Source organism: Arachis hypogaea, chromosome 15 (genome assembly GCF_003086295.3).
Source record: "Arachis hypogaea cultivar Tifrunner chromosome 15, arahy.Tifrunner.gnm2.J5K5, whole genome shotgun sequence".
NCBI lineage: Eukaryota > Viridiplantae > Streptophyta > Magnoliopsida > Fabales > Fabaceae > Arachis > Arachis hypogaea.
The window spans coordinates 123,522,708-123,594,796 of NC_092050.1; the positions used below are offsets into that span (position 1 = coordinate 123,522,708).

General features: G+C 36.9%; 2 protein-coding genes, 2 long non-coding RNA genes and 1 other non-coding gene across 13 annotated transcripts in view; 3 read left to right on the forward strand and 2 right to left on the reverse strand.

Annotated features, from left to right (window-relative positions):
• Window positions 1-21,865: 21,865 nt before the first annotated feature.
• On the reverse strand, window positions 21,866-22,167 carry LOC140178965 (uncharacterized). The gene is made up of 2 exons (XR_011872205.1): window positions 22,046-22,167; window positions 21,866-21,933 (listed from the first exon to the last, which is right to left on the reverse strand). It is a non-coding gene; the product is annotated as an uncharacterized lncRNA (long non-coding RNA).
• A 5,380-nt stretch (window positions 22,168-27,547) lies between these two features.
• Window positions 27,548-32,665, forward strand: LOC112750570 (alpha-xylosidase 1). The gene is made up of 3 exons (XM_025799360.3): window positions 27,548-27,995; window positions 28,184-28,857; window positions 30,498-32,665. The coding sequence occupies exons 1-3, from the start codon at window positions 27,775-27,777 to the stop codon at window positions 32,360-32,362; spliced, it is 2,760 nt and encodes a 919-aa protein (XP_025655145.1). The 5' UTR covers window positions 27,548-27,774; the 3' UTR covers window positions 32,363-32,665.
• Window positions 32,666-40,963: 8,298 nt separating this feature from the next.
• On the reverse strand, window positions 40,964-41,067 carry LOC112753661 (small nucleolar RNA R71). The gene has a single exon (XR_003178036.1). It is a non-coding gene; the product is annotated as a small nucleolar RNA R71 (small nucleolar RNA).
• A 22,912-nt stretch (window positions 41,068-63,979) lies between these two features.
• Window positions 63,980-70,708, forward strand: LOC112750572 (uncharacterized). 9 transcript variants are annotated; one of them, XR_011872208.1, is made up of 13 exons: window positions 63,980-64,800; window positions 64,874-64,975; window positions 65,086-65,197; window positions 68,248-68,372; window positions 68,483-68,579; window positions 68,709-68,810; window positions 68,940-69,024; window positions 69,116-69,473; window positions 69,561-69,684; window positions 69,801-69,845; window positions 69,902-69,982; window positions 70,058-70,123; window positions 70,200-70,708. XR_011872208.1 is itself a non-coding variant. In XM_072216722.1 (13 exons), exons 10-13 carry the CDS (start codon window positions 69,810-69,812, stop codon window positions 70,395-70,397), a joined length of 381 nt encoding a protein of 126 aa, XP_072072823.1. In that variant the 5' UTR covers window positions 63,980-64,800; window positions 64,874-64,975; window positions 65,086-65,197; window positions 68,219-68,372; window positions 68,483-68,579; window positions 68,709-68,810; window positions 68,940-69,024; window positions 69,116-69,473; window positions 69,561-69,684; window positions 69,801-69,809; the 3' UTR covers window positions 70,398-70,708. The 9 variants fall into 9 exon arrangements, 5 of the variants coding, with proteins under 5 accessions (XP_072072823.1, XP_072072822.1, XP_072072820.1 ...); XM_072216722.1 differs by having other exon boundaries at window positions 68,219-68,372; XR_011872207.1 differs by having other exon boundaries at window positions 69,801-69,982.
• A 732-nt stretch (window positions 70,709-71,440) lies between these two features.
• The window catches only part of LOC112750573 (uncharacterized), a 2,718-nt gene continuing 2,069 nt past the window's right edge, over window positions 71,441-72,089 (forward strand). Inside the window, exons 1-2 of the long non-coding RNA XR_003175920.3 lie at window positions 71,441-71,825; window positions 71,942-72,089. The exon at window positions 71,942-72,089 is cut by the window's right edge and continues 724 nt beyond it. This is a non-coding gene — a long non-coding RNA (uncharacterized lncRNA). The remainder of the gene's footprint in view (window positions 71,826-71,941) is intronic.

Here is a 72,089-nt window from a genome sequence, read left to right on the forward strand (position 1 = left end):
TGCCCCAAAGTGAAGTTCTATAAAAATCAATGCATGTGAGTTGTGATCAAGAAAAGAATGCATGAGTGTGTGAATAAGTGAAGAATGGGTAGTTAGGTTTGTTTAGAATTGTATAGGTTGCTATATAGGTTAGGGGGGAAGTTTAAGTTAATCAAAGATTCAAATTTCTAGTCCACTTGACCATATGCATCCTACCTTGACCCTAGCCCCATTACAACCTATGGATAAGTCCTCATGATATTTGTATGCATGCATAGAATAACTGTAGATTGTTAGATGAAAAACAAATCATGGAAAGCATGATTAGAAGAGAATTGAGTGAATCAACCCTATACACTTGAGTGATTAGAGCGAATACACATCCGGTGAGGGTTCGATTGCTCAATTACATGTTTTCACCTAGAATCGTCACTTTTCTTTCAAGTTCGTATAATCTTTAATAACTCAATTCAATTGTGGTTTGGCTTGGTTGTTAATACCTTTAGCCCTTATGCTTATATATGTATTCTTGGAAGTATTTATTTTAACCAAGTAATTGCATCCATTTAGATAGATTGTATGTAGGTAGATTGCATATAGTTCATTCGCACTTAATAAATGATGATACCCTTTGTCTCTTTCTTGATTTAGCATGAGGACATGCTTGGTTTAAGTGTGGAGAGATTTGATAAACCCCAATTTGGTGGTTTCTCTTGTGCTTAATTTAGGGGATTTTATCAACTTTTCTCACATTTATTCAATGAAATATCATAGTTTTGTAATTCTCCCGTAATTTGTGCTTAAGTGTGAAAACATACTTTTTAGGCCTTTAAATTGCTAATTTTAATTCACCTTTGATTCCACTAAATACCTTGATGTGTTTGTTAGTGAATTCAGGTTGAAAAGGCTCGGAATGGATCAAAGGAGTGAAGAGAAAAGCATGCAAAGTGGAGAAATCATGGAAAATCAAGGATTTGGAGTGCACACATCGACGCGCATGCGTGACAGACGTGCACGCGTGAAGATAAAGTCGCATGGTGACGCGTACGTGTGACATGACGCGTATGCGTGGAAAGCAAAAATGTCAAGCGAGGCGTACGCATTAACCATGCGTACGCGTCGTAGCTCGCACATGACCTCATTAAAGTGAAAATGATGGGGGTGATTTCTGAGCTTCCCAAGCCCAAATCCAACTGATTCCCGAGACTATTTCATGCAGAATTGAAGATTGGACAAGGGGAGAGCACTTGTATGAGTTATGATGAGCCTTTAGTTAGTTTTCTAGAGAGAGAAGCTCCTTCTTCTCTCTAGACTTAGGTTAAGACTAGGTTAATTCTTCTAGATTTAGGTTTAATTTCCTATTTTCATCTTGTTTCCATTTCAATTTCTTGTTGTTACATCCATGCTTTCTTGGTTCCCTTGTCAATTTCCCCTTTGATGTCTCTTTTATGTTGATGTACTATTATTGGATTTGGATTTTCTTTTAATGTAATTCATGTTTTATATTTCCTTGTTGTTTAATTGAGTTGTTGTTAATTCCTTGTAATTGGGTAGTTATAGATTTAATACTCTTGTTGTCAATTTACCATGCTTTCCATTTATGCTTTCCAAGTGTTCGATAAAATGCTTGGAAGGATATTAGAGTAGATTTTTGTGTTCTTAGCTTGGGATGGTAACTTAAGTGAGCTTGAGTTACTATTGTCCAAGTGGTTGATGATTGGTGTCCATTGACTCTAGCTTTCCGTAAATTAATTAGTGAGAAGGTTAGGACTTATGGATTAGGATTAATGTAGCTCATTTGACTTTCCTTTACTCGTTAGAGGATGACTTTATGGGATTAATCTTTGCAATTATCATATTGTGGTTGGTATCAAGGATAAAGATCCTTAACCATCAACCCTTGCTAAGACCTTTTTATCATTTGAGTTCATTTACTTTCTTACCATTTATTTTTCTTGTTTCTTATTCAAAACCCCAAAACACTTTGCAACAACCAATAATTAAGCACACTTTCCTGCAATTCCTTGAGAGACGATCCGATGTTTGAATACTTCGGTTATTTTTATTGGGGTTTATACTTGTGACAAACAAATTTTTGATTGAGGATTGTTTGTTGGTTTAGAAACTATACTTGCAACGAGAATTTATTTGAGAAATTCTTTACCGACAAAAAAATCTCATCATCAAAATGGCACCGTTGCCGGGGATTTGCAAATGTGTGCCTTGTTATTGGTTAATGTATATATGTTAATGTTGTGAATAGCTTGATTTTTGGTTTGTTTGCTAATTTTTGCTAGTTGTAGGATTTGATTTTCTTGTTTCTTATTGGTTCTTGTTTTTATTTTCTATTTTCACTATGAATTCTCACCAATTTGGCTATGAGTGTGGTTACAACTATGTTGTAGAAAATGGGAATCTCAATGAGAATATGCATCAAGGATGGAACAATCAAAGGTGGGAGGAGCCTCAAGCTCATGGACAACCTTCTTGGCAACAACCTCCTCCGGTCTCTTATAGGTATAATTCCACTCCTAGTGCATATCAATCCAATGGCTATGGTAGACCTCCTTGTGACTATCAACAACCATATGCCTATGAATCTCATCCTCAACATAGCCTTCAACCATACTAACAAGCCCCTTTTCACCAAATACCTTCCTATGACCATTATCCATCATATAATAAATCACCCTTACCTCATCCTTGTGACCATTATGTAAGAAAATCCTTAGAGCCACCACAATTCTAACATCAATATTCCCAAGAACCATACATTTTATATACACCACCTCCATATTTTCACCAAGAACAACTACCTTTCTATTATGAACCCTTTCTCTAAAACAATGAATCTTCCTACCCACCCTAATCTCCAATAGATGAAACCCTTGGTCTTATCCTTCAAGGGCAAGAAGAGATGAAAAGGGAGGTACTAGAATTCACGGACTAGCATGAAGGAGAGATTGGATAGGCTTGCCATAAGCATCCCTCTTCCACTGAGCTCCTTCTACACAAAGGTCTGAAAGGACTTGGTCCAGCTTTTAATCAAAATTGACTCTTCTAGTGTAAGGATGTGGGTCTCCTTGCATCAGTAGCAAATGGAGTGCCAACCTTACACTTTTCGGGCTGAAATCTAAGGGTCGCCCTCGAACCATGGTGCTCTAATTTTTTGAGCTTGGGTTCACGCTTGTATCATGATGTTTAGTGACCCATGCATTGGCATAGAACTCTTGTACCATCAAGATTCCAACTTCGGGGATAGGATTGGTTAGAACTTCCCAACCTCTCCTCCAGATTTCTTGTCGAATCTCCAGGTACTCATTCTTTTTTAGCCTAAAGGGGACCTTAGGAATCACCCTCTTCTTTGCTACTACTTCATAGAAGTGGTCTTGATGAGCCTTAGTAAGGAATCTCTCCCTTTTCCAAGGTTCGGAGGCGGAAGCTATGGCTTTTCCTTTCCTCTTTCTAGAGGGTTCTTCGACTTTGGGTGCCATAAGTGTGAATAGAAAGCAAAAAACAATGCCTTTCCAACACCAAACTTAAAAGTTTTGCTCGTTCTAGAGCAAAAAATAGAAGAAAAGAGTAGAAGAAGAAGAAGAAAATAGAGAGAGAAAGAGGGAGAGAGGGTCCGGCCAAGTGGAGGATGTAGTGTATGAGGTGTATTGAACGGGTTGGATGAAGGGGTATTTATAAGGGTGGGATGGGTTAGGGTTCGAATGTGAGGGGGGAATTGGGTGGGGAAATTTTGAATTTGAAGTGGGTGGGGGTTGGTAGGAGTTATGATGGTTTTGGGAAGAGATATGGATGTGATTGTTAGAGGGTTTATAGGGAAGAGTGTGTGGGGAAGAGTAAAAGTAAAAGAGAGAAGAAGGTGGGGTAGGTGGAGATTCTGTGAGACCCACTGGTCTTGAGAGGCTAGGGAATTCGAATTTTCTGCCCCCTTGTGGGCGTTGAACGCCTAGCTCCTGCTCCTAGCTGGTGTTCAACGCTAGATACATGCTCTATTTAGGGTGTTGAACGCTCATAGGGAACCTCCTTCCTGGCGTTCAATGCCAAGTCTCTGCCTCCTGGCTGGCGTTCAACGCCAGCAATGCTGCTCTTCTTAGGCGTTGAACGCCCATTAGGGATACCCTGTGTGGCGTTCAACGCCAGCTTGGCTACTCTTTTTAGGCATTGAACGCCCACTCTTGCCTCCTTGTCTAGCGTTCAACGCCAGCAAGATACCTACTCCAGAGTGTTCTATTTTCGTTTCTGACTGTCTCTATTTCTATTTTAACTACTGCACATGATCACAATTTAAAGAAATAATTATGTCAAATAAACTTAAAGAAAAACAGAAATAACTAATTATGGTTGGGTTTCCTCCCAACAAGTGCTTCTTTAACATCACTAGCTTGACGGTTAGCTCCTTACGGAGATGGATAGAGGCTTAGAATTTTGCCCCTTACAGTGAACATCTTGCCTGTGCTCTCATGGACGAGTTCCACAAGTTCTGGAGACAAGATCCTGTGTACTGTGTGTGGAATGACTGGGTTGCCTGTGAAGACAACTCTCATGCCAGGTGAGAGGTCTTCAGTGGGGACTTTCTTGTCCCTCTAGCCTTTAGGTACTTTCTTCTTAGTACCTTTATTCTCAGTACTCTATGATGGCTGCCCAACACCAAACTTAGAATTAGTGTTTGGGGGCTCTGTATAGTATTGCACTGAGAGAGAGGGTTGGAATACTAAGTGTTGCACAACTGTCTCTCTTTTGTCAGAGGGAGAGTTGGGGTTAGGTAGAATCAGCTCTCCCTTTGCTACATCAATGATGGCATTGGCAGTGGCTAAGAAGGGTCTTTCAAGGATGATGGATTCATTCTTGTCTTCCCCAGTATCTAAGATTATAAAGTTCGCAGGGATGTAAAGGTTTTCAACCTTTACTAAGACATCCTCTACTAAACCATATGCCTTTTTCATTGACTTGTCTGCCATCTCTAGTGAGATTCTTGCAACTTGTACCTCAAATATTCTTAGTCTCTCCATTACAGAAAGTGGCATAAGGTTTATGCTTGACGCTAGGTCACACAGAGCCTTCTCAAAGGTAATGGTACCTATGGTGCAAGGAATTAGGAAGCATCCAGGATCTGGCAGCTTCTGAGGTAGTTTCTGTTGAACCAAGGCTTTAAGTTCCTTGGTGAGCACTGGAGGTTCTTCCTCAAATGGCTCTATTCTAAATAACTTGGTATTTAGCTTCATGAGGACTCCTAGGTAACGAGCAACTTGCTCTTCCATAGTTTCTTCTTCCTCATCAAAGGAGGAGTGATCCTCATAATCCATAATTTGTAACAAGGCATTCAATGGAACTTCTATAGTCTCCTCATGAGCCTTAGTTGCCTTCAGTTCTTTAATAGGGGATTGTTTAGTGAGTGTTGAACACCCAGCTGCCCTATTACTTGCATTCAACCCCAGCTGTTGTGCCTCTTTGGGCGTTGAACGCCCAGTAAGGACTCCCTTGCTGGCGTTCAACGCTAGGAATGACTCTTCTATGGGCGTTGAACGCCCAGTAGGGTCTTTCTTACTGGCGTTCAACGCTAATGATGGCTCCTCTTTGGGCGTTGAACACCCAGTAGGGACTCCCTTACTGGCGTTCAACGCCAATGATGGCTCCTCTTTGGGCATTGAACGCCCAGTAGGGACTCTCTTTCTGGCGTTCAACGCCATAGTATCCCATTCAGATTTGGCCTCCACTTCTACAGTGATGGCCTTGCACTCTTTTCTTCGGTTCACTTCAGTGTTACTAGGAAGAGTGTTAGGAGGGGTCTCAGGGATTCTCTTGCTCAGTTGACCAAGTTGTACCTCTAGATTTCTGATGGAGAACCTAGTTTTTGTTATAAAACTGTAAGTGGTTTTAGAGAGTTCAGAGACTGTAGTTGCTAAGTCAGAGAAGCTCTTCTTAGAAGTCTCCTTATGTTGCTGAGAAGATGGGAATTGTTTATTACTATTAAACCTATTCTGGTTTCTTCCACCTTGATTATTGTTGAAGCTTTGCTGAGGCTTCTGTTGATCCTTCCATGATAGGTTGGGATGATTTCTCCATGAGGAGTTGTAGGTGTTTCCATAGGATTCTCCCATGTAATTCACCTCTTCCATCATAGGTTGATCTAGATCATAAGCATCTCCATCACAGGAGATGTCTTGAGTGCTGCCAGCTGCAGCTTGCATTCCAGTAAGATGCTGAGAGATCATATTGACCTGTTGGGTCAAGATCTTGTTCTAAGCCAATATGGCATTCAAAGTGTCAACCTGCAGGACTCCTTTCTTCTAAACTATCCCATTGTTCACAGGGTTTCTCTTACAAGTGTACATGAATTGGTTGTTTGCAACTATTTCAATGAGTTCCTGTGCCTCTTCAGGCATTTTCTTCAAGTGGAGTGATCCACCAGCAGAATGGTCCAAGGATATCTTGGACATCTCAGATAGACCATTATAGAAGATACCTAGGATAGTCCATTCTGAGATCATATTAGGAGGACATCTCCTGATTAGTTGCTTGTATCTTTTCCAAGCTTCATAGAGGGGTTCACCCTCTTTTTGTCTGAAAGTTTGAACTTCCACCCTGAGCTTACTCATCTTCTGAGGTAGGAAGAACATGGCCAAGAATGCATTGACCAACTTTTTCCAAGAGCCTAGGTTTTCTTTGGGTTGAGAATCCAACCATATCCTAGCTCTGTCTCTAACAACAAAAGGGTAAAGCATAAGCCTGTAAATCTTAAGATCCACTCCATTGGTCTTAACAATATCACAGATTTGCAAGAATTCAAAAAGGAATTGATGTGGATCTTCTTGTGGAAGTCCATGAAATTTGTAATTATGTTGCATTAGAGAGACTAAATGAGGTTTAAGCTCAAAGTTATTTGCTCTAATGGAAGGTATGGAGATGCTTCTTCCATAGGAGTTAGAAGTGGGTGCAGTGAAGTCACCAAGGACCTTCCTTGCATCTCTTCCATCATTCGGATTGCCTGCCGTGTACGTACTTTCAGCTTCTTGTTCGAAAAGTTCTGTGAGGTTTTCTCAGGAGTGTTGTGCTTTAACTTGTTGTAAACACCTCTTTAGGGTTCTCTCAGGTTCAGGATCAGGATCAAAGAGAGGTTCTTTATCTCTGTTCCTACTCATAAACAAGAAAAAGAAAAATAAGAAAGAAAGAGAATGAGAGTTTCTGTGTCAAAGTATAAAGAACTCTCAGTGAGATGTGAAGAAGAAAGAAGAATGAGGGTAGAGGAACGATAAGAAGAATTCGAATAGAGGGGGTAGAAGAATTCGAATTTTAAGAGATAAAAAGAAAAACGAGAATTAAAATATTTTTGTTTTTATTTTATTTATCTATTTAATTTGAAAACAAGAAGGAAATTAAAAGTTAGGACAACTAATTAACTAAAAAGATTTAAAAATTTAAAAGGTAGTTTTCAAAAAAAGTAGAAAGAAAAAGTGATTTCCAAAATCTTTGTTTGACTCATTCTTGAAATTCAAATTTAAAAAGAAAGGGAAGATTTGAAATTAAAAGGTTTAAAATTAAAAAGAAGATAAGTTAGGTAAGTTTTAAAATTAAAAAGAGGAAGATAAGATAAATATTTTAAAAAAAATAAGATTTAAAATTAAAAAGATTTTGAAAATCAAATTTGAAAAGATAGTAAAGATTTTTAAAAACATTTGAATTTTAAAATTTAAAAAGAAAGATAAGATAGGAGAGAATCAAATTAAAGAAAAGATTTGAAAGGATTTAAAAAGATAAGATTTTAAAATTTAAAATTTAACTTTACTAACAAGAAAACACTAAAGTTAAAATTTTTTAAATCAAGATAAGAAAAAAAGCAAGATTTTCGAAAATTTGAATAAAGATAAAAGAAATATTTTTTATTTTTTCGAATTAATGAAGAAAGAGAAAAACAACTAAAAGACACCAAACATAAAATTTTTAGATCAAAGACACTAGTTTTTCGAAAATTAAAAAGAAAAATACCAAAAGACATCGAACTTAAAAAATTTTAAGATCAAACAAAGAAAAGAAACAAGAACAACTTGAATACCAAGAAGAACACTAAAGGACACTTTCCAAAATTTTAAAGAAAAGATAAACACACAAGGGACACCAAACTTAAAAATTGACACTATACTCAAACAAAAGACATAATTTTTTAAAATTTTTGGAAAAAGAAACCAAGAAAGTTCGAAACTTTTAACAAAAGACTCAAACACAAAACAAAGAAAAGATGGGTTTTGAAAAAAGTTTATGAAAAAAAAAACAAAAGACAAAATTAAAAGTACCTAATCTAAGCAACAAGATAGTCCGATAGTTTGTCAAACTCAAACAAACCCCGGCAACGGTACCAAAAACTTGGTGCACAAAATTGGATCCGCAATATTCGCACGAGAGACCGGCAAGTGCACCGGGTCGTCCAAGTAATACCTCAGGTGAGTGAGGGTCGATCCCACGGACATTGTTGGTTTGAACAAGCAATGGCTATGTTGTAGAACTTAGTTAGGTGGATAGAAAATATAGTTGTTGTGGAAAACGCATAAAAAAAGGATAAATATAGAATTACTTAATTGGTGTGAAATCAATGATAAAGGAACGGTTGAGGCTTCGAAGATGCTTCCTTCTTCTGGATCAACTTTTCTCACTGTCTACTTCAACTTCTGATGATTCATTCCATGGCAGGCTGTAAGTGACTAACGCCAAGTCAGTGGTCATTAATCTCCTCTGCTTCAGATCAAATGCCAAGTCAGTGGTCATCCAATCTAAACGAGGGTGAAGCTCTTGCAGTCCATTCCCTTGGTGATCCTACTCAAAATGCCACAGACAAGGTCGGATCTTTCGGATAAGAGAATACTGCTCCATTGATTCTAACCTATACCACAAAGGCCCTAATCGCCCCGTACCTCGGCTGAACTGATGTATCTAAGTCCCCAACGAAATCGTGGATTAGCCGTCTAAGAAATGTATAATCAAGCTTGTGGTTCAGTACTATCCCATCAAGAATTTGTAAGAACCCATGTAGAATAGAGATGACGGTTAAGTTACACTCCCAATTCATTAGGATGAAGAACGAAGATACATCTTAGAATAGAATCAAGCATAGATTGAAATAGAACAACGATATTATTAATCCATAAGAATCAGCAGAGCTCCTAACCTTCACCTTAGGAGGTTAGTGACTCATAGCTTACAGAAAGTAATGAAAGGTTTGAATGGATAAAGATGATGTCGATCCCCTAAACATGAGTGATCTTCTCCTGTATATACTAATCTAATAACTAAGGATTACAGAAATAAGATAAATTAGTCTTGTAGTGCAAAATTCCATTTTCCAGGCCCACTTGGTGAGTGTTTGGGCTGATCTTGAATGAAGCCATGAGCAAGTACTCCCTCTGGGGTGTTGGACGCCAGCTTTGGACTCCTTTTTAGGCGTCCAACGCCAAGAAGAGAGTGAAGTGCTAGCGTTGAATGACAGTTTTGGACCTTTATTTCCAGAGCAAAATATGAACTATTATATATTTCTGGAAAGTCTTGGATGTTAGCCTTCCAATGCCATTAAGAGCGCACCATTTGGACTTCTGTAGCTCTAAAAAGGCTCCTTCGAGTGCACGGAGGTCAGAATCTGACAACATCTGCATTCCTTTCTCTGTCTCTGACTCAGACTTTTTCAATGCTCCTCAATTTCAGCCAGAAATTACCTGAAATCATCATAAAATGTAACAATTCAAAGTAGAATCCAAAAATGTGAATTTTGCACAAAAACCTATGAAAATATAATAAAACTTAAACAAAATATAACAAACACTATATGAAAATGATGCCAAAAAGCGTATAAAATATCTGCTCATCAAGAGGGCATATTTTCTTCAGACTCATGTAGCACTGGTGCACGAAACCCCTGCTTCGTACAGCTGAACCAGCAAGTGCACTTGGTCGTCCAAGTAATACCTGAGCGAGTCAGGGTCGATCCCACGAGGATTATGGTTTGAAGCAAGTTATGGTTATCTTGCAGGTCTTAGTTAGGTGAATCAAGAAGTTGTTGGTTTGAATTTGGTTAAAATTATAAAAGGGAAATTAGAACTCAGAAGTCGTGTAAACTATGAAAAGAGAATGGTTAAGGCTTGGAGATGCTTTGTCCTTCTGGAGTAACTCTGGTCTTACTGTCTTCTTCAATTGTGAATGATTTCTTCAATGGCAGGCTGTATGTGATCAACGCCTTTCTTGAGAGGTCGTCAATGCTCCTCCAGATTTGAACACCAAGGTTAGTTCGCATCCAATCTGATTGAGAGTGAAGCTCCTGCAGTCTATTCTCCTTAATGAGCCTACTCAAAACGCCACAGACAAGGTCGAATCTTCCGGATCAGAGAATGCTACATCTTTAGGTTCTAGCCTCAACCACAGAGACCCTAATCTCCCCATAAATCGGCTGAACTGGTGTCTCGAGAAGTCTCCAACGAAGTCGTGGATTAGCCATCTGAGAGATGTATAATCAAGCTGGCGGTTCATGCTTTCCAGTCACGTATTCACATGAACCCAAGTAGACACGGATGGTTGTCAGGCACGTGGTCTTAGTATGATGAACGGAGCTGATTGTCACGGATCATCCCATTCACAATGTTGAAGAACGAATATACATCTTAGAATTAAATCAAACACGGATTGAAGAGAAACAATAATACTTTTATTAATTCATAGAACTCAGTAAGGCTCCTCCCCTCAACTTAGGAGTTTTAGAAACTCATACTGATAGGAAATACAATGGTAAAAACGAAATAATGGTGTAAAAGTAGCTGAAGATCCTTAACAAAGAGTGATCTTCTACTTTAAATACTAAACTAATGACTAGTAAGGGTAAAACAGTCTTTTTAGTGCTAAATTCCACTTCTGGGACCCACTTGGTAAGTGTTTGGGCTGAACTTTGATGAGATCCATATGCTATGAGGCCTCTAGAGCATTGAACGCTGGCTAGGGGGTCCTCTTTGGGCATTTGGATGCTGGTCTCTTCTCCTTGGGTGCTGGACACCTGAAAGGGGGCAGGAGGCTAGCGTTGGATGCCAGTTTTTGGCCTTCTAATCTGAAGCAAAGTATAGACTATTATAGATTGCTGGAAAGCTTTGGAGGTCAGCTTTTCATAGTCGTTGATAACGCTTCATTTGGACTTCTGTAGCTCTAGAAAAGCTCTTCCGAGTGCAAGGAGGTCAGATCCAGACAGCATCTGCAGGACTTTCTCTGTCTCTGAATCAGACTTTTGCTCCAACTCCTCAATTTCGCCTAGAAATTATCTGAAATTGCATAAAAACACACAAACTCAAAGTAGAATCCAAAAATGTGAATTTAACACCAAAACCTATAAAAACTTAATAAAAACTAAACAAAATATGCTAAAAACTATATGAAAATAATGCCAAAAAGCGTATAAAATATCCGCTCATCAAGCACCATTAGATCATCTCAGCCCATCACCTTTCATGATTTGCTTAAGAAGGAAAATAATTTTGTTATCGGTGGATTAAAATGGCTAGGAAAAAAGGAAGAAAAATTGAACTTCATGTAATTTTTTAGTGTAACGTACTCTTAGGTAGCAACTATGATGTGCATGTTTTGATGTGAATTTTTTATGTATTCTAAACTTTTTGGTACCGACTATCATGTATATTTCTGATGTATTTTTTCATAATTAACCATTTGAATTCCTCTCTGAATTAATCATATAAACTCCACAAACATATTGACTTTCAGAAAACCATAACATAACTAACAATGGAGCTGGACCTAATCCATTCGAACTTAACCCGGCACGATGAAGACATTGACTTTAGCTGTCCCTCACCCTTACAAAGGTTTTATCATCGCGGACCACGCATCTGACAAGCTTCTATTTCGTTCAAATATTGGGTTGATTTTGGTTGACCTTTACCGTCCCGCATGAGTGCAGGATTAGGGATCAACCGTGGTCTACTGTCAGCTGATCATGTGCTTGGGTCCCCAACTGATACAAACTTGGTCTGGTAAACTCTACGAATTTTGCCTATCTTGTAAACATCATAAACATAAACTCATCAATCTAGATGCTGGTTGGCAAAAGATGCAAAAACGTGGCGACATGAAAGTCTAATTACCTAGAAGTTATCATAACTGCAGACTCTGTGTCTAAGGACAATGGTGTATTCAGCACCACTAGACATCTCACGATCATCAAAAACCTCGTTGCATCTATATTGTTAAATTTTCAATGACTTGTATAATATTTTATCGAAGGAATGACAATAGCAAGCAAAATAATGTCAGTTATTTTTTTTCCTTTGTCTTTGGTACAAAATAATCTTATTAAAAAGTGATCTCAAAATCATTAAAATTTATCGTTTTGAAATAATCAACTTTTTTAAAACACACTTTAACTGGTAACTTAACTAAATCCATTAAAGACGTACTTTCAACAAATATATTTTAAATTATTCAACATATAAAATTAAAATGTATAACCGAAATTTGAAAATTGAAAGTGACATTGTCGTAACAAAAAAATGATATGGTGACATACTTGAGTTTGCCAACTCAAAAAATTCTGGTACATTCATAACTTCGAGATCCAAAGCACGCATGAAAGATGGCACACCGAAGGGAAGTTGGCTTGCTAGTTGCTACCGTGTTTATTGCAGCCTGAACTTTTCTGTTGGTGATGCCGTTCCCTTCATCATTTCCTCCCAACATGTCATTGTTGGATAAGAACTCTTCTTTGCTGTCATTATTGTTTTCTTCCCAGTATGTGTTGCCCTCTTCATTTAGCTAGGAAGGATTCATCCGCTTTGTGATAATTCCTCGAATTCAACATACAACTCGATCATCGACACATGAGCTTGATTCCGTCGATAAATCATTAACATCTCTAGCATGATGGCTTCATCGGTTATATTCATTACTTGAAACTATATTACGTTACCGAAAACTAAAATGGGCTGGCTACATAAAATACTACTGACTCTTTTTGAAAAATCACTATGTATGTATTGGCATAATCCACTTTGTAGCTCTATAAATAACATCGTGCAAGAAATAATAAAAGATGCTAAACTCGTACAAATAAATTTCACATCCTCATTTATATATATAGTATAATCTCACTATTAAAATATACTAATAAACACACATTAGCTTCTATTATTGCTTCCACAAAAATATTTCTCAACCCTAATACTCTCACATTCTGAAGACTTTAAAAGAAATCACAACTTTAGGAAAAGTAAAAGAAGATGAATGAATGTGCTTTCGTTGTGTGAGATTAACTTCTTTATACGGGGACAAAAACTTATTTACGAAAATCACAAATCAATAAAATTTTATTTAAAATAATATTAAATTATTGATATTTCGTATGAATTAGAAACTGACTTTGGTCAATTTAATCTGATAAACTGAATTTCTCACAATATATGAATGTCTAAAAATATCATGTCATCCCTTTCGAATTATCTTTTTATTTAAAAACAAAAAACAAAAACTCTTTTTGTTCATGGCGATGTAGTTTTTTAAATTAAAAAAATAATAATAAACTCCCTTCTTATTACTAGCGAGATTCTATTTCAATACTTTTAAAAATTGTAAAAAAAAAAAATTCTTGCTTTAAGCGAGATACTTTTGAGTAATTTAAAAAAAATAAAAAAATATAAATATAAGGGATAAAATTGATTGACCCAAACATTAAATATTAAAATAATATATTATGCATTTTTAATAAAATAATTAAAATTTGTTAAAATATAAAAAACCGTATCCTTACATTCTTATTTATATTTTGACTATAAGAATAAATTTAGTATATTATTTATAAAATTTGATTATAATTTATTCTTATAGCTATTGAATTGATTTAAATGATTAAGATTAAATATATTTAATAAATAGTATATAAGCAATCGATTTATGGTCATTGAATTTATATAAAAATGTATTTATAGTCATTATAATTACGTTTGGTTTGGTAAAATTAGTTTTTAAAAGATAAATTTTTAAAAGTTGTAATATCTATGTTTGATAAATTAAATTAAATTTTTTTTAAAAGTGTGTTTGGTAGAGGGACGGATCTAGAAAAATTAATATGAGGGCCAAAAATATACATTATATAATCTAAAATGCATTACAAAAAATATGTGTACCTTTTACTGATGATTTTTTGTACGATTAAATGGTAGATAATGATTTTCATATCATAAGATTCATTGATAATAGAGTCTGTGTCAAATCTTTTAACAATCTTCTTCTCAATGTAAATCAGAATACAAATAGCAAGAAATTGATCTTTCATTTTGTTTCTGAGTCTATTCTTCACAATATTCATATCTGAAAAAGATCTCTCGGTTGTAACAGTTGAAACAGAAAGAGTTAATACCAAGCGAATCAAACAGTCAATCAAGAGATATGTTAAAGGCTTTCCTGTCTTCATTAACCCTTGACATATCTCAGAGATTGTGCACAAATTTCTCAAATTAGCATGAATAGAAACATCGAGTTCATATGTTGAGCTTGCATTCTGATGTGAAATTTTTTCTGGCCATTGAAGTCATCTGGATAAAACTGTTCTACTAATTCATATACTTTGTCGACATTGAAGAACTTATAATTATCTCTAGGATCTAAAGTTGAACTTAAAGTAAACAGCTCCACCATATTATCATTGAATCTTCCATTAAACTCTTGTAATTGCGTGTCAATTGTAGCAAGAAATAAATTAACACAATAATAATGGTCCACTAAAATCTGGTCAACAATTTTACGAATTCGACCTCTTCTAGGAATATGCAATACGTTCATATTAGGAACTTCAACTTCATGATTCTCACAAAATAATATAACTTCTTTTATGAAAGTCTCCTAACCCGACTCTCTCATTCTTTGGATTAATATCTTAGTAGTAGAAACCAGAGATAAAGCATTCAATATGTCTTGATTTTTTCGTTGCAAAACTTGGCAAAGATCATAACTAACTTTCAAAATATTTTTCATCAAACGTAAAATAAAGACACTTCAAAAGATGTAATAATATCATAAACAATACTAACATCACTGCGAGTGGAGAAATTACCTTCTTCAGTGCATTTTTCAAGAACTTTACAAGTAGCATCCAACATGCATAGCAAGCAATATACAGAATTCAAATGAGACTCCCATCTAGTATTTTCAGCTTTTTGCAACATACCAATTTGATTAAGTTTACTGCCTGTCACAATCTTAACGTTAGCAATTGAATTTGTAATATTATTTACTTGAGCAACCCTTAACTGATCATGACATTTGGGAGAAATAGTCACAACATTTACAATTAGTGAGAGTTTAGAAAAGAATTGATCAATATAACAAACTTTTTTGGCTACTGAAATAAGTGCTAATTGTAATTGATGAGCAAGATAATGGATGTAATAAGCAAAAGGACAATCTTTCAAAAACAAAGCTTGTGATCCATTCCACTCACTACGCATATTACTAGCTCCATGATACCCTAAGATTACGAATATCAAGATTATGATGAGAAAGAATTTTCAATGTCAAGGAACAAGTATAAGAAACATGAACAAGATCAAAAAATCTTTCTTGAACACAACCATGCTTGTCTAGAAATCTCAAAACCACAAATATTTTTTATCGCTTTGACTCATATCTTGCTTCATTAATTATTATACAAAATTTAGAATCACCAATTTTTTTTCGAATTACTACACGCACTTTTCTGGCAAAAATATATAATACATCTTGTTGAACACTAGGAGATATATATTGAACATTTTCAGGAGTATTTTCAATGACAACATTATTAACATCCTGATTATAAGAAGCTAAAAACTTAACTAGCTCACTAAAATTTTCCCTATTCAAAGATTCAAAACTTTCATCGTGACCTCTAAATGCATATGCTTGAAATGTAAGCCACCGAATGGCATCAATAGTTGTCTTAAACCTTAAACAGTTATTTGCAATAGTTTCATCACTATGTTTATTAAGAACTTTGTCTATATACTTAGACTGAGCCATTAAATCATCACAGTATTTCACATATAAATTATGAGAAGAATTAGACACAGAACCCTCATGACATACAAATGCACAATTCACCCTACTGTTTATTTTCTTCCAATTACTAAATCCTAACTTTGAAAAATGCACTTTTTCGATCATTGCGAGCACCATAATGTTTACTGAACAAATAGCAAGGCAAACAATGAGCAGCATTTTTTTCTGGAGAATATTCTAACTAACTTGAAAATTTCTTAAACCAAGAAGATTGAAAATGTCGATGATGGTTGTCATTACCAGAACTTGGATAACTAATATTTGTTGGTTAATATGGTCTAACTATTATGTATGCTCTACGAATCTTATTACGTTCATTGACATGATATTGTCAAATTGGACGTCGCTTTCCTAGATTCCTTTCTAATAAAGAGATATCAACATCTTTTTCTATTCTTGGGACTTTATTTTAGCTTCATGATGATGTGCATTTTGAATAAGATTAGAACACTCACTTACTTAAACTTTTTATGAAATAAGATTAAAAAGTTAGCTAATTTAAATATGAACGTTACTATCAGCAGCTTTTTTCTTAAAAATTGCATCAATTTACTTTGCTTTTTCATTATGAAATACTCTAATTTTTTTCCTAAATTATTAATATAAATAAGATAATAAAATTTTATTATAAATATATATTTCTAAAAAATAAAAATAATAATTAAATTATAACATTTAAAATTTAAATCAAATAATAATTTAAAAACGTTAAGAAAAAATATACTAACCTTTTGCTTCGGTAATCTTTTCCCTTTTCTTGTCTTCTTGATTTCTTTTCTTACTTGTTAAATGCTAGATATAATATATCTCTATTACTAAAAACATATTTAATAAAATTAATGTTAATAAAAATATAAAATTACGCAATATATCTCCCTAATTTTGTTTCATGTGTTAATGTGTTATTGTGTTAGTGTGTTATCATGCCATCTATTTTTAGTTTTTGTTCTTCACTTTTAATTTTGCAAACATAACATAAATGATAAATGGTAAAAATAAAATTGATAAAAAAAATTTTATTACCTATTTTTGTCTTTTATTCTTTTAAAACAGTATATTTTTTGTCTTTTTGTATGGTTGTTTACGTTACTTTACAGTTCACACTTCAGTACTTCATATTACCGTGACAAGGGAGAAGAAAGGTTTGAAAGTTAAGAGAGAAAAAGTTTTTAACGTTGGTGAATGCTATACTGTTTAAAAACTGATGTTTATTTACTAAAAAATATTAAAAATAATATTTAGTTTAAAAGATATAATAATTAATAATTTTTAAAAAATTAAAATTTACTACAAAAAATAAGTTAGGCAAAATTTAGACACCAACTCATAGACACCATAGAATTCGTCTTTAACGTTTTGACTTCAATTTAATTTTCTTTTAACTTTAGGGTCATATACTTTCATAGTGTTTACTGTTCAAAATCCATTATCTAATAACAGGCCTTGTTAACTTTTTTTTTTTTACATAAAATATTCTTGTTATTTATAGTTTTTGGGTTAGCTTAATTTATATTAAACTAAATATTATTACTAATAATTTTTTTCAAAAAATTAGGGGGTCAAGGCCTATGCTTGCGCTCCTGAGTTCGTCCTGGTTTGATAAAATAACTTTTAAAATTTAAAAATACTATAACAGACATTAATGTAAAAACTAAATTTGAATATTAATTAATGAATGAGGTTATATTAGACTTTTTAATTTTGATAGACATAAGCCAATTTTTAAAAACTCCCCTTTAGGTGCTTTCAAAAGCACTCTTAACTTTTAGGTACTTGGGAATTTTCTTAGGCGCAGATCATCGGTTGGTGAAGACCTGGAAACCGATCATAGACAAGGTAAAAGATAAGCTGAGCTTATGGAAAGCTAAATCTCTCAACAAAACTGGTAAGTTGGTTCTCATCAAATCTGTCCTTAATAACCTACCAGTTTACTACTTAAGCTTGTATAAGATGCCAAAAACTGTTGCAAAAAATATAATTGGACTACAGAAAAGGTTTTTGTGGAGTAAAGAAGATGGGAATAATGGAATACCACTTGTGAAATGGGAGGTGGTTCAAACGTTGAAGAAGCTAGGTGGTTTAGAGGTGGGGACGCATTACTCAGAAATTTATCGCTTCTGTTCAAGTGGTTGTGGCACTTCTCAAAGAAGGACTGCCCATTATGGAAGAAGGTTGTATGTTCTTGTAATCATTTGAACCCAACTTTAATGCTGTCAAAACAACCTTTATCGCAATAGGGGCCCATGAAAAGATATTTGCCAGCTTAATATGAAGGAGCAACATGTGAGAGATATGATGATTAGTGGTTTGTCTATGGAGGTGAAAAATGGCAGACGTATTCGTCTTTGGGAGGACGGTTGGCTACAAAATGGCTCTTTGAAAGATAGTTTTCCAAGACTCTTCTCTGTTTCAAACCAACAACGATCTGTAATAGGAGACTGTGAGTTCTGGGATGGATTAGAGTGGGTATGAAACTTCGAATGGAGGAGAGAACTATTCCAATGGGAGTTAGAGTTGCTCAACCAACTCCATGACCAGTTACAAATTGTGAAATTATCGGTTGATAGAGAGGATGCAGTTATATGAAAATTTGACAAAAAAAGGTATTTTTTTTCACTCACTAACTCATTTGTGCAGGTGCTGCAAAAAGAGACTCTCTCGGAGGACATCACAAGTTACAGTTTCTCTAGTACCATATGGAGAGGCTTGGTTCCTCCAAGAGTTGAACTTTTTGCATGGTTCGTTTTAGTAGACAGGGTAAAGAGATTGAGTAGACTCAGGATTATTAATCATAATTATAATATCTGTGTTTTGTATAAAAATGATATAGAATTTGTGCATCATTTATTTTTTGGCTGTGAGCTGAGTTTACGTGGTAGGTGTGGTGCGCTTGGTTGTCGTGTACTGATATAGCTTGGACCATGCCAGAACTGTTAAAGAGTTTTTTGAGAGTTGAATTGTGTAACACCCTAACTACCAAAGCTCACGCTTCCGGCTGCGCAACTCTGATAGCTCGGACATTACGACGACACTTATACTACTTAATACTAGAATATGAGCCTATTTGAAACTTTAAACCGCAACACCGCTCCCAAAAATACTTTCATCCGATAACATACATCTATAGATACCATACAACTTATAAAACTCATAAAGAGTACATCCATATATATATACATATATGTATATACATAATATTACAAGCAGTAGTCAATACAATTCCTATCCCTCTTACAGAATATATCAAGATAAAGGCGAGGGTTCAATAAACCATAACTAAAACAATACAGAGTATCTCAACAACAACTAAATAAACTCTTCGTAACTTCTGCGCCCGTATCCTGAAAGGGGAAAAATGTAGGGGGTGTGAGAATATCATTCTCGAAAGGGTTCTCAGTAGAGGATTTTTGGGAATTACTGTAATAGGATACATGAAGATAAACCGTACTAGTGACTAACAACCGTCTTATGCTTCTTTTCAAAAACAATGGTTTACAATAAAAGTAAAGTCGGAAATCTTTTCTGAAAGAGGAACCATTCAATTCTCAAAAACCTCAAAAGCCTTTCAAAACGGTTTATCTATGCTGAAACAAAATAGCCTTTCATATTTTATTCCAAACCAGAAACACAAAACCGAAATCAACCATCGGTTCATCTCATTCCAACCACGGCCCTAGGCCCAAACAATCCAACCATCAACCAATCACCATAGTTCAACAGAGTCCCAGTAGCAAACACAAATAGGAAGATGCAAGCACAAACAAACAGTTATTGCAAGTAGAACAATTAGCAATTAATCACATAGGCAAACCAAGTATAATATGCACACCCAAGCAATGTCACATAGATGCATATGATGCATGCCTATCCCTAGTGGCTGATGATATCATCTGTCGGTTATAAAGCCAACCCGACAAGTCCTGGTAGCTAACCATTGGACTGTCCCTCTGTCGCGCATCCCCAACTCGAGTTATACTCATCATAAACTTGATCATAATCATGATCCATATCCATCACCGTCACTGGTGAATATTTACGGGGGCGAGCTCATCCGGGACTTTCACAATGCCCGGCCACACTTACGACATAGGGTCAAAAGAGCTTCGAGTCTCAACCTGGAGCACGTGGTGGCTAGCCACTGCTTCCTCCCAGGGAAACTCTCATCTCCGATAGTGGAAGTGCAACATTCACATTTATCAATGATTCAGCATATACATGCATTCAATCTAATCCATGGATCAACATCCATCTGAGCCATCCGGCTCACGGTTCAGTCCAGAACCAGCCAATATTCATAATCATACACAACCATTCCGACTCACGGTTCAATCCAGAACCAACCAATATTCATAATCATACACAGCCATTCCGGCCCATAATAAAACAGCACTTCCACCATTCAAAAATCATCAAATTCATAAAATCGGCATTTAAGCCATAAATCACTTTTTCTCAAATCATTTCACTTTGAAATCAAGTTTCAACTCTTTTCAGCCTTGGCTTTAAAGATCTCATTTCTCAAATTATCTCAGGCTCATAAGCCACTTTTACTCAAGGAAAATTCCCTTTTTAAAACAAGCCACTCTCGGCTTCCTCTTTCCAAAACTTCCAAAACCATGGCAAGTTAAGGATTTATTTCAAAGTATTCAAAATCACCCGTCCAACAATGGGATTTAATAATAAAAGCTTCTCGGCAGAGTCCCAAGTCTTTAGGGAAGGTCAACCTATATCAATTCTTTAAAATTCATTGAAACTTTTAAAATCATGGATTCTCGATTCAAGTAAATAAAACTGAATTTATTATGAAACCGACCATACAAAATCACAAGTTCCAACTCGGTCCAAAAATCAACTCATTTAAAAAGGAACCGGTTCATTTGAATCAAACCACTTTCAGGTTTCTTTTTGGAACCCATTTTTCTAACTCTTCCAAAATGCCTCAAACTTAATTACTCAATCAAAAGTCTAGATTCCTTTGAAATCATTAAAAGCTCCTTTTTATATTAAAATCAATATTAGAGTATCATTATTTCCTTCAGTGATTCAAACGGTAAAAATAGTTCCTTTCTAAATAAGCCGAACTCAACGCATAAAGTTCATTAAATAAATTAAGCTTGAAAACATAAATATTCTCTTAATAAATCAAATAATATAATTTCTCAAATCCAACCCTTTTTAAATAACTTTTCAAACAAGATTAGGATTTTGTAGAAATTTCGGCAGCACCTCCCCTAAAACTTGGACTTTTGCCACCCGGTTCAGGTCCCAACTAAACCGTTTCTCATTCCTTTTCAACAGCTCAAAACCAGAAATCAATTCAAAGCAAGCTAAATCCAACAATCGCCTCAGTGGCATTTCTCAAGAAAACCATTTCAAAAATCAACTCAATATCAATCGATTTAACTTATTTCCAAAGCTTTAAAGAAACAGTTCAGTAACAAATCATTTGTCCAAGATCAAGTCAATTAAAGTAAACCAGGCTGAATTCAAAAGTGCATTCGACTTTTCACATCATCAAATAATTGACTCAAATCAAATCAATCCTCAACGGATTAAAATCAGATTTCAAATCTTTAAAGAATCACTTCAAAACATTACATTTCACAAAGCCGCACAACAATTCAACCAAACCAACATCCATAATCACTCGAGTCAATCAAATAACACATAAGGCAGATACAATTACCAAATACACAATATCTCACAGCAGTATCCATATGTAATAATTCCAATACTTAAAACATAGTTTTTGGAAAGCGCCCTTACCTCAAAACGCAAATCCATAATCCAAACGCCTCATAAGTTCTTTTCACCTCAACTCGAAATCAAAGGCAGCTTCAAAGCACAACCCCACACATTTTCGCAGCAGCATAAACAGCTCTAAATTACAACAAGCAACCTCAGTTACTAAACTCTAAGAACATTAATACCGTAAAGGCTTTAATACACGTACGGGACACCAACGTAGGGCTTTCGAAACATAATTTCTTACCGGAATAACAACATGAAGCAGCTGCGATTTCGAACCAGCCCCGGCAACCAAAACCTCGGTTCCAAGCCACTTTTGCAACAGTCTCAACAACTCTAATCGCAACATACAACAACCGAAACTCAACCGTATAGCAATTAACGCCACAAACCTCAATGTATGATAACAGAACAGTAACTAAAGGGATTTCAAATCGAAAACGCTTACCGAACCGAAAGAGGAACGACTAAACCGACACAGTGGCGGTCTCCGAACCGGCTCGGCGGCAGCCCGGCAGCCACCTCAAGTGGCAGCGGCAACAAATTCCAATCACGACGACTGAAACCAACAGGTAGTGACCATAGTAACCTCGGAATTCAAAAAGGACAGATACCTCAATTAAAACCCTTACCGGCAAACTTTTTCGGCGACGGCAGAAGTAATCAGAAACTCCGGCGGTGGTCCTAGTGGCCTCAGAACTCCGGTGACTGGATGCAGCTCCTCCAGCCCACGTCTTCCTCTCTCCCAGCGGCGCTCAGTCTCAGCCTTCCTTTTCGACGCGATGCGGTGGCGACTAGCGCAGCTCGTGGCTCCACGGCGACTCCCGCTCTCTCCCGTCGTGTCGTTTCTCTCTCCTCGGGTTCTCCGACAGCAGCGGCGCGAACATCGGCAACCACCGTGGCTGGGAGCAGCTCCTTCAACGGTGAGGAACAAGGACCCAACGGCGATTGCAATCGGCGGCTCTTCCCCCCTCCGCGGCCCTCTTCTCCATCGGTCTCTCTCTTTGTTTCGTGCGGTGTTGGCGGAAGCTCGACGGGACCGCGGCGGCGATGCGTGGCAGGTTCGGCGGCTTAGTGGGGACACGCAGTTGGCGGCAGTGAGGATGAGTGGCGGTGACCAGCTGAGCGGCGGCTTCCTTACTCTCCTCTCCAGCAACTCAGCCTATCTCTCTCTCTTTCTGCTTTCGTTCCTTTCTTTCATGGAAAGAGAAAAAGAAAAATCATGTGCTGCTGCTGCTAGGTTGAGTGAGAAGGGAACCGGGTCATGGGTTAGGGTTTTTGAGAAAGTTAGGGCTAGGGGCATTTTAGTAATTTCTAATAAAATTATGGACAACATAGTAATTGAAACCCAAATTAAATCCAACACTAATTGTGTATAGAAAATACTATTTGCTTCTCATTTTTACAAATTATTTTCAATAAATTGTCCAAATCAAATAATTAGAAATAATATAATTAAATCCTCTATTTTTCCAAAGTAGCAGTATTAATATTTAAAATATTAATTACTTAATCCAAATCATATAAAACCCCTAATATTTCATAACTGCCAAATTTATAATCTAAATATAGAAAATAACCCAATAATTATAAAATTGGATAAAAATCATAACTCGTCTCAAATTCAATAAATCAAAACTTGCCTTAATTATCTTTAATAAAATAATTTCTGAAATTAAGGCTATAAATAATTATATAATTTGAGACTTGATCCTAATAAGACTTTTCAAAAGTTATGGGTTTTACAAATTGGGGTACCAGGTTGTAAGTCTGAGCAAAAGAAATGGCTGATAGGCTTCTTTGCAGTTATTTGAAATATTTGGCTAGAACGGAATAGCAGAGTTTTTCAGAGTTCAGAGACAGGTGTTGAAGAAATCAAGACTACGTCGTTTTTGAATTACAGTGTATGGGGTGGTGTAGATCCGTTTAGTTGTTGATGGCAATGCTAAAGATGACAATGGATTATACCCTTTTTATTGTGTTTAGTGTCTCGTGTTTTTTTGTGGTCTTTGTTCCCACATGGTCCACTTCAATGTGTTGAGCTCTTTTTGTTCGAAAAAAAACTTTTAGAAGCCAAAAGCACAAACACATGAGCTTTTTAATTTACCAAAAATAAAATGAGATGCTTGTATTTTCAAAATTACAAGCACCTCTTCGAAAAACTTTACCAAATCAAGCCTTAAAGTAATTGTCTTTAGTTTTTAAAGGATGATAAACAAAAAGACATGAATTGAAATAGAATAAAAAAGATAAGGAACAAAAAGAGTAAACAAGAAGACAAGAGTTCAAATGGAATAAAAAGATATATTGAAATTGAAATAGAAAATAAAAGGAATAGATTGAAATTAAATACAAAGACAATCACTCTACTTTCTACCTAATTTCTTGACGCAACAAGAAAATGACTCATCAACCTAACTTGTCCACGCCATATTTTGGGAATTGAATCGAATGGACTCCTCAACCTTCTACCGAACTTTCCGATGCAACAAGAGATGGACTCACTCAACCTCACTTGTCCACATCATGGTTTAATCACAAAACAAAAAAGGGGATTTTCACACCTCTAATCACTGAATGACGACTACATTAATTTATGAGGTATTTATTAGGGATGGCAACATGCATCCTATCCGCGGGTACCCAATCCGGTTGGGTAGGGTTGCCAACCCTATCCGCAACGGGTAGGGTAGGATTCTCGTACAGGTCGGGTAGGGTGCGGACCTATCCGACTAACTCGCACCCTATATATATGTATATGTTATATATTTATATAAAAATATGTTTTAAGTAGATGTTGAACTAAAGACTTATCACTAATTGCAAAAGATTCTTTGTCACTAAGAAAATATCATTAATTGATAATTTAATACGTTTTTATTTTATATAGAAGTCAATTATATTTTAAGTTATCATCAAGTTATATAATAACGTTGCATCTTTTTGATAACCTGCGGGTAGAATCGAGTATCCACGGGTTAAGAACGGATAGAGTTAGGGTTGAGATATTCTCAACCTGCGGGTAGGGTGAGATTAAGTTTATATAAAAATCTCAACACATGGATAGAATTAGAATTAGGTCCAAATCCTACCATACCCTATCCATTGCCACTCCTAGTATTTATAATCTCTTATTAGATTAAAATAATAAAAATCCTAAACTCACTAACATAAAGTTCAATTTAATAACTAAATAAATAAAAATTAAAATATATAAAATTAAATTAAACATTCTAAAAATACAAATTAATAACTTCTAAATAATACTTAAAATCTTAAACTTTTCATATCACGAACATTTAAAGCACGTATTGTATAATTTAAAAAAAAAATCAATGAAGTTATTATTAATCTATTTAAAAATGATATCACCGTAAAATTTCAATATTGGTTATTAGTTTTAGTTCATCTTTCTTTTACCAATAATAAGGTTGTTGTATAAATATATAAGTTTATCGAGCCACAATATATTTTTTTATAAAAAAATTAATTGATTTTTTAAAAAAATCTTGAAATCTAATGAATTTACATATCTTATAGTTAACTAAATAATTTATAAAATAAAGTATGTTTTTAATATTTATCATTTAGTGATACATATTATTTTTAGGGTTAAGTATAATTTTGGTCTCTAAGGTATAAGTTGAAATTTTTTTCGTCCTCAACCTTTTTTTTATACAAAATCGTCCCTAATGTTTAAAATTAAATTTTAAAATTGTCCTTTTTACTTAAATTTTAAAATTTTGGACTAAATTATCTATAACAAAATTATAAAATAAAAAAATAAAAATAAGAGAAAGAGAGCATTTTTGTTCTTGCGAAGAGAAAGGGAAGAAGAAGAAGAAGAAGTTGTTCACGGTCCATCTCTACCTCCGCTTCCTCCGCCAAAATTTTAAAACTAAGTTAAACCTTAAGAATTATTTTGTATGTAAAAAAAAATTAAGAAAAAAAATTTCAACTTATATCTTAAAACCTAAAATTGTACTTAACCCTTATTTTTAATTTTAAATTTTATTTTAAAAATATACCAATCAAATATATTTTTATCATGTCTTTAGTTTGAAAACAAAATCTATTTTGACAAACTAATCACTTTTGTTTAAAATATGAAAATTTAAAAATAAAAATAACTTTTAAGAAATGCAAACAAAAAATTAAAATAAAAATATTTTCACAATTCAAGAGACCTTTACCGTTCTAATATTTTTTAAAGAATTGAGAGATTGAGAAAATAAAGAAATGTAACATTTTTAATATATTCTAATTTTTTTAAAAAAATTGTTCGTATATAATTTTTTAATTTTATTATTTTTTATAATTATGTGAATTTTAATTATTTTAATTTATTTATTTATTAATAAATAATTAAATATAAATTCAATACTCTTTAAAACGTTAAATTATAATACTATTATTTTTTGTAATTACAAAATCATCAACATACACTAAAATTATTAATTGTATGCTATTGTGACAAAGGCTAAACAAAGAATGATCTTTTGGGAATTGATGAAAATCATATCGAAAGAAGGTAGATGAAAAGATTTTGCAAACCAGCAACATAAAACTTGCGGCCGTCTGTAGAAAAGAAAAATTTTTGAAGTTTACATACCAATCCTTGCTGAGGAACTTCAAAACCCGTGAGAAGTTTCATGTAAACGTCTTTGTCAAGTTCTCTATAAAGAAATGCATTGTAGACATTCATCTGGTGGAGTTTTCAGGACTGCTGCTACTGTGAGTGTTGTGCAAATTATTACCATCTTCACCACTGAAACAAAACGTTTTATTTTAATCCAAGCCTTTCACTTAATTATTTTCCAAAATTATCAGTCTTACTTTGGACTTTTCTATTGTCCCGTCAAAATTGTATTTAATTTTATAAACCCACTTACATCTATAGACTTTTTTTACTTGGAAAAGGGTTGTGAGCTTCTAAGTATTATTGATTGGAAGCACACGAATTTCTTGGGACATAACTTCAATGATGGTTCAAACAACTGATAGTGTCTACCTCTGAGGCTGAATATCGTTTAATGATGGTTCAAACAACAAAAGACTTGAAATGGATTAAAGATATACTCTCCTCTCTATACTTGCTTCGTTATGTCTCACTATTACGACAACTCTTTTCATTGCTAAAAACTAATTTTTCAAGAATGCACGAAACACATTGAGGTAGGCTGTTATCTTGTTCGTAATGATTATGTTCCCACTCACACCGACCTTTTTACTAAAGTTTTTGGTGTAAAAAAATTTGAGACGATATTGGTTAAGTTGGGCATTGAAGACTTGCATGCCCTAAGGAGATATTAATGGATAATTAAATATAGATACAATACTCTTTAATAGAATACTTTCGTGTATATTACTAGAATAGGAAGTTATATATTCTAATTTATTAGGATAAAAAATTATGACTTTTTAAAATAGAAAAGATTTGATATAATTTTATATCAAAAGATGTATGGATATGTATTCATAAAAGACAAATCGAAATAATTTATTTCTTACATTATTAGATATATTTTAATAAAATTAAAAACAATACTATAAATACAATAACTATAAATATATTTTTATACGAATTAAATGTCTATAAAATATAAATGCATATAAATACTTTATTAGTATATCATTTATTTAAGTATATTTAATTCAATAATTATAATTTTTTTATATTTTTATATAAAAATCTCATCTAATATATATATATATATATATATGGAGAATTGATACATAATTAGTTAACGATTAATTTCTAATATTCATGCAAACTTTAACATAAAACAAAAAACCCACGCCAGAAAAATAACAAAACGAGAAACAAAAACAAAAAGGGAGAGGTAAATTCCTTTTGTGTAAGACACCTCTATTAATTACTCTCAGCTATTATCTATCCAGCTGGTTATTTATACACCCGACCCCGTGGTACTAGTTTCCAGCTCATTACTCTAAACAGTGAGTCAGTGAGCCATGGTTTCTCCCAATCCTTCACTTTTCTTCACTCTTCTTCTGCTCTCTGTAGCAGTGGCCTCTTCTTCTTCTTCTCAGCCTAATGCCACAAGTATCGGCCAAGGCTACCGTCTCATTTCCGTTGAAGAGGCCCCTGACGGTGGCCTTATAGGCCTCCTTCAAGTTAACAAGAAAACCAAAATCTACGGACCTGACATTCCCCTCCTCCGTTTCTACGCCAAGTAAGTTCTTAACAGGTGTTTTTTGTTTATCTTTATTTATTTATTTTTCAAAAACAGTGTGGGAAAGTTTGGCACTGATGAGTCCACTAAAAGTAAAACCACAATGCACTCACATTTCCCTCTTTTACTTGCAAGTTTCCGTTAACTTTCAAACCGTTTTCGTTCTTTTCTTTGTATTTTTCTGGCAGACACGAGACGGATAACCGTTTGAGGGTTCAAATAACCGACGCTACCAAACCAAGATGGGAGGTTCCGTACAACCTTTTACCAAGAGAGCAACCACCGCCATTAACACAAAGCATCGGAAGGAAGTCCATCAAGAACCCCATAACCGTCTCAGAGTACTCTGGCTCCGAGCTTCTCTTAAGCTACACCTCAAACCCGTTCACCTTCGCCGTGAAACGGAAGTCGAACGGCGAAACCCTCTTCGACACAAACTCCCTTTTCAGTTCCCTCGTGTTCAAGGACCAGTACCTTGAGATTTCAACAAAACTTCCGAAAGCCGCTTCTCTTTATGGATTGGGAGAAAACACGCAACCGCACGGGATTAAGCTGTACCCGAGTGACCCTTACACGCTGTACACGACTGATATTTCTGCCATTAACCTCAATGCTGATCTGTACGGGTCGCATCCGGTGTACATGGATCTGAGAAATAACGGCGGTTCTGCTTCGGCGCACGCTGTTTTGCTTCTTAACAGCAATGGAATGGATGTTTTCTATAAAGGGACGTCCTTGACTTACAAGGTCATTGGTGGTGTCTTCGATTTCTACTTCTTTTCGGGACCTTCTCCATTGAATGTTGTTGATCAGTATACTTCCTTCATTGGCAGACCTGCTCCAATGCCTTACTGGGCTTTCGGTATGCTTTTCTTTTCTTTTTTTTTTTTTTAAATAAAAACTCTTTATGCTGTTATCTAGTTTCTGCGTGAATCTCAAAGGTTACGGTTCAAGATGTGGAATTAAGTCAATTAACTATTAATGTAGGATCATACTTACATGAATTCACTAATTAGTTAACGTATTGGATACCAATTCTTCTGCGTACCGGAATGACATATGTATATTTTTCACATAAAATATTTTTCGTTATGACGTAGCGTGTACTAGTTCCATTGCGTACTATGTAACTATGTGCAGGATTGCCTACATTGTACTGTGTGTGGTGATCCTTCTTCAGACCCTGTCTAGCGCACAAGCATATTGTGCATTGGGTTGCTCTTCGTGTTCTTAATGTTCTGTTCCATATGGTGTGCCTCGAGTTAGTGATACTGATAAAGTGAATTCTGATGTCATTTCCTTTTTAGAGGTTATATAATTGAAGAATTTGGAATCTGAAAATGGTCTTACACTAATCAGATGTGAATAAAGATAAGGTGTTATTTTGCTTAGATAATGCCGTCGAAGATCTCATTTTAAATGTGATTATGTGTATATGATTAACAGTGAGTTGCTTAACTGATCTAAGATTTAGGGTTTATAGCATAAATTTCGGATGCATGATGCTTTTGAGAATGCTGAGTAATGATTTTCCCAATTCCCCTGTTTTCTTGATATTGTGACATGTGTGATGCTGTCTCAGAGATTTTTTTGTTCTTAATTATTATTTTTTGTTGTTAGGTCTGCATTATTTTATTATTATGAATCTGACTGTATTAGATGGATCTTGACAAAGATCTTTTTTGGATCTAATAATAGTTGTTGAATTATTTAATGCCTTTTAGGCCCACACAGAAAGATAAGGGTAACACATAAAAAATTGGAAACGCAACTTTACCATATAAAAAAGTTGATAATGTTTGCTATACTTTTGAGACTAGGAGATTGACCTTTATAACATGCATGAATGAAAGCAATCCCTGGGTCCTTTTCAAGGACCATGTTTGCCTACACGTTTATCACGATGCCCATTTTTCTCAAGGAAATATCATGCTCACATAATGTATTAAATGCGACCATAATTAAGATCTTTCTTTCATTTCAATGATATGCTTCCTTCATAGTTGAAATTAGATGTTCATTGACTTATGGTCCCTTCAATCATGTGCATGGAATAAAGGTTGGACTTTGGATTATGTGATATCTAGGTTACTTCGGACTCTTTCATAAGAAATTAAGAACTATTCATGAAGGGTTATGCTTAATCTTTTTATGTTTTCTTTCTACTCTCTACATTTTAAATTAATAGAAGATTTTACTTTTTGGTACATTATAAAAATTAATGTCTATGTATATTAACTAAATGTGTTTAGATAGTTGGTTTTTTTATAAAGCAATAATTATTTGAAACGAAGGATGTAAAATTTAGATTCTAGTTAGAATTTGCCTGAGTTGATTTATCTTTTCACTTTGCTTCAATTACATGTTGCTACTTTTCCATGAATTGATAAGTATCAGTTCCATTGGATTCTTAAGCTTCCAGAACTAGTTGAAAATACAAGCAGTACCTTGAAATTCTATCTCAATTTTTGAACTGATATTCTCAGTCATTTGGTTTTACAGGGTTCCATCAATGCAGATGGGGATATCACAATCTGTCCGTGGTTGAGGATGTTGTTGAAAATTATAAAAAGGCGCAAATCCCACTTGATGTGATATGGAATGATGATGATCACATGGATGGGCACAAGGACTTCACTCTCAATCCAGTAAACTACCCTCGTCCAAAACTCTTAAACTTTTTGGACAGAATACACAAGATTGGCATGAAATACATTGTCATTATTGATCCCGGAATTGCAGTTAACTCCTCTTATGGTGTATATCAAAGGGGTTTAGCAAATGATGTTTTCATCAAGTATGAAGGTGAACCTTTCTTGGCTCAGGTTTGGCCCGGGGCTGTAAATTTTCCTGATTTTCTCAATCCAAAGACAGTTTCTTGGTGGGGTGATGAGGTTCGACGCTTCCATGAACTCGTTCCTGTAGACGGGCTATGGATTGACATGAATGAAGCTTCTAATTTCTGCTCTGGAAAGTGCAAGATTCCTAAGGGAAAGATATGCCCAAGTGGTACAGGGCCTGGATGGATATGCTGCTTGGATTGCAAGAACATCACCAAAACGCGATGGGACGATCCTCCATATAAGATAAACGCCTCAGGAACACAGGTTCCAATCGGCTACAAAACAATAGCAACAAGTGCAGTCCACTATAATGGTGTTCTGGAGTATGATGCTCACAGTCTGTATGGTTTCTCTCAGTCCATTGCAACTCACAAGGCCCTCCAAGGCCTTCAAGGCAAAAGGCCATTCATTTTGTCTCGATCAACTTATGTCGGTTCAGGAAAATACGCTGCGCATTGGACCGGTGACAATCAAGGAACTTGGGAGAATTTGAGGTACTCAATATCCACAATGCTCAATTTCGGTATATTTGGGGTGCCAATGGTGGGTTCAGATATATGTGGATTCTATCCACAACCAACTGAAGAGCTTTGCAATAGGTGGATTGAAGTTGGTGCTTTCTATCCTTTTTCAAGGGATCATGCCAACTATTACTCCCCTAGACAGGAGCTTTACCAATGGGAGTCGGTAGCGCAATCTGCAAGAAATGCTTTGGGTATAAGGTATAAGTTATTGCCATATCTCTACACCTTGAGCTATGAGGCTCATGTCAGTGGAACCCCAATTGCCAGGCCTCTTTTCTTCTCATTTCCGACGTACACCGAGTGTTACGGCCTTAGCACCCAGTTCTTGCTAGGAAGCAGTCTCATGATCTCTCCAGTGCTAGAACAGGGGAAAACACAAGTCAAAGCACTCTTCCCTCCTGGAAGCTGGTATAGTTTGCTTGATTGGACAAGCACTATCTCGTCGAAGAATGGAGTCTATGTCACCCTTGATGCGCCGCTGCATGTGGTAAATGTGCATTTATACCAGAATGCCATTCTTCCAATGCAGCGGGGCGGAATGCTATCAAAGGAAGCAAGAACAACACCCTTCACGCTTGTTGTCGCCTTCCCGGCAGGGGCAACACAAGGAGAAGCTAAAGGGAACCTTTACCTTGATGAGGACGAACAGCCGGAGATGCAACTCGGAAATGGCTACTCAACTTATGTTGATTTCCAGGCTACTGTCAAGCAAGGTGCTGTGAAAGTTTGGTCAGAGGTCCAAGAGGGCAAGTTTGCTTTAGATAAAGGTTTCACCATTGAAGCCATATCTGTGCTGGGATTAGATGGAAGCGGAGTAATATCTGAAGTTGAGATAGATGGAAAGCCGTTGATGAGTGTCACAAACGCCACTGTTAGTACGTCGCAGCATGTGCACTTGGATGGTGAGAATAATGGCGAAAGTAAGATAATCATGGTAGGGTTGACAGGCTTGAACATCCCTGTAGGTAGAAACTTTGCTATGACCTGGAAAATGGGATAATTATAGGTTCCAGGTTGTGTCATCTTATTTGTTACTTTAGAAATTTCCTGCTTTCTTTTGTTTTTTTTGTGGCTATAATTGTTTGGCGTTGTTGAGGGAGAAGAGATGAGCTAGAATCACGTTCCTCCTTTTTCCATTTTAACAAGTCTTGGCAACAAGGCTTGTGGTTGAAACCTGAGTGTAATGTGAAAGTGCTTTGAGTGAGTTTTAGATTTATCTTGCCTTTGAGGCTGTTATTGAAATCCTACAACCTCCAATTATACCATAATAAATAAATTCGGAAAAAATTATCTACCGTGTAAATCTAGCCGAAGCATCCAGATTCCAGTTATTATTTAGAAAAAATACAAAGTGAAACATAACAAGCCTATATTGCAGATTTCCACTTTGGGATATCTCACCAATTTTGCTTCCATATTCAAATATCTTAGTTGTATGGTTTTACCTAATAATATACTTATTAGGTTATTTATATATGTCTCCAACAAAAAAAAAAAAAAAAATTTTTAGATGAGGCATTGAGGCTTATGTATGCAAGTGTATATATATATAGCACTCCACCGCTAGAGGGTCGTGTAATTAATGCTGATGGGTATCAGACACTACTTGATGGCCCACAGGCAAGTGTTTAGACCATCTTCACTGAATAATTCATTTCAGTCTTTGTTTATGACCTACGTGTTATAAAAAGTAATTCCACATCAGTTTTTGCGTCATAAACAGTAAATAGAAATTTAAAGTATTTTTCTCTTTTCTATTAAGAGAAACTAACTTTAGTTTCTATTGTGGTCCCACTAAATTAATTAATTAAAATACTTAAAATTAATATAATTATTTTTTTAATAATATTATTTAAATTTATAAATTTAAAAATAATTCACTATTAAAAGATATTAATATTAAAAAAATTCATATATAACAATAATACATAATATATAATTTGATATTACACTAATTTGTAAAATTACTCAATACAAAGAAAATCATAATTAAGCTCTATAGTTGACCACAAGCATTGTGAAATTGTCATATGTGTTCACTTAAGTCCTCTTTCAATTGTCTATGTTGCTGCCTATTTCGAAGTTGGGCATTTCTTTGGAGAAATTGATGGTATAGTGCAAAATCTTCCTTTCCCAACTGAGGTTGTGATAAGCCATTTTTGACATCGTCATACTCTAAGCCTTGAGCAAAATTTCCTGCATAAGTGTCTCTTTCATCCTCAACAATTATATTATGTAATATAATACAAGCTCTTATTATATTGGCAAGCTTTTTCTTTTTCCAAAAGAGAGCTGAACCACGTATAATTGCAAAGCGTGCTTGCAACACTCCGAATGCTCGCTCCATCTTTTCTTTGTCTTTCTTGGTATTGTGCAAATAACTTGCGTTTCTCCTCTTTTGGCTTTGAGATTGATTTGACAAATGTGGCCTATTCAGGATAAATACCATCTGCTAAATAGTATCCCATAGTATAATTATTACCACTAGTAGTATAATTTACCTCTGGAGCACGGTCATTTAGAATATCATCAAACATTGGAGAACGATCTAACACATTGATAACGTTATTTGAACCAGAAACTCCAAAGAACGCATGCCATATCCAAAAGTCTGAAGATGCTACAACCTCAAGTACTATGGTTGCAACCCCACGATAACCACTCATGTACATACCTTTCCACGCCTTTGGACAATTTTTCCATTCCCAAATGCATGCAGTCAGTGCTACCCAACATGCCAGGAAAGCCACAACCCTCCGCCATTTGTAGCAGGCATCGTACATCATTTGGATTTGGTTTTCGCAAGTATTCATCCTCGAACACCGAAATGACACCTTCAACAAATTTTTCCAAGCATTCAATTGTAGTGCTCTCGCCTATGCGCACATAATCATCAACAGCATCAGCTGCTATGCCATATGCTAACATCCATATCGCAGCGGTGCATTTTGGGAGTGGTGACAAGCCTTTTCTTCTAGTTGCATCAACCCTCTGTTGGAAATATGGATAGACGTTTGAGAGAGCGTCTACTATCCGAAGGAACACATGTCTTCTCATTCGAAATCTCCGTCGAAAAATGTCAGCATTATACACCAGTTCATCTGCAAAGTAATCTTGGGAAAGGCGATCATGTCCTGCTTCTCGATCTCTGTTGATCCATCTATGAGGAGTTGGGATAGAGCTTCTATCGATATCTTCTTCTTCTAAATCTTTGAATAAACACTCATCAATCCAATTATCTATGAGTATGTTATCTTGCCGTCTTCTTTTGCCATACAAAGCCTCATTAAACATATCATCAAAATTTCTAGCCATATCTTGAAATGTAATTTTTAGTACTCTTTCGAGGTGAGAAAGAGCTGAAATGGAGTTGTATAGTCATTGATAGTCAATATTTATAAGTGTGTCTGCAACAACTACCTACTTTACAACCGCTAGTTTTACAACGGCTACTTAATGGCTAGTTTTGCAACGACTACTTAACGGTCACTTTCATGAACAATAACGGCACAATAACATTGACTAATTTGAAAAGTTACATCAGAAATGAATAAAACATACTACATTACATACCAGTAATACGCAATAAAAATAAGAACATACTACGTAACTCTACAAATACAAGGAATTATTAAGTAAACCACTTCGCAATTATTTTCTCACATGCAATCTCATGAAGAGCTCGTCGTTTTTCACTCATTGTAGACGTGTCAGCATTAAGTATTTGCATATCCATTTTCCTTTCAATTTCCTTAGCCATCCTTTCCATTTTCCTTTCTTTTGCATTTATCTCCATTTCTTTAATATACCTCTGAGTTTGTAATTCCTGTTCTTTCATTGCCGCTTGAGTTTGTAATTCTTGTTCTGTCATTTCCGCTTGAATTTGTAACTCCTTTTCTTTCATTGCCATAATCTTTGCTCTATGTGCCCTCTCCTCTCTTCTTTCTTTTTCCCTATCCATTAGTTCCTTTTCTCTAACATTCTTAATATCTTCCATGAGAGATAGTTTTTTAATAATCGATGATTTCTTTTCGCTAAGATCTTCAGACATTTGTGCTTTTCCTTTACCTTTTTGCTTGCTCTTCTTTGATCGTTGTGGGCGAACGGGAGAGTCCACACTGGGTTCGTCTGCCAACGGTGTATCTGGGTTTGATGAGGATGAGTATGCTCCAGTTGCACTAACATTGGTTCTCTTTGAGCCTCCACTCTGTGTAGGTAGTTGGCTTCTCCATTTTTGCTCCAAATGAAGCATGTTCCAATGCCTCTCAAAAGTGAATTTTTGACCATAATTTGTGGAATAAAGTTTATAGGCCAACTCCTTTATATCATCAGCGTTCGAACCACTCCTTATGTTTCGACTAGCTTGATCGTAGCAACCAGCAAATTGTGCAACAGCCTTGTTGATCTTATACCATCATTTCTTACATGCAACTACCCCCTTGTCATGTCGGAGCAAAATTCTACACAGTAGCTGTGAATTTGACTCCAAAATTTTCACCCTTTTGATCGGTACCAACTATAGGGTCAGTTGAAATATTTAACCATGCACTGATCATCATCTCATCCTCTTTGCAATGCCAGTGTTGAATACTATCTTGCCTCCGATCCTCAATATCATCATCATTGAGGTCGATAGCATCTAATCCACGAGGGCTGGAAAAATCTGAATATTACGAATTTGGACTAGATTGTATCGGAGTCTGAGAGGGTGGGTTAGAAGAGCCACCAACACCAGATGAGTTATGTTTTGATGCACTGAATTGAGTTGGAAATGGCAAAGATGTTGGAGTAATATTTCCGATAGATGGGTTTGTTATATCGAAAATAATATTTTCGATAAAGATATTATTGAACTCTTTGACAAGCCAATGTTCGACAAGAATAGGCTTCAATCATTCCCAAGTACCAAAAAATATTTCGATCAACCTCCAAATACATGTTAGAATTAACTTTGGATGGGAGCCAATGAGGTACTCCGTTAGGTACTCTCTATTAATCGATTGACGCAAATATGCAAATCGAAGAGGCAGACTCGACGGAGGTCAGTGGATCGAAGAAGAGGTTACTGGTGTCGAAGATGGTAGACAGAAAACCGAATCAAAGGCAAAAGTTTCAATCTCTAAAATAATTTGTTAGTTGAAAAAAGAAGTGAAGATTAACTACATAGGATTCATCGAAGATGGTCAATCGATGAAGGAGAGGATTTTGATCGACTAAGACTCATCAAGAAAGAGTGAAGCAATCGAAGAAGTGAAAAAGTTAATAAGTGAAGATGGTTAGTGGCAGTTACAGACGACACTCAAGGAGAGCGGGAACAGTTATTCAAGGATTAACGTACGTGGAAGTTATATCTGAATTTGATTGAAGACTTCTATAAATACGTGAAAGATCGAAAGAACAAAGGTTGGAATCTTTTCAGAGAAAACACTCACACTCACTCACATCCCCAGTGACTTTCTGAGTCAATCAAGAGTCTTTTTCTTTGAAGAGTTCCTTCCATGTCTTTACTTTTCATTTAAATTCCTGGCAACTTTCCTTTTCATGCAATTTATCTTCTTTGCAATGTCATTTCGATTCCTTTAAATTCAGCAACTTTTACCCTTTCCAGTCTTTACTTTTTAATTTGCCCTTTACTTTTCCAAACACTTTTCCTTTTTGTAATTTTATTTCCCTTTTTATTCAAGTCATTTAAATTTTATTGTTCATTTCGAATTTTTGCAAAGCTTGGTTTCCTTCTTCTTCGTCATTGTCAAAGACATGGATTTTGATGCAAATAAAACTGGTACTCACAAAGAGAAGTATGTTTCGCTTCCAGACCACTAGATATGAACCACTCTCGATTTTGCTAAAAATCGACAAAACAAATTGGCACGCCCGGTAGGACAGTTTTAAAATTTATTTGTGTCAAAATTTGTTGCTTTCAACTGTTGCATTATGCATGTAGTGTTGATATTTGATGCATGCGATTAAGAAGTGGTATAATTATTACCATGTCTGTCAAAGTTTTAAATGGCAATGCAGAAATAAGTAATAATGCCCCAATAACTGCTACACAAACTTCTGCAAATTTGATTTCACATGCAGAGTATAATTCTGGGGAGAATATTGCAGTTATTATTGCAAGTGTTGATGGTAGTGGGCAAAATCCACGCCCTAGGATCACCCCAGTGCAGAATCAACCACAAATAACTGTAGGTTGGCCTCCATTTGGCCTTCCTCCTGGCTGTACGCCTCCTATGAGCAGTTACACATTTCCAGTCAGATATGGAAATGTGGCAGGTATGGTTTCTAACCAACCTTCTTTTTCATATCCCGACGTTAATCGAGATTACTGATGCCAAGGCATCATGGACTAGTTTCACTAGCAATTTTCTGTTAGTTTTAGTTGTTTTATGCATTTTCTTGAGCTTAAAGTAACCAAAAATGGTTAAATGAAGAACAAAGCAATAAATCATTCAACATGTAGATTTTTATGCAAATTCCATGAGTTTTTAGTTATATTATTTGAATGCTATGAATGGAAGATTTCTCATGAAACTTTGCAAGACTTTGATGCAATTGTTTGGATGATTTCAGGGAAGAAGAGGCTAAGCAAGGAAGCAAGAAAATCAATAAAGGAAGCTTGAATATCACATGTGGAGTTTAAGTTCCAGTTTAAGCTTAAACTGGAGCTTAAACGCCAAAATCATGAAGAATAAGAAATGCTGGGATTGAAGTTTAACCTCCAGTTTGACCTCAAACTGGAGGTTAAACGCCAGAATGATAGGCCTCACTTAAGGAGCATTCCACGTTTAACCTCCAGTTTGAGTCAAACTGGAGGTTAAACGCCAGAATGAGTATGACACCAGGGAGGAGTTCCACGTTTAACCTCCAGTTTGACCTCAAACTGGAGGTTAAACGCCAGAACCAGGAAGAGTACCAGGGGCCATTCCACGTTTAAGCTCCAGTTTGACTCAAACTGGAGCTTAAACGTGTTCGACGTTTTCTTTCACTCCAGGGTTGCTCTCTCCACCTCCACGTTTAACCTCCAGTTTGACCCCAAACTGGAGGTTAAACGTGTTCGACACCTCCAGGGCCACCATTCCAAGCTTCCACGTTTAACCTCCAGTTTGACCTCAAACTGGAGGTTAAACGTGTTCGACCTCCAGTAAGCTTCCACCCTTTTCCACGTTTAACCTCCAGTTTGACCTCAAACTGGAGGTTAAACGTGTTCGACCTCCAGGATGCCTCATTCCTTTTCCACGTTTAACCTCCAGTTTAACCTTAAACTGGAGGTTAAACGTGTTCGACTACATTACTCTCCAGGGCTACCATTCTTCCATTTCCACGTTTAAGCTTCAGTTTAACCTTAAACTGAAGCTTAAACGTGCTTCTACAAAAGGCCTCACTGGAAGTGTCTGGCGTTTAAGCTGCAGTTTAAGCTTAAACTGCAACTTAAACGCCACTCTTGGAAAAGGTTTCTGGGCCAAAAATATTGTGGTTTAAGTTAGTCTTTGAGCACAAATATTAACTTAAACTCACTTTGGTATGAAACCCAATTGAATATCATGGTTTATGGGATTGGGCCTGAAGGATTGATGAGTTTGAAATCTCAATTTATTGAGTCATGTGTCATTATTTGATTATCACTAAATTGGCTCAATGAAATGTACAGAATTTGGATCAACAACCTCATCAACATTATGGATCATAAACCCAAGGCAAAAGGAAAGCAAGGAGAGGCCTCAAAGCCCAAGAAGCACAACTGAAGCTCAATATAGAAAGTGTATAAATAGGATAGAATTGAAGTTAGAAAGGAATTTGGACTTTCACTTTTAGCCAGTTTTCCTTTTCTTTGTAATTGAATTCAGAGCTATGATTCACTAAACCCCCTTTCATTGGGTTAGGGAGCTCTATTGTAATTCAATGAATCAATAATAGTTTATCTTCTTCTTCAATCTTTTCTCTTGAATTTTGTTAGAAAGCTTCTCGATCTAATTCCATTGAGTAGTTGTCTTGGGAAAGAAGCTACTCATACTTGGAATCCTTCGGAGCCTTGGGAAAGGAATGGAGGATTCATGCTAGAGAAGCTTTCTCACAGTGGATTGGATTGGGGTTTGGATGGATATTGTGACATGTAATCCTACCAAATTGTGGTTCATGAAATTGTGTGGTATAATCAGTGACCAAGCATCATCTCTTCTTATGAACATTTAAACCAAGGGATTGGGAATTTGTTTGTTTTTAGAGAGCATTGGTGAGCCAAGGAATTGGGATCCAATCATATAAGATTGCCAAGCAAAATTCAATGAATGCATTGGTTGAGGAAGAGATTTACATGTTTTGATTCGGAGATTTCAATATCTCCTAAACCCAATGAATTCCCCATTTCTGATTTCCACTTTCTCTTTACATTCTGCAATTCAATTCTTGCAATCATCCCCATTCCCTTTTAATTTCAGCAATTTACATTCTGCTCTTGAATTCATGCAAATTTAAGATTCAGCCATTTAATTTTCTTGTCATTTACTTTTCCCGCCAATTTTACATTCCGCAATTCTCATCTCAAATATTGATTCCGCTCAACTAGAACACACTTCTAATCCGAATTGCTCACTCAACCAATCCTTGTGGGATTCGACCTCACTCTATTGTGAGTTTTTACTTGACGATGATAACCGGTGCACTTGCCGGAAGGAATTTTGCCGATCGTGCAATTTCCTAAATCGTAGCATAACACGTTTATGCGCATCAAGTTTATGGCGCCGTTGCCGGGGATTGGTTTTCGATTGACAATTCTCAAATTGGAAGCTAACTAGATTGAGCAATTTTCTCTTGCTTTGTTAATTCTGTTCTAGATATTTGTTGAATTTTAATTTCTGCACTTGGTTACATGCTTTCTTTCTTTACGCCTTTAGATTCATGCAACTAACTCACTGACTCACTAACTGTTTGATTTAATTCCTCAATTGATCTAACCATACTCTTTCATTAACCAAGAGTATTTCACTTGTTTGTGTTTGAGCTGTGTTCTTGTATGACAGGTAGGAGAGGAGAGACATCAACTCCTCCGTATACCGAACCAGAGAGGACCCTTCATAGACTTAGAAGGGAAGCAAGAGGGAAGAGAGTAGTGGGAGAAGAGGAATCTGAAGGAGAATCTGAGGACAATTTTGAGGAAGCTTTAGATCTCAACATGGATAGAGAAGTTCACAACCATGAGAGAGCTGATGGAAACAATGCCATCCCTGAGAGGAGGGTTTTGAGTTCATACATAAACCCAACCTCAGGGAATTGTGGTAGTAGCATCCAGAAACCACCCATTCAGGCCAACAATTTTGAGCTCAAGCCACAGCTAATATCATTGGTGGAAAATCATTGTTCCTTTGGAGGAAGTGCTAATGAAGACCCAAACCAACATCTCACAAAATTCTTGAGAATTTGTGACACTGTGAAGTCCAATGGAGTCCAGGAAGATGCCTATAAACTGCTCTTGTTCCCATTTTCACTTAGGGACAAAGCAGCTAAGTGGCTGGAATCATTCCCAAGGGGGAGTCTAACAACATGGGATGAGGTGGAAAGCAAGTTTCTGGCACGTTTCTACCCTCCACAAAAGGTCAATAGGCTTCGATCTGAGGTCCAGACTTTTAGACAACAAGATGGTGAAACTCTCTACGAGGCATGGGAGAGATTCAAGGACTTGACAAGGAAATGCCCACCAAACATGTTCCATGATTGGGTGCAACTGCACATCTTCTATGATGGGCTCTCTTATGAATCAAGGAAGGCTGTAGACCATTCATCAGGAGGTTCATTGAACAGGAAAAAGACTGTGGAAGAAGCCATTGAAGTGATTGAGACAGTGGCTGAGAATGAGTACTACTATGCATCAGAAAGGCACAACACTAAGGGAGTCATGGAACTGAACCAGGTTGATACAATTCTAGCCCAAAACAAGGTGTTTGCCAAGCAACTAGCAGAACTCACCAGGCAATTAGAAACAAAGCAAGTGGCTGCAATCCACACACAAGATCAAGAGGAAGTAGGCATTGAAGGAAGTGATTGGGAAGAGGCCAATTATGTGGGAAACCAACAAAGGCAATCATATGATCCACATTCCAATACTTACAACCCAGGCTGGAGAAACCACCCAAACTTTGGGTGGGGAAACCAACAAACCCAACCACAAAACCACAAACCTTACAACCACAACCAACATAACAATTCCACATACCAAAACTCCAACCAAAGATCATACCAAGCCACACAAAACACTTACCCCCAATCATCATACCATGACCAAAGTAATCAACCTACCCAACCCAATCCGAACCAACAATTTCAAGATCAATTAAACCGGATTGAAGGAATGATGGCAACCATGAGTCAAGACATAATTGAATTGAAAAGCTTCAGGGATGATGTGAGGACTACCTTAAGAAACCATGGTGAAAAACTCAAATGGATGGAATGTCTGGTAGGAGAGCTATCTCGACAGGCCCCAAAATCAACTGCAGTGTTCCCTAGTGACACAGAAAAGAATCCTAAAGGGGAACAAAAGAGAGTAAGATGGGAAGAATGCAAGGCCATCACCTTATTGAAGGAAGTCTCAGAAGAAGAAGGAATCAGGCCCTCAGAGCATGAACCGGAAATCTTGAAAGAAGGTGTGGAAGAAGTTAAGCAGGAAGGTGGAACTGAGCAAGCCAAGGAACTGCAAAAAGGCATGATGGAAATATACCAACCAAAAGCACCATTTCCTGAAAGGTTAGGAGGAGGTGAAAAAAAGAAAACCTATTCAAGGTTTCTAGAGACATTTAACTCTCTTCATGTCAATATTCCTTTTCTTGAGATTCTTCATCAAATGCCCACACACATCAAGTATTTAAAGGAATTGTTAAGCAAGAAAAGAGTTTTGAAGGGAGGACAAACTGTAACAATGAACAAAGAATGCAGTGCTCTCATCAAGAAGGACACCCTCTCTAAGAAAACGGACCCAGGAAGTTTTCATATCACTTGCATCATTGGGGAAACAAAAATTGACAGAGGATTCTGTGATCTAGGAGCTAGCATAAATGTGATGCCTCTAACTCTTATGAAGAGGCTACAATTGAATGAGGTGAGATCCACTGATGTAATCATACAACTGGCTGACAAAACTCAGAAGCAAGCTGAAGGGGTAGTTGAAAATGTGCTGGTGAAAGTGGGAGATTATTATTTCCCCACAGACTTTGTCATTGTGGACATGGAGGAAAGCTATTTACACCCTATCATTCTGGGCAGACCATTTCTAGCCACTACTAGAGCGCTCATAGATGTAGAACAAGGAGAGCTAATTCTGAGAATACATGATGAACAGCTCATTTTCAAAGTCTTCAAACCTGCATCTGAACCTGAACCAGAATTTGAAAAGCCTAAAGATGATAGTAGCCATCCGTGTTTGGAGGAAAGTAATCCAGCAGCTGAGACTCTAAAACCGTCATTAGAAGGCAAACAAAAGTTGCAAGAGTTAGAGCCACAAGAATCAGTGGAAACAGATCAGAAGGATCCTCCTGACATAAAGGTCAATGAAGAAATCCTCAAGAGAAAGGGAAGAGTGATAGGGAGATTGCCAAGAGGATGGAGAAACAAGAAAATTCCCACTGAAGGTTTTTCTCCGGGAGATAAAGTGATCTCAAGTCATTATCTGCCAATCCCACCTGGCCTCAAGACCATTCCTTCCCAGCTCCCTCAAGTGTTCACAATCAAGAAAGTTCTTTCTATGGAACATTTAGAGGTCATGAATGAATCAAGAGGGGACGTTTTCATAGTAAGAGGAGAGGACGTCAAGCACTACAATCCACCCTAACAAGGGACAACCGTCAAGCTAGTGACGTTAAAGAAGCGCTTCATGGGAGGCAACCCATGTTTTTAGTATCCTTAATCTTTAGTGCTTTGCTTTACATCTAATAAAGTATGGTTTCTTACGCATGAACTTGAATCCTCAGGACAACTATTGATTAAGTGCACCAAACCGTGCATGTAAATTACAATTGGTCTCTAAGTTTGGTGTGCCTGATGGCACTCCCAAATCTTACTCAAATTGAATTCCATCTTTCATTCAAGGTGCACAACCAAACATTAAGTTTGGTGTTCTTTTTGAACACGGTTTATGAAAAGCAAGAAATACCTCTGGATTTCAAAATTCATGACAAGTATACCATTCATATGTTTTAGTGCTTTAGTTTCAATTACTTAGGGTAGTCACTTTGTTTAGAATCAAAGAGCCAAGGTGACTATGATTTATTAGAAATATGCACACTCATTAAGGGCAACCAACATGGATTTCATGTCATCAGGAGACTTAATCAAAAACTAAGTTTGGTGTCCAAATAATAAGTGTGCATGCATGTAGAAGTCACGGCTATAAGTTCATAAAGACAAGCATTGATTTACATGTGCAAATACTATTCATAATTCACATGGACCGAAAAATGAGAGCAAATTTGTTTGTTTGTGCAGGTACAAAAAAAAAAAAGACAAAAATGGAGGAAAAAGACAAAAGGGAGGGACGTGCTTGGTCAAAAAGAAAACTCATAAATCTTTGAAACTAACACATGGGAAAAGGAAGTTCTGCAAGAAAAGAAAGCTACATGTACAACCTAATGCATCCAGAATACTTCCAAGAAAATGAAAAGCCAATCGTCCCTATCTACAATTCATATATTTACCATCAAGCCACCCTTCACAAACCACCCTAGCCGTTCATTTTTCACTCATGGGGCACTATAAAGAACCACTTGGGGAACGAGTCCCACACCATCAAGCCTCCTTCATACACTTTTTCCTTCATCATAGCATAACCATCTCTTGCCGAAAACAATCTCACCACACCTCCAACAACACTTCTTGCTTCACCTTGTCAACTTTAGTTGTCACTTACCAAAATGGCAGCTTCATCTAGCCACAAAAGAAGAAAAGACAAGCAGCCAATGGAGGAAAACAGGGGATTCGATGCATGGAGATACAGATCAGTATTCCATGAGATTCAAGCTGAATGGGTGAGAAAAACAAGAGGGGCTCCAAGAGTCTTGAGAAGGGGAGACCTAACACCTGAAGCTAAAGGGTGGTATGCAATAGTTAGGAGATCCATCCTACCCACTGCAAACTCTTCAGAAATAGTCCCTAAAAGAGCCATCTTGCTACATTGCATTATGGTTGGAGGAGAGATCAAAGTTCATAAACTCATTGCTGAGCAGATACAAGAGTTTAGTGAGAAAAGTGACCCTGAATCCTGGCTTCATTTCCCTAGCACCATCATTAGACTATGCATCGATGCCCAAGTACCACTTGAGGATGAAAGACCTAATTGGCTATATCCTGGGCTGGCCATAACTGCACACAGAATGACTCTTGGCCCAACTCCTCCAAGACATACAAGAAGAAGAAATGAAGGAGGGCAACAAGTGGAAGCCGAGCAAGAAGCAGCACAAGAAAGACAGGAAGGAGAAGACAGAGAAGAAGAGCAAGAAGAGCAAGCAACTCCTGAAAGAAGACAACGAATTCCCAGAGACCCCATGGATATGAGCAGAATGCAGGAAATCATGGAAGGAATGTCTCAACAATACATGAGGTCTCAGGAAAGACAAGAAGACTTTCATCTAAAAATGATGGATATGCAAAGGAACTTTGAATCAAGATTCTTTGATCTGCAAAGGGAACAAAATCTACACTTACAGGAATCCTTCAGCCACATATGCCAACACCAAGATGCCAATGTCTTGGCAATCAAGGAAGCCACCACTTTACAGAATGCAAGATACTCAGTCCAAGCTGATTACAACATCAGTTCGCAAATCAAGCTTAACTACATAGGGGAACATCTACACAAGATGGACCCAGCATTCCCAGCTTATGATGAGTATTTCAAAGGGAGGAAAGAAGGAGAAATAAACAAGGCAATGATCCTTGAAAAAGGAGTGGAAGAAACGATGAAAAAGGCTGGATTCTGGAAAAAGCTCATAAGAAAAGACAAAGGAAGCACAAGTGGTCAAAAAGAGGCAGGAAGCAAGAAGAAGCAGGATCCCAAGAATTAAGAAGAACCAAGCAATAAATAAGAGGTGGTCTCGTTCCTTAATAATCAAATGATAATTGGTGAATTGTCTATTATGAACGTGTTTTCATCATAAGTCATTTAAGTGTTAGGAGGAGTCTTTTTTTTATGAGTCGTTTTTTTTTAGTATGTGTGTTTGTTAAGTGCTTTGAATAAAGTTAATGCCTAGATGTTTGGATATAACTTCACCTTCTTAAACAAATGCTTGCCATGCTTGTTCTGTTTCCAAAAATAAAAGAAAAGTTTGAACAAAAGTAACTTGGCTAAATTAGTAACAAATTAAGTAGAATTAAGTGGTGGTATGCATGCTTGATTGTTTAGTCAGATCACTGGAATTAGAGTGTAGAATTATCATTCTTTATGTAGAAATTGAAAATTGTCTATGGATCTTGATGAATAAATGTCTTTGGCCATAAAAAAGAAAGAAAAAGAAGAAGAAAAAGCCACTGAAAAAGGGCAACCAAAAAGCAAAAAAAAAAAAAATTGAGAAAATAAGCTAGGCATCAATGGTTTGAACTTCTGAGACAAATGCCTGTGGTGTTTATGTATTAAGGATATGCTTGGATGAATAGGTTCTGAGGAGTGTTTCAACACTTGGTAACTTGGGTTAACTAACCCGGGATTATCAACCAAAAGTCCATTATCAAGAGCAACCTAAATACAAAACATTTAGTCACACAAAGAGGTGCTGGGCACCAATGTCTCAAGAAGAAATGTGAACTAAAATGCCTAAAGTGGATATGTGTAGTGCACTGATAAGAAAAAGAAAATGCCAAAGGCTTGTGCAACACATGACACTAAGCAAACAAGGAGCAAAAGAAGCTCTAAGAAAAAGAAAAGAAAAACAGAAGAAAGGTACCAAAGACATAAGAATAACAAGAGGCCATAGCAATTTTTGATGGATGCAATGAAAAAGTGATAATCCTACCTGATAAGTATGAAAAAGTGATGCTGCAACTTTCTGCATAAAACCCTTCTGATGAACTTCAAATGCTTTCTAATATAGCCAATGTAATTGCTTTCTGTTTCATACTTTCTTCTCAAATAACTCAGGACTTGCTTAGGGACAAGCAAGTATTAAGTTTGGTGTTGTGATGCCAAGGCATCATGGACTAGTTTCACTAGCAATTTTCTGTTAGTTTTAGTTGTTTTATGCATTTTCTTGAGCTTAAAGTAACCAAAAATGGTTAAATGAAGAACAAAGCAATAAATCATTCAACATGTAGATTTTTATGCAAATTCCATGAGTTTTTAGTTATATTATTTGAATGCTATGAATGGAAGATTTCTCATGAAACTTTGCAAGACTTTGATGCAATTGTTTGGATGATTTCAGGGAAGAAGAGGCTAAGCAAGGAAGCAAGAAAATCAATAAAGGAAGCTTGAATATCACATGTGGAGTTTAAGTTCCAGTTTAAGCTTAAACTGGAGCTTAAACGCCAAAATCATGAAGAATAAGAAATGTTGGGATTGAAGTTTAACCTCCAGTTTGACCTCAAACTGGAGGTTAAACGCCAGAATGATAGGCCTCACTTAAGGAGCATTCCACGTTTAACCTCCAGTTTGAGTCAAACTGGAGGTTAAACGCCAGAATGAGTATGACACCAGGGAGGAGTTCCACGTTTAACCTCCAGTTTGACCTCAAACTGGAGGTTAAACGCCAGAACCAGGAAGAGTACCAGGGGCCATTCCACGTTTAAGCTCCAGTTTGACTCAAACTGGAGCTTAAACGTGTTCGACGTTTTCTTTCACTCCAGGGTTGCTCTCTCCACCTCCACGTTTAACCTCCAGTTTGACCCCAAACTGGAGGTTAAACGTGTTCGACACCTCCAGGGCCACCATTCCAAGCTTCCACGTTTAACCTCCAGTTTGACCTCAAACTGGAGGTTAAACGTGTTCGACCTCCAGTAAGCTTCCACCCTTTTCCACGTTTAACCTCCAGTTTGACCTCAAACTGGAGGTTAAACGTGTTCGACCTCCAGGATGCCTCATTCCTTTTCCACGTTTAACCTCCAGTTTAACCTTAAACTGGAGGTTAAACGTGTTCGACTACATTACTCTCCAGGGCTACCATTCTTCCATTTCCACGTTTAAGCTTCAGTTTAACCTTAAACTGAAGCTTAAACGTGCTTCTACAAAAGGCCTCACTGGAAGTGTCTGGCGTTTAAGCTGCAGTTTAAGCTTAAACTGCAACTTAAACGCCACTCTTGGAAAAGGTTTCTGGGCCAAAAATATTGTGGTTTAAGTTAGTCTTTGAGCACAAATATTAACTTAAACTCACTTTGGTATGAAACCCAATTGAATATCATGGTTTATGGGATTGGGCCTGAAGGATTGATGAGTTTGAAATCTCAATTTATTGAGTCATGTGTCATTATTTGATTATCACTAAATTGGCTCAATGAAATGTACAGAATTTGGATCAACAACCTCATCAACATTATGGATCATAAACCCAAGGCAAAAGGAAAGCAAGGAGAGGCCTCAAAGCCCAAGAAGCACAACTGAAGCTCAATATAGAAAGTGTATAAATAGGATAGAATTGAAGTTAGAAAGGAATTTGGACTTTCACTTTTAGCCAGTTTTCCTTTTCTTTGTAATTGAATTCAGAGCTATGATTCACTAAACCCCCTTTCATTGGGTTAGGGAGCTCTATTGTAATTCAATGAATCAATAATAGTTTATCTTCTTCTTCAATCTTTTCTCTTGAATTTTGTTAGAAAGCTTCTCGATCTAATTCCATTGAGTAGTTGTCTTGGGAAAGAAGCTACTCATACTTGGAATCCTTCGGAGCCTTGGGAAAGGAATGGAGGATTCATGCTAGAGAAGCTTTCTCACAGTGGATTGGATTGGGGTTTGGATGGATATTGTGACATGTAATCCTACCAAATTGTGGTTCATGAAATTGTGTGGTATAATCAGTGACCAAGCATCATCTCTTCTTATGAACATTTAAACCAAGGGATTGGGAATTTGTTTGTTTTTAGAGAGCATTGGTGAGCCAAGGAATTGGGATCCAATCATATAAGATTGCCAAGCAAAATTCAATGAATGCATTGGTTGAGGAAGAGATTTACATGTTTTGATTCGGAGATTTCAATATCTCCTAAACCCAATGAATTCCCCATTTCTGATTTCCACTTTCTCTTTACATTCTGCAATTCAATTCTTGCAATCATCCCCATTCCCTTTTAATTTCAGCAATTTACATTCTGCTCTTGAATTCATGCAAATTTAAGATTCAGCCATTTAATTTTCTTGTCATTTACTTTTCCCGCCAATTTTACATTCCGCAATTCTCATCTCAAATATTGATTCCGCTCAACTAGAACACACTTCTAATCCGAATTGCTCACTCAACCAATCCTTGTGGGATTCGACCTCACTCTATTGTGAGTTTTTACTTGACGATGATAACCGGTGCACTTGCCGGAAGGAATTTTGCCGATCGTGCAATTTCCTAAATCGTAGCATAACACGTTTATGCGCATCAATTACCAAGTGGGCTCCTCGTCGAATAATTCAGGATCGATGGCTGAGTTTCAACAATATATTGACAAAAGCCATCATGATTTAGTCAACCTGTTAACTTACCAGATGACTACTATTCTGAATCCTATCCTGGCTGACAATGAGTCAAAATATGATGGACTGGTTAAACAAGTCGAGAGAATTGCTCGAATTGTCGATTATGATGAGGGGCAGCCTATTCCCCAAGATTTGTTAGTAGACCAGGAGAACATAGGATATAATGAGGAGAATGTATTTAACAATCCTGAAAGGGAAGAAAATATTCCTTATCTCGTTCGACGATATCAAAATGCTGATGAAGTTTTAAATAGACTTCACACACAGCGTGTATATCATTACCAGGTGACAAGGATTGTCGAGGATGTCCTCAATGGAATGGGTATCAACGTGGGTCTCATGCATCATCGACTATATTTTGTTTCTGTTTTTCCTTCTGCAGTGCAAATGACAGAAGTCGAACGGGTGGGTGGTGAGCCATGACTTCTCGTATAGAATGAGAAACTAACGCATGGCATCACCGAACCAGCGAAATGATACTGCTTCGACATGCGTCCTACAAACCATGGAGCAACACCTGACGTCGGCACCACGCACAAAGTGAGAAGCAGGCGCGTGATTGGGCCTGCTGGTCGTTGATTCTCCTGCACCCAAGCTTCCCATGAGCTGCAAAAAGAGCTTGATGCAGACACCTATGAGCATAATTGTAAGAATCGGACCAAATCGGTCGGTTTGACTGAAAAATCGATGAACCGATAGTCTGAAATAATGCCAGATGGAAACGATCATGTATCTAATGCGATCAAGTTGTCATGGATCAAACAAATCCATGATGCGGAGGCGTTGGACACTCCAGAGTCTGTGCAACGCTATGTTTGATGTCATATATTTTGCTTGATTGGTACCACTTTGTTTCTTGACAAGTTGACGTCGATGGTGAGTTGCAAGTACTTGTCCCTGTTAAGAAATTTTTCAGAAATCAGGTCTTACAGTTGAGGATCAGCATGTTTGGCATATCTATATTATGTTGGGTCTCGCGTTATGATATGAAGGAGATGGATGGTCCACTAGTGTTATTGCACATCTAAGCATGGAAGCAAATGCCTTGGCTAGCTCCGAGTCCCACACCTGTTCCTGTAGATGGAGTCTTTCTGTTGGCATGAAGGTAATTTTTTTTTTCGCATGAAAAATGGAATTATTACATCGTGAATTGTATATTACAATATTAAGTAATTATTGTAAGGTCCCACATCAGTTGGGGAGGAGAACGAAGTATGCCTTATAAAGATGTGGATACCTCTCCCTATCGTCAAAGGCAAAACCATGAGGCATTGTGTGCCAAAGCGAAAAATATCGTGCTAGCAGGTGATATGGGCTGTGACAGATGGTATTAGAGTCGGATCCCGGATCGATGTGCCAGCGAGGGCGCTGAGCTCCCTTAGGGGGGTGGATTGTAAGGTCCCACATCGGTTGGAGAGGGGAACGAAGCATGCTTTATAAGGGTGTAGATACCTCTTCCTAGCATGACGCGTTTTGACGAGTGAGTGTGGAGAACTTTGACTAGCATCCCTATCGTCAAAGGCAAAACCGTGAGGCCTTGTGTGCCAAAGTGGACAATATCATGCTAGCGGGTGATCTGGACTGTTACAGATGGTATCAGAGCTGAAGCTTGGATCGATGTGCCAGCGAGGACACTGAGCTCCCTTAGGGGGGTGGATTGTAAGGTCCCACATCGATTGGGGAGGAGAACGAAGCATGCCTTATAAGGGTGTGGATACCTCTCCATAGCATGACGCGTTTTGACGAGTGAGTGTGAGGGGGGCTTCGGCTAGCATCCCTATCGTCAAAGGCAAAACCATGAGGCCTTGTGTGCCAAAGCGGACAATATCATGCTAGCGGGTGGTCTGGGCTGTTACATCAATCAATTAAAATTTTTATTACTTACGCATGAATTGTTTATTGGTCTCTATCTATATCAATAATTGAGTTCAATTGCTTGGTGTGATGGTCTCTATAATACGTTAATCTTATTCTTTTTCTAGAAGGATTAATTTTATTCATTTTTTTTTTCTTTTGAAAAATTAATTTACTTGTTTTACTAAACACCAGCTTGTTAATTGGTTCATGTTGTAGGTCAAATAAAGCTTCAACCTGATCAATAATGTTAATCTCCAAGGCCCAACAAATTATGAACAAGTATTATTAATATTGCACCCATACCTCTATTGTTATTATTTAGTCATCAAACTTTCCAGCATAATCCAAATTTCCAAATGCCATTTACTGGTCAGTGGTCACACTTCCAATTTTTGTTAGTATGTGAGAGTCGCTACACAAACAGCCCATCAACTTCAAGCCATTTATACCCTATTTGGCTGTAGCTGCCTTCATACTAGCTTCAACAATTATGCATAAAGCGGCTTTGTGTTCACTGACATTTCCGTAATTTTATTGCCTAGCCAGAGATTTTTTATATATTGCACTGCACCACATGCTACGAGGTAAAATTTTAACTGGCTATCCTTCCATATTGGACACTAACTGTTCCAATAAAGTGAATGGAACATGTAAAAATTTTCTTATCTTACATACCTTGTGATGAGTATGAGAAATCACAATGCAAGATCCTATAACAATCCTTTAAAAGAAGGATCATTCAGTACTGAATTTTCCACCTGGCAACTCCTAGGCTCATTCAAATTTTTGCTGTGTGCCTTATTACAAGAATATCCCTGCTGCATCTTTTTCCCACCTTGCTTTACATTACATGTATACACACCAGTGCATATTGTTTGACTTGCTATCATACATATACATCGAGACAAACAATTTTCTGACATACTCATTCTAATTTCTGTGTGGTCATTTCAATTTCAAAAATCGGTGAGTCTTTATCATATTAGGTGAGTCTTTATCATATTATAATATATGATGATAACTGATAAATTCTATATATTTATTTTTTCCTCTATTAAATATCAGGTATACTTTGTATAATACATATAATAAATTGGAATTAGAATTAGATTAGATACTATATTATATAATATTATAGGAAATATATTACATATATTATATGATTATATGATATAATAATAATAATAATAATAATAATAATAATAATAATAATAATAATAATAATAATAATAATAACATTAGGCTTCTCAAGAGTTGGTATGTAATTAGGCTTCTCAAGCTTATAATTAAAAGTTCGATTTGTGTCACTGTGTGCAATGAAATTTATGTGAAAAAAATAATAAGAATAACAAGTTATCAGTACTTTAAGATACAGAGTTATTAATTAATAATATTAGTTACTATTCATTTATATGAAGCATGGCCATGTAACTTTTCATTGTAGCATCACCATCACTGCAATTCATCATGATATCATCATACCATATATCACAAGTAGCTATAAGTAGCTACATATACAACATAATAGAGATAAGAGATCACTTCTGAAATATCACTCAAAAGGGCTTTGTTTTTGGATTGATTTCCTTTCAATAAGGTTTTCTTCTTCGGTCTTTCTTCTTCAGGAAATTATTAACATTGATGATAACGTTGATGATAATATAACTTTCTTTTTCAAACATTTCTTATATTCTTTTGAGTTAATTTATATTCAATGTTCTTTTGATTTTAAAATCTTCTTTTATTGTGATGACAACCAATCAGTTATTCAAATTTCATTTGTTGACCATGCCATACGTTGAGTTTCAGACAACATGGATAGCCTCAACTCTTACTATCAAGGAAGATACTTTTATATGGAGATCAACCCCAACTTAGTATGTAGCTAACTCACTGAATAGACAAAATTTTTTATTTTTTGTATCAAGCTTATTTTGACTAGCGTCATATTATATCATACATTTAATACTTGATACCTTCTCTTTTGAAGGAGATGGGTGAAATTCCTTCGACATTCTATAGGAGATTTAAAGATGCACTACCAAACTTGATGACATTTTATGATTCTGCTGGCAATGAAGTTGACCTGGTCATTGAGAAGTGCCATCAAACTGCTATAATTGTTACCGGCTACAATAACCTTGGCGCTATTTATGGCCTTAAAGATGAAGGTTGGTTGAGTGTCTGTTACGTTGGCCAAGACAGATTTCTCATTGTTGAAGTGAAGGACCACAACATGCAGACCAAAGAGCTGTGCTACCCACCGTTGAAGCTGAGTGTGGACATCAAACCATCAATACCTGTTCCAGGAATCATAGAACTATCTGACGATGAGACTAATGCAACTCCGCCGCTTGAAAATTTTGAACCTGTCCAAGTTTCACATATAGGATACCAACAACCTTATGCAGCTATGGATAATTCCAAGTGGGATGATGCCACTGACCAACTCCAACATCTTCCAGAATCTGTGTTGAATCTGTTGACCTGCATTGACCCTTCCACATATTATGGTCTTGAACCTTACTTTAATCAGCTGGAACCCAGTGTCAATAACGAGGATCAAGACGACCAACTGGATCCAATAAGACCAATCATTTCACTTCTTCCATTCCCGGAGTCTCCATTTTTAGATGTCCCACAGACAAAAAATATATCCTCTGTAGTGGCCGAAGAAACCAGTGATAATTGTAACATTAGTGCTGAGGTTGTTTCAAATGAGAATGCAGGGTTTCCAAATGGTCAGAGCCCTCCACCCCTGAATCGTAACAATGGCATTTCGCCACCGCGTTCCCCAATCATGCAAGACTTTTATTCAGTTGTCAGGGTGATATCTGAGTACCAGTCAAAACACTATTCTATGGTAGGTCTCTGCAATTCATAAATATTATCCTTGCTCATATTGAATGAAGTCAATTTCCTTGCATCTAAGTATTTAATAGCCCACCATTTTATGTCACTTTCATTTGGCAGCTACTTCTATCTGCTTTCTCTTTGCTTGCATTTCCTTCGAGGCCTGATTTCGTTGCGTTAGAGAGTTACACAAGCTACCAATCATCATGAAGCTTCGATGGAGGAGCCTCAGGTCATCAGAAGCCTTTCTTACCAGGGGTTGGAGAAAATTTTCAGTTGACTATAGCCTAAAATGTGGAAGTGTAGTTCGTTTCTGCGTCCCTATTAATGATGAAACTACTATATTTGTTTCTATATTACGTATGTAAGATGTTTAATTGGTAATTTTTTTATTTTAGCAATGCCTCTACAAGCTCATGCGGTATTGCAATGTCTCAACCATGTGTAATGTGGTATTAATGTCATTAGTTGTACCAACTTGTGTCTATCTATAACTTAAATGAATTAGAATTTTTCTGGCTCGACTTATGATTGGTTTATGTTTGAAGCCAATTGAGACAAGGGCCAATCTAAACAATTACAACTGTTAAATTATCTTCTATAAGACATTCATACACCTTTAATATACCAATTATTATTAAGAAAATATAATTAGTATTTTAATTTTATTAAACACCCTACCAGCAACTAAAATTAATGTAGTTATTTGTTATACAAATAGTTCCAAAACATGAAATGTAAGTTAAAACTTGAACAATGTTAATGCTGATCCCCGCTTCATTATTAAAATAAAACAATTATATTAATAGATTATAACCAGAAACTCGACCCAGCCCGCTTTGGAAGAAACGTCATCGTTTTATGGTTGTATAAAAAAAACCCAAAAAGCAATCACATTCGTTCGTTTCATGTTCTCCCAGCACCTTTCTACTCTTTTTGCCTTTGGAATGGAGTCAAAACCCCAACTAGCCTTCATGACCATCGCCGCCATTTTGGTCCTCATCGTATGTGCGTTTAACCCCTCTCAATTTTATGCTTTGCCCATATTTCTCCGTTACACAGGTATACTCAGTATTTCTTGGTTTTTTTTTATACTTCGTTCACAAATTATTCAATGAGTATTGCATGTTTGGTGTTCTTATTGTATTATCATTTTTTTAACAAGAGAGCTCAACACGAAGAGTGGAGCGACAAGCAAACTGACACAACGATATGAACAAGTAGGAAATAAAACTTCCTTAATGTCATCTCCGGCATAGCCATCAACAACAAAAAGGATCTAAACTACTCCATTCTCTAACACTGTTTAAAGATTTCTGAAATACCTCCTCTGTACTCCCTTCCTTGTTATTAAAGATCCGCATGTTCCTCTCTAGCCGAATGTTTCAAATAACTGAAAAGAAGCACAAAAGCCATTTGTTACGCTCTACCTTCTTATTAGCAGCACCTATCCAACTCTCAAAGTGTTCTTTTAGTGATCCCGGAACAACCCACAATCTCCTTAATTCAGATAGCCATTGACACCACACCTGCCAAGAAAACTCACAACCCAGGAACAAGTGATGAATAATTTCCACTTCTTTATTACACAAAATGCATATGTTATCACCTTGACCCGTAATTCCCAATCTAAGCAGTCTTTCTTTAGTATTCACTCTTCCTATCAGTGTAAACCAGATAAATAACTCCAATCATGGTGGCACCAAACCTTTCCATAAGGTTCTTGTGAAACTGTAGCTGGTTATATCCTCCCGAAGAGATTCTGATTGAACTACCTGCACAAAAGAGTTAGTTGAGAATATACCTTCCTTGTCAAATTTCCAAAAAATTATGTCCGGCTTATCATGTGCCAGCTTTACAGGTCTTAGGGTCTCATGCAATTGAACCACTAGATCCAACTCCCACTGGTATAACTCTCGCCTCCACTGGAAATTCCAAATCCACTCTAACCCATCCCAAAACCTACAATCCCCTATGACCGATCTTTTTTTGGTTTGAAATGGAGAAAAGCCTCAGAAAACTCATCTGTAACGGACCACTTTGTAACCAGACATCTTCCCAAAATCGAGTCCTCCTTCCGTCACCCACCTCCATAGACAATCCCGCAATCACCTTATCTTTCACACCATTATCCCTGAATTGTAGCTGACAGATATCCTTCCATGGACCCCCTCTAGTAGGTAATGTTTGAGCTGATAACATCACACTGGGATTCAAATCATAGCAGGACAATCTTCTTCCAAAGTGGGCATTCTTCTTTTGAAAAGCGCCACCACCACTTAAATAGTAGTGCGGAGTTTCTAACCACGACATCACCTATCCCCAATCCACCCAATTTTTTAGGGGCTTAAACCACCTCCCACTTAACAAGCGCCAAACCATTCCTGCCTTCCTCCTTACTCCACAGGAACCTCCTCTGCAGTGATATCAACTTTTCTGCCACTGCCTTTGGCATCTTATATAGACTCAGGTAGTACACCGGCAAGCTATTTAACACAGATTTAATTAGGACCAGCTTACCCGCCTTATTAAGGACCTTTGCTTTCCACAGGTTGAGCTTCTCCTCTACCTTGTCAATTATCGGTTTCCAGGTCCTGACTAGTCTTGGATTCGCTCCTAGAGAAATGCCAAGATATTTGACTGGGAGGCAGGCCTCCTTGCACCCCAACAAGTTACACATGTTGTGCGTCCACTGCTGTTCACAGTTGATTGGGATTAAACTTGATTTATCAAAGTTAATGGTTAGCCCCGACATCACCTCAAAGCACCTTAGCAGCCTAGCATAGTTTCTAATGGTCTCCTCTTCTGGTGGACAGAACAATATAGTGTCATCTGCGAACTGGAGGTGTGACAGCTCTATATTGTCCTTACCAACTAGAAGCGGCACAATATGTCTGTTCCTGACTGCCTCCCCTACCATCCTATGCAGAACATCAACCACTAGAACAAACACAAACAGAGATAGTGGATCACCTTGTCTTAAATCCCTCTCCATCTTAAACGGTTTAGATGGAGAGCCATTTACCAGAATCAACATGGATGCTGTGCCAACACACTCCTTAACCCACTCCCTCCACCTCCAGCCAAACCCCATCTTCTGTAGCACGATGTCCACAAAGCTCCATTTAACCCAATCATAAGCCTTTTGAAAGTCTAGTTTGATGATTGCCGATTTTTTTTTCATCTTCAACCATTGCACTGTCTCGCAGGCAATAAGTGTCCCATCATGTATCTTGCCACCCTTCACAAAGGCGCTCTGAGTCTCCCCGACTAGACCTGGCATGACTGTTCTCATTCTCCTAACCATCACTTTTGAAATCACTTTGTAAACGCAACCTACCATGCTGATCGGCCGGAGGTCCTTGATCTCCTTGGCTCCAGTATACTTAGGTGCAAGGGCTACCCAAGTAATATTGGAATCAGATGGCAACCTTAAAGATTGAAAGAAATCCAGAACTGCTTTGCTAAACTCTGCACCAATCTCATCCCAGCACTTCTTGACGAAATTCATGTTATACCCATCACTTCCTGGTGCCTTGGATGACTCGCAATCCCAAATGGCCTCTCTAATCTCCTCTAATGTCGGTAATCTCTCCAAAGCTATCGACTCCTCTTCATCAATCCTGTTTACCAGTCCGTCTCAAAAACCCACCACCGGTGACCTCTCCTGGTGGTATAACTCTTATAAAAATATCTAATAGCAATCTTGATCCAAGCTTGATTTCTTATCAACCTTCCATTAATTAGCAGGGCGTCAATTATGTTGTTCCTTCTTCTTGCCGATGCTAAGTTATGAAAGTACCTAGTGTCTTTATCCATATCCTTCGCATGCTTGGAGCGTGATATCTGCTTCTAGTGTATCTCTTTTCTCACATACCACTGTTTGCAGTAGCTTACTAATGCCTTTCTTCTAGCTTCTGTTATATCATCATAAACTCCATTTCCAGCCAGCTCATCTATCTTCCTGAGCTCCACCTCAAATTGCTAAATTTTCTTATCCATGTCACCAAACTTGTCCTTATGCCATCTTCCCAAAGGTACCATAAGAGCCTTCAGTTTGTCCGTGAATTGCACCTCACCAAGATTCCTCCATTCCTCTCTGACCATTCTTAGGAAATCTTCATGTGTAAACTAGGCATCTAAGCTTCGAAAAGGACGCAGACCACCTCTGTACATGGTATTCTGAACTATAATTGCACAGTGATCTGATAGCCCTCTTGAACCCCCTTTTAATCGAACCTCTGGAAACTCCTCTGTCCATTCAACACTGACTAGGACTCTATCAATACGACTGCAAGAGCGGCCACTAAACCATGTATATTTGCGATCACTCAAAGGTAAGTCCACTAACTGCATATCTTGAACCCAGCTCTTGAAATCTTCTGCTGAATCGGTTAATCTGTCCTGACCTTTCCTCTCTTCAACATGAATGACTTCATTAAAGTCACCCATATAGCATAGCGGGACTTGGCATAAGCCAGCTACAAAGCTCAGTTCCTCCCATACAGCAAGTTTTCCTGTTCTATTATGAGCACCATATACCAAACAGAAAGCACAACGGAATTCATTTTTCAAAAGGACTTCTTCTACACATAACCATCTCTCCCCTTTATAACAGTTATTCATCCTGAACATCATGTCATCCCATATTAACAGGAGGCCCCCGGACGTTCCGTCCGACTCTACAAACTCCCACCCCACAGCATCGCTCCCCCAGATCCATATTACGTCAAACTTAGTCACAACTTACATTTTAGACTCAACCAGACCCAACATATTCAGTTTCTGTTTCTTTTTCAACTCTTTAACCATACTCAACTTTCCAACTCCTCCTAACCCCCTAATATTCCAAGAACTAAAAAACATAATGAAACATTATTACACACCTTTTTTAATTTTTTCGGTCTGCATCTTCGAGCCTTTTCTTTTTGCTTTGCCAACTTCCTCTTTTAAGCTAGTGCTTCATTCTGTTCTTGTAAAATCGCCATTATATCATCATCTTCGTTGTACTGCACTACTCCGGATTCAACTGCCAGTTCCCATGCCCTTTTATTTTCGAGCATCTGTTCATTTCTGTCCATCTCGTTCGTACCGCAATTCGCATGTTGTACAGGGCCAAAGTCATCACAATTCTCGCCCCTATTCTCAGCAACCTGCTCTCCAGCTCTATTATCACTGTCCCCCCTCCCCATTTTCACCACTTCCTTTGTCCAGCCTAGCACAAGCCAGTGTCATGTCATTCCCTATTGGTGAGTCTTCATCATTTTCAATTTGCCCAGCCCTCAAGCCCTGGACATCCTCTCCCAGCACCATATCCGTCTCCTTGGTGTACCCATTGCCCACCTCCTTACTGGCGGCATCAATCCGTACCTTCGCTGGCAAAGAGTTTCCATGGTGTAATGGATGCATAGCTTTGCCGCCTGCTTGCTGTATTTCAGTCGCATGCTTGCCCGCTACAATGCCTGCAGCGACGCGATCCATGCGGACCCCTTCTCACGCTACAGCTCAGACGTCTTCCTCCCGTCCAGCCGCCCAATTTTCCTTCACCGGACCTGCATCGTCGTGTTCGTTCCAGCCGCTTTTTTTCTCGCCAGCTCGGTGGTTGCCCCCGCTTCGAGGATCCACTGCGCTGACTGCATCCAAGTCCTCCTCTTCGACAGGGTCTCCAGCAGCGGCGCCTGACTCAGCAGCGTTTGGAGTGTAGCCAGATGGGCCAACCCGACCCGGACCCAGCAGCAACCCGCCTGTTCCTACTTCAACATTACACGGGCCAAGGTTGTGGTAGCCCAATCTCCCTACTTCCGCATAAGTCATGAATGGGACCTTATTGGGCTAGCATTGAGGCCTTTTTTGGGCAGAATTCTTCCTCCAAGGGCTTCCTTTAGTCAGCCCAGCAGTATCATAATTCCAAGTTAACGTTTTATCTAATTCAGAATCGTTAGCCAAATCATAGAATCCCTTTAAATTAGCACTCCTATTAACAGCAGAATCATCAGTTCCCATTGAATTTTGAATGTGAAATAAATTGCAATAATTCCATTCATTCAAAATATTTTCGGGAATTACCAATCTATCCCTATCATCTTCTTCTTCCCTTGGCACCACCATTGCCATCTCAGCTACCGGATCTCTGTTTCTCACTGGCACTATCACATTCGAACTTCTTGCACCCAGAATATCGCATGCTCTTGAGGCGCAAGGTTTATTCATATCATCAGACTTGCAATGTGCCCCATAGCTCTTATAACCGACCTCTTTAACTAGGACATCGAAACCGCTAGTACCAACTGTAATGTGAATCCATTCATTAATTATGTCCATGATACAAGTGTCAATTTGTACCTGTCCCACACTGAACGAGATACATGATTTTGTGGCTTCATCAAATCCTACTACTTCTCCCCATTGACTTTCTATCAGCTTGAACGTCTCCGTTGACCACATGTGCAAAGGAATACCAAAACACTCTATCCACACCCTTCGAGTTTCACTCCGTTCCTCTTCATCCCATCTCCACACGCTATGGAAGAACTCAATATATTGTTCAATTTGAACGTGTAGGCTTCTTCGGCACTTAGAATGCTATCAAAAGTTAGGATTGCTTTATACACTCCGAGTTCTCGTACTTCCACCACCTGCGGCGAATTCCTTTCAATCATAGCCTTCAGCGACTTATAGTCAATCGCCTTTGTCGTCCCACCTATTAGACTCCTTTGTAGCCAGACCAGGTTTTCTTTTGCCACGGGCACTTCCATCTTCTTCGTCTACCCATTCCCGTGAGGATCTCTTTTTTTTTCCTCTCCCCTTAACTCTTTCCCATTTCTCCCTAGGAACCTCTGGCTATCCTCATGCTGGGGTTTAACCTTAACAGTGTTCTGGGCTTCATTCGTCTCCTTCTGCCTCTGAACATTCTTCACTTCATTTGTACGTCGATAACGAGCTTCTCCTACTGAAATAACCTTACCTCATAGCCTCATTCTATCCATTTCTGCAATGGCTTTCAAGGCTCTACCCTTTGTTGTATACCGGATGAACGCAAAAATGTATGCCCTTCCATTTTTCAATTTCCGAGATAAATAGATATCATTTATGCGTCCAGTCCAATTGAACAACTGATATAGCTCCTTTTTTGATACATCTTCAGGAAGGTGTTTTACAAAAATAGTAAATGACTCATTTTCCAAACGATGATACTCTTCTCGATTCCAAACCCTAGGATCTCTATTCAAAAACCTAGTGCTACCCCTCCCGGTGTTTTCCACCCCTCTCTCTCCACCTCTCATTCTCTCTCTGACTGCAATGACTATCCTTAAAAAAGGTTTGCTATTTTATTATCATTTGATTATTATTATTAATTAATTAATTGATATTAGAAAAAATTAGGGTGTGAATGCTTTGCTATATTTTCTGTACTATTTTTTTGTCATTATTATTATTATTATTATTATTATTATTATTATGGAAGTAGTGATGCGGTTTGGTTAAATCCAATAGTGCTATTCTATTATATAGATTATATTATTATATTATTATATACATGTACATGTAGATGTACATAGATGTAGATATAGGTAGTTACTATTACTATATTATTATAATAACTACAATTATAATAATAATTAGAGTAAACACCCAATCTGGTCCTCGTCCATTTTCACGAAGGACAAAGCGATCTCTGTCCAAAAAAAAGGGACACTTCGACCCTCAACCTTTTTATTTTGGGACAATATGATTCCTCTGTTTAAAAAACTATTTAAATAATAATAAAAATTGGTTTTGTGGGGGTTTTATTTATATTTTGTGGGAGGTTTTAAACCTCTACAAAATTATTTCCAATAATATAACCAATTATTATCATCATTACTACATACTACCTTCTTCATCCTCATTATTATTGCTCCTACTTCTATTATTTTTATTGCTTTATCATCATCATTATCTGCTCTACTGTCATCATCACCAATACCAATATTATCAACATTAAAGTTCTCTTTTTTCATTTCTTATTCGATATTTTTTTTTCTTTTAAAAGGTATTTGTACTACAATTACTTTTTTTTGCGGCATCATTTTCATCGATAGTTTTTCTTCACTTAACCACCATTAGTGAAGGAATTTTTCAAAAACAAACTTGTTAATAGTTTGTGGAGGTTTAAAACCCCCTACAAAATACAAATAAAACCCCCACAAAATCAATTTTTGTTATTATTTAAATAATTTTTTAAACAGAGGGATCATATTGTCCCAAAATAAAAAGGTTGAGGGTCGAAGTGTCCCTTTTTTTTAGACAGGGATCGCTTTGTCCTTCGTGAAAATGGACAAGGACCGGATTGGGTGTTTACTCTAATAATTAAGATTTTAATTATTATATTATATATTATATATTATAGGTTTAATTATTTATGTTGGTCTCTATAGTTTTGCGAAATTTTCAGTTAGGTCTTTATATTTTTTTTCCTTTTAATTAGGTTCCTACACCAATTTTTTTCAATTAGGTCATTTTTGGTAATAATTGGCTTAATTTTATAGGGATCCAACTAAAAAAAATAGGTGCCGGTACCCAAATAAAAGAAAAAAAAAGTGCAGAGACCCAATTAAAAAAAATTGGTGTAAGAACTCAATTAAAAGAAAAAAAGTACAGAGACCTAAGTTAAAAATTTTACAAAACTATAGAGACCAATAGAATAATAAAACCTATATTATATTATACTATATTATAATATATATAATCACAATAGAAATAATTTACTATAATTACTGATATTGTATAGATTTAGATTAGATTAGCTCAATTATATATAATGTACAATATTACAATAATAAATACAGTTATAATAATAATAATTAGGATTTTAATAATTATGTCTATAATTACAAAGGAGTTAATTTACTGCCACTACTGAAATTATATAGATTTAGATATTAGATATAGATTTAGATTTACATTAGATTAGTTATATATACTATATACAATATATACAATATACATGCTATGTATTTAGTGTATTTGTTTATTTGTTTATAGCAATGACGATCACATCTATATCTTAGTGCAATATTGATTTTATATTCATAATTTTTTAAATTAATAGTTAATCACACTGTTTATAATTTCCTCAAGTCTGAATCATGTCATGTGTCCTATATGTTTCGGGCCAATAAAATGGTGTTTTGAAAATATAACTGAGGAGATTGTACTGTTGTTCATAACCTTATGTATTGTGGTCAATGTAGTGACTTTTTGAAAGGTTGCTATTTTGCGTGTACATAAACAACTACCATGTCACTAGCATCTACAACATCAGGCACCTCCCACCACCACTATGGGTTACGTGTTGCTATAAATTCATCACTCATATGAATACTCCAGCATCGCTCCAGTGAGAGTTCAAGTAAAAACTCTTTACAGCTCCACATATATTGGTTACAAATGACAACCACGTACAACAACCTCAAGGATATTGAGGGATCTTCAGACCACTTAATATTGAGGATTAAAGCGAGGGTCATGAAAATATGGTCATTGTCTCCTACTGAGCAAAAATACGTGAATCCAACTTTAGAATTGGTGGTCATGGATCACGTGGTGAACTAACAACTATGAGCTAGCACTTGTTGATTTAACTAACTTTATTGATTAATTTGTTAGGAATATAATTTTTTTTCATGTATAAGTTTGATATCAATTTAATACCAAGCTTTGTTTCCAGGGTGATCGAATTCAGTGCACTATCAGGAATGCTTAGTGTAAGACCCAAGACCTTTGAAAAAGGGCTATCATTAGCTAATTTCAAATTCAGTGTTTCTGTAGCCTTAATTTCGGAAATCATTTTATTAAAAATAATTAAGGCAAATTTTGATTTATTGGATTTGAGACGAGTTATGATTATTATCCAATTTTATAATTATTGGGTTATTTTCTATATTCAGATTATAATTTTGGTAGTTATGAAATAAGAGGGGTTTTACATGATTTGGATTAGATAAGTAATATTTTAAATATTAATACTACTGTTTTGAGGAAATAAAGGATTTAATTATATTACTCCTAATTATTTGATTTGGATATTTTATTGAAAATAATTTGCAAAATTGGTGAGCAAATAGTATTTTCTATATGCAATTAGTGTTGGATTTAAAATTGGATTTCAAGTACTATATTATTCTCAATTTTATGTGAAATTGCCAAATTACCCCTAATCCTAATTTTACTCAAAAACCGTAACCCTAAAACCCTACCCGGTTACCTGTTGCTCCCTCCCTGTCCCAGCAGCCAAACATACACGGTTCCCCCTTTCCCTTCCATGAAAGAAAGACACAGGAGCAGAAAGAGAGGAAGAGAAAGGAATCTGCGTCAGTGGCACTGGGAAGGCTGTCGCCTGTCCTCATTGCGAGTCACCGTCCCTGAGCTGCAGCACCATGGAGCCAGCTTCGTCGCGCTGCCTCGGCCGTCTGTGCTATCGTCGCCGCCGCTGGTTCACCTGGCGCCGCCGTCGAAGTTGAAGCACGGGGAGAGAGGGTTCGCGAGTGAGAGAGGGGTGATGGCCTGGATCTGCCGCACCTAGTCTCTTCTGCGAAGTCACCGTCGTCATCCAAGCCCGTCACCGCCACTTGCATCGTTGCCGTCTCTGCCCAGCGCCGCCGCAGATGATAGGTCGCCGGGAACCACCACTGAAGCTCGTGTAGTCATCATCCTTGCCAACAGCGAGAGAGGAGCAAGATGAACCCTTCTGTCTCTGTTGTTCTGGTCCGCTGAGAAAGGAAAGACGCTGCCTTTGTACTTCACGCGTCGCCGATGAGCACGGAGAAGAGGAGCTGTGTCCGCGTCACTGCCGTTTGAGGGGTTGTGCGTGGCCGCCGTTGTACCGCCCTGCTTCACCGTGACTGAGCTCTGTCACTCCCTGCTCTTTGGGCTTGTGATGTTGTTGCGGAAATTGCTACAGGAAGAGGAACAGGCTGAGTCACCGTGCTTTGGGCCACCGGGAGTGGTTATGTGGCTTCCGGGATCACCGCCGGAGCTCTGGGCTGAGCTTCTGCCACTTGAGACCCTGCTGCCACTGTGTTCCACCGCCGGTAAGAGTTTTGAGTTCGGTTTCTGCTCTTTCGGAATTCCGGAAAGGTTATTAACGCCATGTGATTGTAACAGTTGCCGTCACCGGGACTTTTGCTCGCGATTGTCACTTGGGGTTACTGATGGAGCCGCTGCTGGGTTGATATGGAACTGCGGCTGCTTCGTTTTGTTAATTCAGTGAGTGTTTATGTTTCAAAAAGTCTCGCGTTAGTATTCGTATGTGTTTGATTAATGAATGAGTTTTGGTAACGTGGGATCGAGTCCTGATTATTATATATTGCGAATAGTGTTGCTATGGTTATTGCGAAAGTGGCTGGGAGCTGAGGTTTTGGTTGTTGATTTCGGACTGAGGCAGAAAGGACTCTGTGAGACGTTTGGGTTATGGAATTGCGTTTTGAGGTAGGGGCGCTTTCCAAAAACTATAGTTTATTATTGGAATTATTACATATGGGTACTGATGTGAGATATTGTGTATTTGGTGATTGTATCTGCCTTATGTACTATTTAATTGACTCGAATGACTATGGATGTTGGTTTGGCTGAATTATTGTGTGGCTTGTGAAATGTAATGTTTGAAGTTGATTCTTTAAAGATTTGAAATGAGTTTAATCCGTTGAGGATTGGTTTGAATTGAGTCAATTATTTTGATGATGTGAAAGATAGAATACTCTTGAAATTCAGCCTGGGTTGCTTTAATTGATTTGGTTTTGATAAATGACTTATCGCTGAACTGATTCTTTAAAGCTTTGGAAATGAGTTAATTCGGTTGATATTGGTGTGATTTTGAAACGGTTTCTTTGAGATATGCCAATGAGGCGACTGTTGGATTTAGTTTAATTTTGAATTGATTTTGGATTTTGGGCGGTTGGAAAAGGATTGTGGAATGGTTTTGTTGGGACCCGAACTGGGTGGCAAAGTCCAAGTTTTAGTGGAGATGCTACCGGAATTTCTATAAAATCCGAGTCTTTATTGAAAGGTTGTTTGGAAAAATGATGAGTTAAAGACTTCTGCTATTTTATTTGAATTATCAAGAAAAGGATGATTCATGCTTTCGAAATGAGTTAGTAAAGAGGGAATTGTGATTTAGTCTTGCTTCTTAAGAAAGGCATTGTATCTCTTTCAAGAGAACGTTATTTAGATGAAACTTGTGTTTTAAAGCTGTTTGAATGCGGAAAGGGTTTATGCCTTTGGATTTGACTTGGGGGTTTCAATTAAAGGAGTTTCAATGACTTTGAAAGAACCTGAATGTCTATTGACAAGTTTTATTTTGAAATGTTTTGAGAAAGGTTTTAAGTACTCTTTGAACTCTGAACTTTTGTAAGACTAAAACAATTTTGAACAGTTGAAATGCTTTAGAATTTATCATGGGGGTTGAAGCTGGTTTTGCCTAAGTAAAGGAAACGGCTTTGAAAGAAGTAAATGATTACGTGACTCAGTTTGGCTTAGATCCTATTTTATTACTCAAATCGGAAAGCCAATGTTTTAATGATTTTAAATGAATTTGGCGAAATGAGTTATGTTATTCTCCCCTAAAGACTTGGGACTCTGCCGAGAAACTTTTGTTATAAAATCCCATTGTTGGATGGGTGATTTTGAATATCTCAAAGAGGCTTTTAACTTGCCATGATTATGAAAGTTTTGGAAAGAGGATGCCGAGAGTGGCATTGTTTTAAAAGGGGAATTTACCTTGAGTAAAAGTGGCTTACGAGCTTGAGATGATTTGAGAAATGAGATCTTTAAAGCCAAGGCTGAAAAGAGTTGAAACTTGATTTCAAAGTGAAATGAATTGAGAAAATGATTTATGGCTTAAATGCTGATTTCATAAATCTGATGATTTTGAATGGTGGAAGTGCTGTTTTATTATGAGCCGGAATGGCTATGTATGATTATGAATATTGACTGGTTCTGGATTGAACCGTGAGCCGGAATGGCTGTGTGTGATTATCAATATTGGCTGGTTCTGGACTGAACCGTAAGCCGGATGGCTGAGATGGATGTTGATCCATGGATGAGAATGAATGCATGTATATGCTGAATTATTGATAATTTTGATTTTTGCACTTCCACTATTGGAGATGAGGGTTTCCCTGGGTAGTAGCAATGGCTAGCCACCATGTGCTCCAGGTTGAGACTCGAAGCTCTGTTAACCCAATGTCGTAAGTGTGGCCGGGCACTGTGAAAGGCCCGGATGAGCTCGCCCCCATAAATATTCACCAGTGATGGTGATGGATAAATATTCACCAGTGAGGGTGATGGATATGGATCATGATTATGATCAAGTTTATGATGAGTATAACTCGAGTTGGGGATGCACGACAGAGGGACAGTCCAATGGTTAGCTACCAGGACTTGTCGGGTTGGCTCTATAACCGACAGATGATATCATCAGCCGCTAGGGACAGGCATGCATCATATGCATCTATGTGACATTGTTTGGGTGTGCATATTGTACTTAGTTTGCCTATGTGATTAATTGCTAATTGTTCTACTTGCAATAACTGTTTGTTTGTGCTTGCATCCTCCTATCTGTGTTTGCAACTGGAACTCTGTTGGATTGTGGTTATTTGGTTGAGGGTTGGATTGTTTGGGCCTAAGGCCGTGGTTGGATTGTTTGGGCCTAGGGCCGTGGTTGGAAAGAGATGAATTGATGGTTGATTTCGGTTTTGTGTTTCTGGTATGGAATAAAATTATGAAAGGCTATTTTGGTTCTGCATAGATAAACCGTTTTGAAAGGCTTTGAGTTTTTGAGCATTGAATGGTTCCTCTTTCAGAAAAGATTTCCGACCTTACTTTTACTGTAAATCGTTGTTTTTGAAAAGAGGCATAAGACGGTTATTAATCACTGGTGCGATTATCTTCACGTATCCTATTACAGTAATTCCCAAAAACCCTCTACTGAGAACCCTTTCGAGGATGATGTTCTCACCCTCCCTACATTTTTCCCCTTTCAGGATACGGGCGCAGAAGTTATGAAGAGTTTATCTAGTTGTTGTTGAGATGCTCTGTATTGCTTTAGATTATTATTCTTGTACCCTCGCCTTTATCTTGATATAATCTGTAAGAGGGATAGGGATTGTATTGGATTATGTTTGTAATATTACTTATATATATGTACGTATATATATGGATGTACTCTTTATGAGTTTTGTGAGTTGTATGGTATTTATGGATGTATTATATCAGATGAAAGTATTTTTGGATCGGTATTGCGATTTAAAGTTTTAAACAGGCTCATATTTTAGTATTAAATAATATAAAAGTCGTCGTAATGTCCGAACTATCAGAGTCGCGCAGCCGGAAGTGTGAGCTTTGGTAGTTAGGGTGTTACACTTAGAGGAGGCTATTTAAAGATGAGTTATCAGAGGGAAAAATTTATATCGTATGTAACTTGTCAACTTCCTAACTTCCTTGAATGACCAGAAATACAAGGCCACTAATCATGCATGTAGGATATATTTCAAGAGGGATACTCAACTTCAGATGGTACATAATCCATTATTTCCGGGGAATGTGTTTCGTTTTGTTCCTAATGATCTAATACTGAACCACACAAATGCTCAGTCGCATCTTATAGGTATGACGAAAATCAATCCCAATCTTCCAATTAGCTTAATCAAAGCTGAAACATATATTCATTAATGTCTATTTATTAGTGATTAATTGTTATATATTATTTTGTTTCAGATGTTATTGGTCTATTTACTGGCAAGGGTGACATAATTCAATTTACTAAGAATGGCAAGAAGTGCAACTACATTGTTCTCGAGCTTGATGACATGAAGTTAGTGTTATATATTTTCTTAGTAAAGTTGTTACTCACTTCATTACCCACTCTCCAAGTGTATCTCATGTGGGATTTGTTTTGTTCATGTGTGCTTTACGTATCTTCCCTTCATACTTTTAAAACAAGGGAAAAGGCAAGATTAGGTGCACATTTTGGGAGGATTTTGCAACTAAGTTGGTCAATCACATGGAAGAGCAGCCAACATCACTAAGTTCAACCTCTTTAAAGGTTTGCAATTCAATTGCTCTTATTAGGGTGGGACATTTGCACTTCATGTAATTGCTTTGAAAATTAGACAATAAGCATGTTCTGATTCTGTCATTGTGTAGTTATTTCTATATATCTTAATTGGCACAGATGCAATGGGCATATCAAATACCAATCATAATTCAATTCTCTACATCAATGTGGACTTCCAAGAGGTTAAGGATTTTCGCAAGAGGTAATACATCTAACCGTGTCGTTTGAATCAATTTGAGACTCATACACTAGAACAGATTAATGAAATTCATGTACAATGTCAAAAATTTAAGCGTCATCATGGCTGCGGTTCCACATGCAAACCAACTATCCCAAATTGCTACAGAGCCAGCGTACTCTATGGAGGATGATCTCATCAACAACTCCATTTACAAACCCATTTCTGAACTCAAGGCATCCATTGATAAACTACTATGGTATTTATTTTGCAAATCCAACTATGCGATGAGTTTGATTGTTGTTTATTCTTAAGAATGGGAGCTTTGTGACAATTGGAACTGTAATTGCAATTGACCCCAAGAACGGTTGGTGGTACAAAAGTTGTAAGCATTACTTTCATTCACTAAGGGAGGCTAAGGATTCCTACTATTGTGCCAAGTGTGCCACCTATCCAACCACTCACACACCTAGGTATACAAGTCAACCCTTTGTTCAAGCTCTTATTCAACAACTTTATGCAATATCCATGTATCTTTTGTAACACCTTATCCTTTATAGGTATAGCATTAATATGAAGGTTGCTGATGATATTGATACGGCTGCATTCCTTCTTTATGACAAGGAAGCGACCAAATTTCTTGGAATCTCTGCCTCTGACCTGAGGCTTGCACATCTAACCAGGGTAATGTTTAAAACATGCATACAGAGTTATGTATATATAAACACATGCTATTCCTTTTATATTTTTTACAAATATTGTTATACAATTCTTTAATTAACCTATAAACCAAAATCAAGGTGGAGTAAATGAGGAATACCCGACAGAGCTCAATTCCTTTAAGGGTAAGAAATTCCTTTTCAAGGTTTCTGTCAAGATGGAAGATCTAAATTCTTTCTAGCCTTGCAAGGTCATTGTGATGAAGCTGATGGATGAGATATCTCTTATAACAAAATTTTTAGGAAAGCATGATATATACCAGGTTACTTATTTGATGACTTCTCTGATTATGCTAAACCTTTGTGATATTCCTATTTATACGTCTGACTTGGTGCAGCCAAACCTTGCAATGGAACACTCAGAACTGTTGAGCTTGCAAACTGCTTCCACCGACACGTCAAAGGTAACTATCAAATGGTGAAAATCGTTAATTTGAGCATTAAGGGGTGATATTTAGTTAAAAAATAGTTAAAATGCAGGGCACGAGTTCTCCTTCTGTTGAGACTTTGGTGGACAACTCTAACGATGCTTTCTCGACCCCCAAGAGAAACATTATTAGTGGTGGATGGTCTAAGCAACTCATTGATCTTTATCCAGACTCTGCTAATGGATCATCATTGAAGTGTAGAAATCTCGAAGATGGCATTCTCAGAGTTGATAAAGTCTACCAAGATTAGTCTGGATAGATTCTCAAGCAAAATATATGGTGGACTACTGATCAAGCTCAAGTATCATAGTATATTTCCCAGTATCAATGTTGCGTATAATTATGGTTTTGTGTTGTGTCCTTTAATGAAATGATGTCGTTGCTTTTTTTTCCCTTTAGCTATGTCATCCAATAACGCATGGTCTAATGCAATCAAACCATGCGAGTAATTGTGTGCATGTAATGCTAATTATGTATGTGGAGCAAAAGCAATATGTATGATATGTGCTTGCTTCTTATGTTTGGTTCCTTTAATCCAATCGTAATGTGTTTGTTTAATAATTGCATCCTACTCTCTAAATCTAAATTAGTATATAACCTAATACTTATAATAAATAATTTGGATAATGATTCAATGCATGGAAGATGTGCCCATGTATTTTTTTATCATTTTCATATCCATTAAAAAAGATGTCACTTTTTTTTATCATTTTATAATATACATTCCTTATGCGGTTGTCTTTAGAATTGTATAGTTTATTTAAAGGAAAAGTATAGGTAAACAATGAAAATATTAAACAATGTAAATAATAGATATATCGGATGTTCATTTTACTAGTGTACGGATGGTTATTTTAATATTAAAATTTAGAGGGTTAATTTGGAGGTGTAGTATGTTTTTATTTGATTTGTAGTTGTTCATATTGTTCAACAAAGTCATTGTCCCTCTAGCATTCCCCTTATTTAAATTACCAATTAGTATAACAGTGACTAAAGCATGTATATGAAACAAATTTTCTGCATGTCAATAAATGAACTAGCACTCTAGACAGGAGGCCCAAGTATAGGATATGAGCTCTTATATACCCTTATGTACATTTTTTTCATTTCCAAATTTTTAATTTCTAATTCAATATAGAAGCTAAAATTTATTGTTCACTAAAATTACACAAATTTACTTTTCTGGCAACTGGCATCAGGGAATGATGTGTGGCACATCCTTTATTGATATATTTATTTGATTTATTTGATCTATTTGAAATTATTACTTCCCTATATCCCTATTGAATTCCTATTCAATATTTTTTACCGTACTCCATCAGAGCACAACTGTCCTTTGTGCATGATCTCTCCTTTCTATAAACGGTGCTTTATCTACATTTGTTCACACTATTCCAAGATAAAATATGTAAAGTGGCTTCATGTACCTGTCTTCTTCTTTGGAAAGCTAATATATATTTATAACTATCCTATTCAAACACCATACCTACATTTTTTAAGCCTGGCCAGACATTGCTGGTTACTTTGTCAGAGCCAGTGGAATAGTCATAAGCTAACTATCACAACAGTTCCATACATATTTCTACCTCTACTATTACCAACCATGGAAGAGAGTAGGCTCATTCCTGCGAACTTTGACGAGGATCGTATATTTTATCTTCATGTGGATCCCGAAGCTGTAAGTCTTATTTATTCACCCCTGAATCATAAATAGCTTCCAAAAGATTCATATATATTTTCTCTTTGTTTTTTGAAAAACAAAAAACTTATGATTATGTTAATCTCTAATTTCAGGTTACACATGAGTTACCCTCCCTATTTTATAGGAAGTATAGGGAACTTCTTCGAGATAGGATTATTGTAATAGACATGAATGACAATCAAATTGAGCTATCATTGAGCAGAAGGTTTCTACTGGCTACATACTCCATGGATTTCATAA

Excerpts from the sequence above, each read along its gene's own strand:
- LOC112750570 (XM_025799360.3), top strand. The coding sequence starts at position 27,775 with ATGGTTTCTCCCAATCCTTCACTTTTCTTCACTCTTCTTCTGCTCTCT. Across the intron at positions 27,996-28,183 it reads CTCCTCCGTTTCTACGCCAA|ACACGAGACGGATAACCGTT; the intron begins GTAAGTTCTTAA and ends TTTTTCTGGCAG. Across the intron at positions 28,858-30,497 it reads AATGCCTTACTGGGCTTTCG|GGTTCCATCAATGCAGATGG; the intron begins GTATGCTTTTCT and ends TTGGTTTTACAG.
- LOC112750572 (XM_072216719.1), top strand. The coding sequence starts at position 69,574 with ATGAAGGTTGCTGATGATATTGATACGGCTGCATTCCTTCTTTATGAC. Across the intron at positions 69,685-69,901 it reads GGCTTGCACATCTAACCAGG|CCTTGCAAGGTCATTGTGAT; the intron begins GTAATGTTTAAA and ends AATTCTTTCTAG. Across the intron at positions 70,124-70,199 it reads CTTCCACCGACACGTCAAAG|GGCACGAGTTCTCCTTCTGT; the intron begins GTAACTATCAAA and ends GTTAAAATGCAG.